The sequence below is a fragment of the Centroberyx gerrardi genome, chromosome 24 (assembly GCF_048128805.1).
Source record: "Centroberyx gerrardi isolate f3 chromosome 24, fCenGer3.hap1.cur.20231027, whole genome shotgun sequence".
Lineage (NCBI taxonomy): Eukaryota > Metazoa > Chordata > Actinopteri > Beryciformes > Berycidae > Centroberyx > Centroberyx gerrardi.
The window spans coordinates 16,152,770-16,220,267 of record NC_136020.1 but is presented as its reverse complement, the minus strand read 5'-3'; the positions used below and the strand labels follow the sequence as shown (position 1 = coordinate 16,220,267).

Below are 67,498 nucleotides of genomic sequence, written 5' to 3'. Positions count from 1 at the left end.
ATCCGGACACATGAGCAATTCAAAGGCTGGAGACAGCTGTAGACAGGAATCATCCCACAGAGCCTGTCGTTGTTTTACTGTTCTGAGCTGGTGCCTGGGCTTCTTCGCCCCCAGGACCCGAATCTTTTCGTTTACGACGGGGCAATAAAAGACATTGATCCGCACTGCGGTTACATGGCTTCCCATTAGGTACTTTCCTAGTAGAACATGGCCTTAGGCGGTGATCCCCAGTTAAATAAGTCTTGTCCGTGTTTGCGTCAAACCAAATACCACAGGTAAGAAGACTGATCCAGAATCAGGTTTTATGGTTGTCGGCGTATACAGCGGGTCAAAAACACTTTGTCATTTCCTCAGGGTTCAACTGAACTGGCCTCAGCAGGCACACATGCCAGGTAAACATGCATACAAATGCATGCAGGGGGGTTATTCAGTTGCTTTTGTTATACTGCCAGAGCTGCAGCCATTCATCACCTCGTTGACCCCTCTCTCTCCTCTCCTCCCTCTCTACATCCTTTCCTTGTCTCCCCATTTACACCTTCTTTTCCCCTCCCTCCTATTACATCTCTCCATCCAACCAGTGCTCTCCGTTCGCAGCCTCATCAAATCGCCCACTCTCCTGTCGATCCTCGGTCAGCTCTGCCTTCTCCTCCCTCGCCTTCCTCTCTCATTTCTTTACTTTTCTCCTCCCATCTCCCCTCCTCCTGTCCTGTCCTGGTAGAGGGGCGTTGTGGCAGGCCGGCCTGACTCTGGCCAGTCAGAGGAGAGGTGATGGTAGGCAGAGAATAGAGTAAAGGGCGCTCAGGTGACGTAACGCACCCTCTGGCGGCCACAGTGGGGGTCCTCAGCTCTTTAGTAACAGCGGCTGTGAACTGCTGATTGAATTTCTCAACGTACAACTCGACTGTCTCATCAGCATTCAGTTTCTGTGCTGTTTTGGACTGGGAACTGATCATTTTGATACAAATAAATCTGATCAATTTTGTGTTAATGGTTATCAGCTTGTTAGCTAGTAAATCATAGTATTGCACTATTAGCTATTAGTTGCATGTTAACATTAACAATGGTTGCTTTGCTGGCTTAGACTTAGCCAACTAACAAAGCTTGTTTTTTTAGTTAACTGAACTGACTTTTCTCAAGCTACAACTCAATGTTTTGGGAGTAGAGACTAGGGCTAAAAACAAGACAATTTACTGAGTCACAGCGGCCTAAATTTGGAAACAAATCTACCGTATCAGACTATTCACTTTTAATTATAATGTTATCGAATAGATCCACAACAATCATTTTCAGGTATCTTTCTTTTTCTAGCCTGGTTGTTATGAATGTAGCCATTATTTGTGTACAGCCAATTCTCCAATAGAATAGAATAGAATGCAGAGCTAAGTTGGACCTTCCTGTGGTTAATTCTGTTGCTGAAGACGTAACCGGTGTGTGTGTGTGTGTGTGTGTGCGTCTGACTGTGTGACCGAAGGACTGCACAGCTTGATCTGGCAGGTTTATATAATGCTGGAACGGACTCGGTTTCCCGTGGCCAAGCGATAGCAGCTCCGGCTTGGCCTACATCCTGTCTCTGGGTCTCTTTAGCGATGGCTGTGAATGGCTTGTGATCGCAAACGTGTCTCTGATTCCTGGGAGAATGGACGGCACTGAGCATCCCACTCACCAGCCTGCTCCTGCCCCCACGCACAGACACGCAGGAACACACACACACACACACACACACACACACCCACACACACACTCTCACTCACTCACACGCAGGGCCACTTACACACGGATGGGTTCGGTGCACTTTCCTTCTTTTCAAATCAGCAGGTGGAAAAATAAAAAAAATAGAAAATCAAAATTCCTTTAGTACAGGAAGGTTCTCATGTCTAGTTTGGTTATTGAGAATGAATGCTGCATCATTTGTAACTGAATAGATTTTTGATTTATCAATCGATTGCGCTAAAAGTGGATATAGCTGACGCACAAATGCGAGCACACATGCAGACCCACACACACACCCACACGCACACACACACACATACACACACACTCACTCACTCAGCTCTTTCCATCTTGCTCGCGCCCACACACTGACACACTCTCACACATTTGTGCGTGCCAGCAGAGTGCTCCCAGATGGACTACTACCAGAGCAGCATTACGTAACAAAGGCCTGTTTCAAACTTCAAACTTTAAACTAACGGCAAAGCGCACAGGAAAGACTTTTCTTCTTGCATGACCGCACATTCAACATCGTTGGTCATCTTCTACTGACAGTCTCATCGGCTGGAACATCAAATTTTTAACATTTGTGGCCAATTAACATTGAGTGTGATGTGAGTGTGATTAATAATGACACTATTTGTATTCCTCTTTTCTTGTTTTCCACTTTTTTTGTCTTTTTTATTGGCCTTTATTTATAAAAACTGTTAATGGAGCTATAATATATTTAATTTACTGTTCTTTTATGTACATATACATATGTATGTTTATATATGTATATGCATATATGATTATACCTGTATTTGCATATATTGTTCAGACTTTATTTTTTTATTGCTTTTTATTCATCTCCATTCTGTCTAGTTAATAGATTTTGTTCGACAGTTGCTATGTCCATAGTATTTTTCATCTTTTCTGATTTGTGTTGACTGTTTTGTGTTGTATTGTTATTTTTGTCTAATAAAAAAAAAATAATAATCAATATCAATCAATCAATATCTATAGTAATAATGATCATGATAATAATGATACTTATGATACTACTATTACCACTACCACTGCTACTGCTACTATTACTACGAATAATAATAATTGCTATATTTGCATATCACTTTGCTCAGCAATGTAAAACCCTGTAAAATACAAGCAACAAGACAAAAAATCAACAATTAGCTATTATAAAGAGAAGCCTTTCCCTGCTGACTTTATTAACGGCCATCGCTCGTTGAAACCTACTCAGCACATTTCAGCAACTATTCTGGTCTCTAGTTTGAATGAAATGAAGCAGATTGTATTTGAAATGGCTTTGAACTTTCACCCCGCTGAGGAGGCGGTTGCACAACTGGGGGGTTTGCAAGAGAACAAGATTTGACTGTTGATCTGGTGAGCATCTCGCCTCATCTCCCGCCAAGCAGCGCGACCCCGGCCCTTCCAGCCGCACATGGCTGGCAGAATGCTACCATTTACGAGGCAGAGGAGGGCGGGCGGGGGGGGTGGGGGGTGTAACTGGAAACAGATGTAACTTCTGCCACGTACACACACACACACACACGCACGCTCACACACCTCTTCATCCTACCTTCCCCATTTCTCCTTTTTCTCCCCCCTCCTCCCTCGGATCACCCCTCTCTCTCCTTTCTCCTCTTCCATACTTTTTCTATCCCCTCCCCTCATCACCCCCCCACCCCACCCCCTTCCTCTCCTGCATCCATTTTTGCCCCTTACATGCTCTCTGAACCCCCCCCCCCACCCCAACATCCCCACTTCATCTCCCTTGCAACCCTTCTCTCCCATCTTCTCCTCATCTTATATCCTTCTTTCTCCCCATCCTTCTATTATCCTTCTATCTTCCCTCTTTTCCCCTCTCCTTCCTCCCCCCAATTTCCCCTCCATCATTTCTCGTCTATCCTTCCACCCCCCACCCTCAACGCCCCCCACCACCACCACCCCGTCTTCAACTGCAGGTTTTAACAACAGGCTCAGTGTGGCCCACTGGCGTCACCTTGCTCCCCCGCTGGACACAGGCCACTCTGTCTGGAAGCAGGAGGGCCCAACACCCAACACCCACCTCCCCCCACCCACAACCTGGGAGACACAGGCAGAGAGACCAAGTATATATACGGGAGAGAGAGAGAGAGAGAGAGAGAGAGAGAGGCTGTCTAGGCTGTCAGTCTTAGACTCTATTTCAGTCTTGTCTCAGTCTGTCTTCTCTGTTTGTATTTCTACCTGTCTGCCTTCTCTCTCCCTCTCCCTCTCTCTCTCTCTCTCTCTCTCTCTCTCATAACTGTAAACTTTTGAACTGACGATAATGAGCACAGCAGTTAACACACACACACACACACACATACACACACACACACTCACACACCTGACTGCTGCAAGGGCAACCAGATACGCTGACAAAACAAAAGGCAATTCAACTTCTCCCAAACCACACACACACACACATCATACAGGAGGTTGAACAACGTGTGTGTTGTGAAGAGCAAAACACTGTTATGCTTTGTTTTGAGTGGATTTCCCCTCAAAATTTTCTCCCTCTCTCTCTTTCTCTCTCTCTCTCTCTCTCCGGTCTCCTCCACCTGGCTCTATCACACAAAGAGCAACACATGGTGTTAATAGCCTTGTTGTGTTGGCACTATTGCTGCGGAGGGAAATACAAGGGTTGTGCTGTCATCCCCCCCTCCTCCCTTCTCCCCCTCCTTCCAGCTCTGTACCCCCAGTGTTTTACGATCAGCTCTGATGTAATCTGCAATCTGAACAATCGCTCCTTTCTAAAAGCTATAATTCCCTACAGGTGAGAGTTAGATGCCAGGAGTCAGCCCCTTGAATGCAGATCGCAGGGGGTAAATTTGGCCCCTCTGGACTGAATTGAATGCATCCTCCCAGTGAGAAATTGAGGGGGCAGATCAGGTCGCTTCCAAACAGTAATATCACCACCTTGCATGACTATTGCACATGCACTCAATGTACAAAATATGAGCCATTATCCCTTGATTTCCCTTATTAAATCTATACAAATCACAAAGGAGGAGATGTAGATAAAGAGAAGCAACAAGTTAGAGAAGGATTTTTAAGCTTTGAGACAGAAATGTGGATTGTGCGAAAGGTGCTGCAACTCAATATCAGGAAGAAATCCCCAATATTTGGTACATTCAGTGTACAACAAAACGTTAAGTAATATTTCATGTTGGTAGAGTGTTTCCACTTTTTAGCCCTTGGACACAGACTGAAAGAATATCAACCAACCAAGAATATCAACTTGTCTTTAACTTATTTAAATTATAGATATGTTAGATGTACCAAACTAGGTTTTCAAAATACAAGTGAGTTAGTGATGGTGACTCCAGGTTCCCAGTTGATGGTTTACAAACCTCCTATAGAGGTATGTGTAGTAAAACGTAAAACATTCTATCAAAGTGAAATACCAGAAAATATCTGAGTATGTTGTACACCGACCCCACCCATAATTTAATATGTTTTATGTTGTTAAAGCGACTGCATTGCATGTTGTTTACTACTGTCTATGATGCCCATTGTCTTCTCTCCAGGCCTTGAAAACTGAATTTCCCTCTGGACAATAAATGGTGCGGTATCTTGTATCTTATATCCCTTTTCAAGTGGGCTAGCGGGGTGTGTGGAGAGGCAGAACCGCTCTGACAGTGACAGATGAGGCCTCTCTCCTCCAGCTCCTCTCCCTGTCCTCGGTGGTATTATATGAGATGACAATGCTGCCATGTTGCAGGAATGCATCCTGTATTCCCCGATGAAAGAAGCAGGATGTTGCTGATGCTCATAGGTTCTTTCAGCCAGCAGGCCCCGCCCCGCCCCCCCAGCCAATAACAAAAGACCCCGCTGCCCGCTCCGATTGATTAACCAAACAAATGCCACCGGTGGCACAATGCACGTCTGTAAATGCACATGGGCATTCCTAACATGCCTGTCTGTTTGTATGGCAGGGGGTTCAGATAGGTTCATGGTTCACGTGCGCACTTGTGTGTGTGTGTGTGTGTGTGTGTGTGTGTGTGTGTGTGTGTGTGTGTGTGTGTGTGTGTGTGTGTGTGTGTGTGAGTGAATGAGGGCATACCTAGGGACAGTGCCAGTGAATGGCCTGAGTGAACTCTTTGCACCAGTCTATCTCACAGTTTTCACACAATTTAGCGCTTCTGTAAACTCTAATAACACTCTTTAAAAAGGGAATCGTGCCAGATTTTAGAATTCAAGTACGTTTTTGCCGTATCACATCACAATCTGTAGGGGGAGCCAATGAGAAGACACTGGTTATACTGGGCAGCTCCCAGATCTGTTTGTAATTGAATGAATGTGAAGCAGGGTGTTGCTAAAAAAAACAGCATATCTGCTGGGCAACCCTCCCTAAAATAAATGAATAAATAAATAAATAAATGTATGAATGAATGAATGAATGAATAAATAAATAAATAAATAAACCTTTTAAAAGTTTTTTGGAGACATGAATCTTTATGCATGACAGAAAGTAAGTATATCAAACTAATGTAAGTTATATGATGACAGGGTATTTTTAAGGGGAAAACAGTATAAATTCATGTTTTTCTTAAAATATATATTTTTTTTTTATCTGCACTGGTGTTTTTTTTGCTTTTAATTGATCACCGACTGAAGGTCATACTTTACCACTACATCACTGATTATAAAGTATGTACTAGTGAACATTTACTAACTGTCCATTATAGTCAAAAACCAAATAAAAGAGTTTGCCCTACCTCTGATTCCGTGATGTCACTTGGATGTACATCGCCACACACAGAGGATGAATCAAAACAGAAACAAAATTTGACTGGAAGAGTTATTAGGTGATTTCCAGCGGACATGGGTGTGTTTTCTGGTTTGTTGATTGGTCTCATTCTGTCAAGTCTCTCTCCACCCAGTGGTTAGAGAGGCCGTCCGGTAACTGAAAGGTGACACTTTCAATCCCCGCAGCAGCCAATGTGTCCATCAACAGCCAAGAGTCCTGCCGCAGTGTCTCTGTCTCTTTTCCATTTCATAATATTCGCCTATTTAACAGCAAATGCCAAAACACTTTTACTTTTATATCAAACTCCCACTGCGTTTACTTCCTGGATATGTTTAGTGGTTACTTCATAGTGTATCAGTTGGCAGACAGAAAAGTCCAACCAATAATACCGTCACATATTTTTGAACAACCCTCCCTATCATATAAAACCTGCAACTTCACAACTTTCCAAGTGACATGAGTGACAAATGTTTGAACCGGAAATACGACGAACCACTGAGGCGAAACACATCAAAATGTTGTTTCCTTGTGACTTTAAGAAGCCACAAGGAAACAACAATTTCAATGAAAGTTCACTATAATATGCAATAATATGGATGCACTGTTTTTTCCACTGCCAATACCAGTTCTAAATGTTAAACTTCAAGGCCAATATTGAGTATTTGATAATTATAGGACACTAGACAAAAATATTGAAATAAAATCATCTTTTTGGCACCAGACAGGTGTAAATATATGTGCTAAAGACAGAAAATAAAGTTGTTTTATTTTTGTTGTTGACATGTTGCACATTTCTTATAGTAGTTTGATTAGTATTGTTGAAATTCATTTCATTTCAGACTGTTTCAGAGAATATCCAATATCAGTATCAGTGCAACGCAATCGAGTGTCCTTCAGTCCATGCACCCCCCCACTCTTTCACTAACCACCTGGCCTTGGTCACATGCACACACACACACACACACACACACACCCCTTGCTGGCAGGCAAGAGAACAACAAAAAGAAAACGTGATAGTGGGAACATCTGCCTGTGGCCTGGAGTGAAAACAGAGAGATTGGAAGAACAGAAACAAGGGAAGAGGAATGTTGATCAGTCCTGTTTTTAACAACATAATTTACTTATGTAATATGATTATTCATCTGCAGCTCTCCTGTACTTCCATATTTCATCTGTGGAAGTAACTCAGGTGATGATGGGGAGACATACTTTAGTTTTTGGGCTTGACCTTGGAGGGAAGAAAGAACGAGGAAGAGAGAGAGAGAGAGAGAGAGAGAGACAGAAAGAGAAAGAAAGAAAGAGATAGATATAGAAAGGAGGTTATATCATGGTGGTTTGTTTGACGTACAAGAGGTGACAGCATGATGCACACAAATAGATAGATACACACACACACACACACACACACACACGTAATCGACAGTCCCAGACAATGACTTCTCACCTTGGCGGCTGCCACAGGTGAAGAGGTGTCTCATTCATACCGGCCAGATGACGTCAAACTCCGCCGTTCAAGGGCCCTTCGATATTGTCCTCGTCGCCCCACGTGTGCAGCTTCTCACAGCCAGCGAAGCCTATTCAGATGAAAAAACTCAGTGGAGATAATGTAGAATGGAGATACATTTTATCTAACAAGCAAGCGAGTAAGTAAAGTTTATTTATAGCACCTTTCACAGAACAAAGTCACAAAGTGCTTCATGAGAGTAAAACAGTTAAAATAAGACCAGAAAACAGTAAAAACTATATATTTTTTTTACTTCCCATTCATCTGAATGAGGCCATGAAAATAGCCTGAAAAGTTCCATTTAACACGTTCATGAACAGATTCAACAACAGATCCCGCCACTGTGAATTTCAGTTGACGTTTGGTCTTACTTTTTAGAACGTCATTTCGCCAAGCAGACGAGAACATCGCGGAGGGATACCATTTAGGAGAGATAGTTCCTGTTTGGGAGACCGGATCTAGTTTTCAAATTCTAATTTTAGTGTAAACCAAGAATAGAAATACAAAATGACGACATACCAATTACTGCTTTATTGTCTTAAAAGTGGGATCTGTTGATGAATCTGTTCACAAACTTGTTACATGTACGTTTTCAGGCTCTTTTTTGTGGCCTCATTCAAATGCTACAAACTCTTCCCAGCTACATCTGATCTTGGTGAGTAGTTTATATTCTAGTTTTCATGGCGGTCAAGCACCAAATAACCCCCATGTTAAAATTAAGTGGAATATTGCTTTAAGTCTAGATCTGTCAGATTTATTCAGAGATCAGGCACAGTTGGATTTGAATGTGGAACCCCTCAGTTTGGGACATTATGAGGATTCAAACAGGCAAGCATCCAGTCACAAGCACCCAAAATACCTCACAAGTATAGCCCAATTACAAAATACCAATGAGAGAAGACATTTTACTAATCCTCACTAGTTAAGATGCTTATTTTATTATTATGGGGTTAGGGATAGTGTTAGAAATACAATTACATTCCATTCATGCTTGGGCAAAGGTTAGGAATTCAATAGTTAAAGTTCAATTTTAGGCAATAATGATGCAAATGAATGGAATGTCCTCACAACTATAGGAAAACAAATCTGTGTGTGTGTTTGTGAGAGTGTGTGTGTGCCTGTGAGTGTGCATGTGACTGTACACCTCCTACTTGTATGACGTTGGATGTTATTCAAGAAGAACGGGAACACACATGCACTCTCAGACACACACACACACACACACACACACACACACACACACACACACACACGCACACACACGCGCGCACAGTGCGATAAGGGAAAAGCCAGGAAGTTATTATTATCACCCAGCGGTGAGTGAATGACACAGTGACACGCACTCAGCAGTGACGCAGGGGCTTACATCCTTCCTTCTTTCTCTCTCTCTTTCCCCTTCTCCATCCTTCATGTTCTGGAAAAAAAACACAAAGCAAACAGGAGACAGAGAGAGAGAGAGAGAGAGAGAGAGAGAGAGAGAGAGAGAGAGAGAGAGAGAGAGAGAGAGAGAAGGGGAGAAAATGGCAGCCCTCAGCCTTTTCCAGGTCTTGAATAATTAAGCGTTGCTGAGCAGTTCAGTGAGCAGATAAATATGAATCTATTTTTAGTTTGCATGAACAACACTCGCCGCTCATGACTCATTAAAACGTGAGAGGTGAACTACCCGGGCTCACATGCGCATGCAAGAGCGTGCACACACACACACACACACACACACAAATATGTACGTATGGATGCTCGCATACATGCACACTCCAGCAAATAAACGCACATACATACACTCACACACATACAAACTTAACCTCCCTCACAGTCCACACACGGACCTGCTCTCTCTCCTGCTAGCACACACACACACACACACACACACACACACACAAACTTACAAACACACTCACATGATGCCAGCTCAGTGCTTCTGGCCAAAACAGTAACACAAATCTGTCCAAACAAAACTGTTGCTGTGCTTTAGTACATGTATGATGTCATCAATAACAAGCCCGGCATCAACCATAATAAAAACAATGTCATTAATCTTCCTGGATGGGATTCTCCAAAACATCTACAGAGTTTAGTTCCAAAATAAGGCATCCATTTGAAAACATTGGCACTTATTCTTGCAAGTCCAGACGTTCATTGTCTTGCATGAGATTGAGATGCGCAAAATGATTGCTCACCCCCAAGTTAAACTCATAATGGAAGTTAGGAGCACATCCGTGGATGGACGTAGGAACCAGGAAGCTCCGCCCCCCTGGGGAGTTCCTCTGGAGCCTGGACATTGTAAAGTAAATAGCAAGTCGAGCAACAAAATTCATTTTTTTCGGTCTAGTCTTGAGATTTTAAGTCATGAATATCAGGTGACTAGACATTCAAACTGGAAATGTGGAAAAGGAAGAGGATCCCAGCCTTGACCAAAAACACAAAGCTATTAGACAGCTAATGAGAACCAGCAGCACTCGGGGTCCCAAAGACCAGACTTGGAAACCATTACCTTGTACCATAGTGACAGGACATAAAGAATCCCAACTCCAATGCGTTTCGGCCATGCTGTGGCATCAGCAAGTAGCACACTGCATCTTCTCCCTGATGCAAACTCAACAGAAGCACTCTCTATCTCTCTACTTTGAATAACAGCAAACTTCCACTGAAAAGCATTTGACTGCAGCACTGGGCTAAATCCAGGCTTGGGCAGATAATATTTGAAAAAAAAAACCCATTAAGCTGGCTGGAAATCATGATATCATAAAGCTGATATGCATAATGTAGAACTGTGCACACATAATATATATATGGTCAAAGAAGATATCCTTTTCCCTCGAGCTTCTTGTGACCTGCATTTGTGCTCTGGACTCCTCATGAACCCCCAAAGCCTTCTGGGTAGTAATCCTCCCCAGCAGCCTGGCTGGGATTGGCTGACTTCACAGCATGGATATATATATATTTATAGGCTATATATATAGGTTTCTCAGCAACTCCGGGCTCAATGTAACAAAGTTGCTGACCAGTGTTTTTTATTTTTTTTATTTTCAATTGCACCATGCCTCGCATTTGTCCTCTCCGCTTCAGTAGCCAGCACGATCTCTGCTGTCATATCACGTCTTATCAGCCTGCTACGGAGGTTTTTTAAAGAGTTCATGTGGAAAATCACATTGAGGTATCAGGGAGAGAGAGGGAATGAAAGAGAGAGAGTATGTGAATGTGTATGTGTGTGTGTGTGTGTGTGTGTGTGTGTGTGTGTGAGTGAGTGTGTCTGTGTCAATGCCAATGTATGTGTCTAGAGGGAGGTTAAGTGTTTGTGTGCGTGTGTGTGCGTGTGTGTGTGTGTGTGTGTGTGTGTGTGTGTGTGTGTGTGAGTGAGTGTGTGTGTCTGTGTCAATGCCTGTGTATGTGTCTAGAGGGAGGTTAAGTGTTTGTGTGTGTGTGTGTGTGTGTGTGTGTGTGCTTGCATGTGTGTGTTGTGGGAGCGAGGTTAAAAGTGCATGCGTGTGTATGTGCGTGTTGTGCGAAGGAGGTTAAAAGTGCATGCGTGTGTGTGTATGTGTGTGTGTTTTTGGGTGAACATAGGAACATGTGCCAGGGAATGTTCACAGACACTGACGTCTCAGGAACACACACACACACACACACACACAAAATTTGCCTCTCCATGACATCATCAGAGCGCTCCGGGACTCTCGGTTCAACAGCTGGCTCTTTGCATACCAACCTCACCAACAGTCGACTGGAAATGATGTCGCTCACTCAGAATTGGACCACTAAGCACACCGGCTTATCAACTAATAATATCGACCATTAATAAAAGTGACATTTGCTAAATGATTAGTGACATGAAAGGTAAACACATTAGAGAAGAGCATTTCAGCTCCTGGTAATGTTAAGAGCTTTGTCTGCAGATCAATGTATTTTCTAAATTATTAAGACATGAATTCTAGGTAATAGCTTTAGACTTTCTCCTGTTAACAAATCTATACTATAGTGTGTGTAAGCCTTAAGATCACAGAAATCACGATTGTGCCTCTGGGTGGATTTTCCCTGCATTGCATATCTCTGTCAACACAGGTGATAATTTACGTAAGGCCAGTGTTAGCACAGTGTTTATTCACAATGGAAAGGTCCCAAAATAGCCCCGACAGATAAACAGATGGGCTACCTGATACTCATAACCTTTTATATTCACGGTCTGTGTGAGCGCACGGCTGACGTCACGGCAGCCGCAGCGCTAATCAGCAGCAAATAGAGGGAACGCAAACACGCCGTCAGATTTTGTGAAGCACGAATTAAACGACCTAGAAAGATACGTGACGCAGATATACAAGGCACACAACACACAGCGTGGGGGGAAAGTTACTGAGCTACTACTTAAAATAACTTGTTTGAGTATTTTTGTGTTAACCACTTCAGAAACGTGCCATAGTAATGTGGCTGTGCTGCCAGGTGTGTTGATTATTGTTTTAAAATGCAATGCAAGATGTTCTGTTTTTAAAACAATAATCTAATGTAATTTATATCAAGCAGACTTAGATTGTGGGTTTTTTTTTTGTAATTAGCAGAATTTTATCTGCATGAGGTTCTAGTTTTTTTTATTTGTGCTAATAAAAATGAAACAGTATGAAAAGCGTTAAGTTACTAGTTACCACAAATAAGTAATCTGAGTACTCACACACACACACGCACGCACGCACGCACACACACACACACACTCGCATTAACACACAACCTCTCCTCCTCCCCCCACTTCAAAAACACACACACACACACACACACACACATACAGATTTCTCTACTTCAGCCAAGCATTTACTCCAGTTTTAGTGGACACACACACACACACACACACACTTACAGTCAGTGCAATAAGTGAACAATTCATCCCCAAACAGTGAGCACTGCTGGTTACAGTAAGAGCAGCGCGGCCCCACAGGAGGCTCCAGCTGAAATCTAGCACTTCGATCAGCGGAGCAGAAACAATCCTCCGGTGTGAGTCTCTCACCACTCGCTGAAAGGACTCTTTTTAGCCGCTAAGCTATTGGCCCGTTCCCTCCCTCCTCTCCCAGGAAAGAGTTTGGGAACCGGCCACGGCCCTGGCAGCGTCGGCCCTCGTTGAGTAACAAAGTCCCAGAGGATCTCTGCTACCAACCTGAACACGGAAACACCCACATCAGTATCTCTCTCTGCTTGTCTTTCTGGCTTTTTCTCTATTTCTCCGGCTCTTCCTGTTTCTTTCTGTCTCTCTCTCTCTCTTTCCCGCCTGTTTGTTGGCACCGAACAGGAGAGAAAGGTGGTTGCCGACAGTTATTTTGAGTGCGAGTTTGACTATTCCCTCACTTGACCTGCGAACTGAATACAAGCCTCAGATGTAGAATGAAAACGTACAAACAAAACCGTTCCTTGTGTTCAAGAAGGCCGTATTGATCCACTGACCCCTTCGCATTCACGGCTATAATCCCTTCTTTCATTTTGTACTTGGCAATCATACTGCAAAAAATAATGTGGAAAAAGAATGACTTATGTCGGTCAGGCTAACCTCAAGTTTTTTATTCTAAAAATAAGTGCTAGATTCAGTGGGAAAGAGAGAAAAGTGAAGAAATAACTTCCAATCATGCTATTTGTTGTGATTTGTTGTTTTTCTAGCAGTCATTTTAGAGCCGATGTCACGATTTTTGAATGGTAGATATATCATTTTTTAGAGATGATAACGGCATCCCACCCGGTGATTACCAACATCATTTTTTTCCTGCGTTTTCTGTTTCTCCCTGTGCTTTTGTTCTATATCTTATTCTCAGTAGGAGTTAATAAAAGGAGAGCTGCAGACAAAGAGAGGCAAAACACATCTGTGCATAAAACTGCATCCAAAGGGCTTGTTCAAAATAAAGATGGACTCTATGTTTTATGTCAAATTTGATCTCTCTTTTACGTGTGACAGTAAGTTTTGAAAACAGCAAGGTTGCAGAAAGACAGAGGAAGTAGGCCGTAATCATCGGTGCAGGATAAGGCCGCGCTGCAACCATATTTCCACTGTCCTGTCGTGTGTTGTGTGTTGCAGTGACAGCTCCATGTGACCCAGTTCTGTTCGGCCAACATCTGAGCTCCCCGCTGCAGGTTATACTGCACTGCACTCACTCACTCCCTATAAAACCGAAGCGCTGGCTGCCCGTCTCGGCTTCCTGTGGTACATTGTGTTTCAGAAAAGCCTGTGGGAATTCTCGCTCGGCTGCAGCTCAGCCGAAGGAACGGCGGCGTCTTCTACGCGGCGGCGCGAGTGAAAATATATACCGCTCAGCGCTGGAGAGAGGACACACTGACCTCAGCTCTGTTTTCTTCCCCCCGCTCTGTATGACGCACTCAAGCTCTCTCTCCATCCCTCTCTCACTCCCTCCACCTCTCTCTGTCACACACAGTTTTGATAAGAGTGATAACAAGGTAGTACATTGGCAATACAGTGGCTTTATTTCTGATAACATAACTGTTGACACTCAATCCCTTAATATAATAATCCATTTTGATTTCAATAAATGTCCTTTCTGCTTCTATCGCCGAATGATAAAACACAATAGTGATTCAACCTGCATCCAGTTCATGAAAGCTTTTACATTTGCTGTTCTGAACACCTGGTGACGGTTAGGTTTTTCCCGGGAAAAATTATCTGCCACACACGAAGGGATGCGCTTTCAGTTTCCAGCAGCAGCAACGGCGGTTTGTTTGGAATAAACAGAAGAAGAACTGTAGTTAGCATGAGCAGCGATAGCCACCGTGGCTGAACAGACAAAGAAAAGAGCGCCGCCCACAGAAACTCAAACTGCATCAACAGAAAATCTAAGGAAAGAGACGTCGCAGTACTGGACACACTGTTTGATTGACAGGTGATCTCTGGGAAGTGCAGTGCAGAAACACCACAGCAATGAGCGCTGAGCACCAAAGAACCAACCACCAAAAAACACATTGAAATCGAGGATTACCCCTTTAATTAAAGTATGATTAACTATTGGTGTTGCCTGTGTGTTTATGTGTGTGTGCTCCTACATGCCTCAGTGTGTGTATATACTTGCATGCCTTTGTATGTCTGTGATTGTGAGTGTGTGTACCTGTGTGTATATACTGTATGTGCCTGTGTAGAAGTGTGTGTGTGTGTGTGTGTGTGTGTGCGTGTGCGTGTGCGTGTGTTTGTGTGTGTGTGTGTGTGTGTGTGTGTGTGTGTGTGTGTTTGTGTGTGTACACGTGTCCGTGCCTTCTCATACATGTGTCTATGTCCAATGTCTTTGCATGTGTGTATGTTTGTGTACCTGTATGTCCTTGTGTACATGTGTTGTGGGAGTGGAGTGGCACTGGACCTTGAGACAGAGAGAGAGAGAGAGAGAGAGAGAGAGAGAGAGAGAGAGAGAGCCTTTTGGGAACAATGGTGGCTTATTATTGGGAATCCCTCGCTTCCCCTTTCTCAGAACTGGCTGTCCTAGTTGTAACATGATCACTGTGACAACCACAGCCATCACCACGGCTACAGACCTACAGGTAAACAAGGGGGGGTGGGGGGGTGGGGGGGGGGGGGTGAGAGGAGGAGGACAACGAGAGGGACGAGAGAGTAGGAAGTAGGAAGAGAGGGAGGAGGAGACGAAGACACGCTTTAAGAGATGTGTGGAGTGGAGGACAAGTAAACAAGAGAAATGAGGAGGAGGGAAAAAGGAGGATAGGAAGGAGGAGAAGGAGCGTGAGGAGGGAAGAGGAAATTAAGCAGGTAGAAGGAAGGATGCTCAAGTAAAGAGAGAGGAGAAATGGCAGAGGAGGAGGAGGAGGAGGAGGAGGAGAGGGGAAAAGGAGGAGGAAAGAGGAGAGGTGGATGGAAGAAAAGGAAGGATATAGGAAGAAAAGGAGAAGAGGCTGGAGGACAGGATGTAGATACAGGTAAACAACAAAGAGGAGGGGGGACAGGAGGAGAATGGGGCCAGAAAGAGAGGAGTGCAGCTTAGGAAGAGCAGGCAAGCAGCACAACAAAAACACACAGGGGGAAACGAAGGAGCGTACACATAGAGGAGAGGAGAGGAGAGGAGGAAAGGATAGACACAAGCACACAGGGGATGAAGATAGGAGAGGGAGGAAGAGGAGGAGGAGGAGGCTGATGGAGGGCAGAGTAGAGTCCCAGGACAAGAGAGGAGAGGGAAAAGAGGAAGAGAAGGAGGAGGGGGGGAAGAGAAAGAAAGAGGATAGACTCACAGGTAAACAGGAGGGGGAACTGAGGAAGTAAAGGAAGAGGAGGAAGAACTAACAGTTCTTCAGGGATGTACACACCATTACACACCAGTACACACCATTAAAAAAAACATTAAAACACACACACACACACACACACACAACTGCCCTTTCAGGTACATAGTGTAGTTCAAACAACTTAACGGAATGCACCTTTGGGATATTGTCCTGTTGGTCAATTTACTCATGAAATCATCAAGAAAAGCATCCATGTGTCCCCGGTAGATTGCTTTCTTCGGTGCTGCATGCTAACTCTTTAGCATACGCAATGTTGAGTGATAGTAGGCGACTAGCATTATCTCAAAAGTTTAAAAATAAGAAACTTTAGCAACTCTAAAGCTAAATGGTAAGCTGTTTCAAATGATTTGAGGTCAAATCAGGGTGTTTGTTGAAGGAGATTGGTAAAATGTATGCAAATATAATATCATAATAACACACTGTTTTGAATAACCAGGAACTACTTTCCTTGTTTTTCAGTGGAAGTGAACTTTGTGGACAATGGGACACTGCTGACAGCTAAAAATCACTGTGCAGTGGATGAATACATTGTTGTTCACCTGAAATAGTTCCAAAAATAAACCTGGCTACATCAGCTATATTGGAGTAATGATATTTCATTCTTAAAATGTATGAATCTACAAGCCATATAATAAAAAAACTAACACAAAAACATCTTTTTATTACTACATGGTCAGTCTTCTTACTTTGGATAATGCTAGTCGCCTACTATCACCCAACATGGTGTATGCTAAAGTGTTAGCATGGAGCACCGGAGCAAATGATTTACTGGGGACACGTGGATGATTTTGGTAAACAAAGTAAACCAGACCAAACTGGTACTCCAAGAAGGATAAACAAATTATTTGCACCTTCTTTTTGATCAGGGCGTGTTATACACACAGAAAAAAAGAGAAGAGGAGTGAAAAAAACAGGTTAAAAAAACAGAGTAGAAGGGAAGGGGAGGAGGGAATAGAGAGATGTGAAGGAGGGGAGTTTCGGGAGTTTCACTTTTACAGGTTAAAAGCGACCGACACCCAACAAAAGCATTCCTGTAAAACGGCAACAAAAACACTGTGGGAGAGGAGAAGGACACCTTTGTTTATGAATGACATCTCCCAGAACCTGTTGACTCGCTGCTGACCCGTATTCTTCGGGGTGGGAACGTTCTCATGTTAGCGCCGGCCTCTTACGTAAACGTTTCGCGGGGCGCTATCGCTGGCATCTATGGAACGATGACTCAACCGTCAACAGCGACAAACAACTGAGGAATTTAAAAAAACAAAAACAAATGACTGCGCAGATACCGTACTTGAGGGCGAGAACATCGTCACTCTTCTTGCAAAATCAGTGAAAGGAATTAAAGGGCGCTTTCAGACATTTCTCTGATCTGTTGCCACAGGCTGAGATACCAAGCGAACCGCAGGAACAAACAACACGTATTTCTCTCTATCTTTCAGCTGCATTTCTTGGCTCACGGTGGGCAGCAAGCGAGGTTAGAATTATGAATGAGAGGAAGGGAGGCTGGTGAATGAATGGGCTTAGTGAGAGAGAGAGAGAGAGGGAGAGAGAGAGAGAGGGAGAGAGAGAGGGGCCTGGGGAAGGAGCAGTGTTCGTCAGTGATCCAGCTCCTCGGGGGTTTGATTCGTGACACGCCGGCGCTGCATCGGGGTCACAGTGTTCCAGCGCTGTTCCATGACGGCCTGTTTTTGAAAGGAGGAAGCATGGCGGACGGGGATGTTGACATGCAATAACGCTGAGTCAGACCTCGGGGGTTGATGCTCAGGTGCACACTATCACCTTGAACAGAGATGGAGATCAGTACAGTTCTGACAACAAATATAAGAAACGGTGTACAAAGGGTTTCAATCCAAAATGCTATATGTTCACTTTGGAAAACAATTATTACCTGATATTCATTACTCAATGTCAAAAGCACATATGACTCCATACTTTGGAGTGTTACTATATTTTAAGCAAAAGACTTATGAAACCTGAAAATTTCTGTGATATTCCAGGTTTAGTACATGCCAGCTGTACTCTTTTCAGATGGTGAATATGACATTTTGAAATGAAATGCAAAGATTTTGTTTTTCCAAAATTAGATATCTGCGATTTGAAAAAAGTGACACCTATTCCTAAAATGACTGATAGTACAAAATTAGATTAATTATTCATTTTTTTTTAAGGGATATTAGGTAAATTAAACCTTTAGTTGACAAAGCAATAAACAGACTGATTCCTCTGTGTTCTGAAGATGTTGAATGATGAATTTCAGGTGATGATTTTTAGTCCAAAATACATACAGAATTTTGGAAAATAAGACTTCACATTTTCAATGTACTTTATTTGTACCTGCTGATCCCCATCCACATTGAATTCAATCTTGTCCATCTCCACTTGTTCAAAAAGTATCTAAACATAAAACAGAATATCATCTTATCATACTGATTGAAAAAAAGATATGAAAGTGGTCTGAGACTTAGATTATACATCTGCATATCATTTCTGAAGTACTGCATGTACTGAAGTGAATGTACACACAAATGTTTCTCCATCATGACATGTTTAAGTGATTCCCAGGTCAGAAATAGGATCCTAGTGAGGTCGAGTCAATGAGGAGCTTTAACATGCATGACTCCCAATTATCCAATGCATTATGAAGTGTTATATCAGAGATAGAGGGAGAGAGAGAGAGAGAGAGAGAGAGAGAGAGAGAGAGAGAGAGAGAGAGAGATATACCAGCAAGAGAGAGACCAGCAGTGCAGCATTGACACAGCCATCTGGAAACATGGGCCCTGGCTAACTGGGTCACACACGCACACACACGCACGCACGCACACGCACACACCCCTCAATTCCCTGTTGCCATGGGAGTTCTCTTCCTCCAACCTGACAGAAAGAGTGGTATTAATTTCCAGACCTCATTCCCCTCGATCTCTTCCTCATCTCTCAGATTCCGCTCCATTTTCTATCCAAAATGTTGTTTTTGCTAACGCGTGCCTGTGCTTGCCACACAAATCTCACTTCTACCCCAAGAATCCTAATCTTTTCAATCTGTTACTTGGCACTTGTGTTGCAGAGACTCAGAGTCTTTTCAGTTTGTGTGAGACAGAGATTCAAAGTATTTTCAGCCTTTATTCGGTTCTTTGTGTTAGACTGTGAGGATGTGCTGTGTGGCTGTCTGCATATTGTCTAGAATAAGCATTTGAAGAGTTCAATTGCCCTTTGTAAACACTATTCATGCATTTAAAAAAAAAAAAAAAATCATTACCTGAAGTCACTTTTGTCAACGTAAGTCACTGCCGTCCTTCAAAAAGTAAATTTTTTTCTTTCAATTGCGTACTGTCAATCATTCTGAAAGCATGTCTTTTTTCAAATGGTGGATATTTCAAAACTATCAAAACTCTTCAGTTATATTTGCCATTGAAGAGAGTGAGTCTGTGCTTGGTGATTAAATAGATGTCTTAAAAAGCTCTCAATTGAATTCCTCAGCAGCCATAAGACACATGTGTATGTGTGTGTGTGTGTGTGTGTGTGTGTGTGTGTGTGTCACTTTCTCCTCTATCTTTCCCCATGGATTCCCAGGATCCTCCCCAGCCATACTGTATATTCTCAGGCCGAAGCGGTGGTGAAAGTGCAGCCGGATGGTGTGTCTATGTGGTTGTGCGAGGAGCGTACAGAGGGGACGGGGGGGCACGAAATGAATAAGCAGTTTCCCCGCACAGTGGTAGTTTTCTCCCCTTCTGAGCAGCTCCCATACATTCCTGGTTGGAGTGAGGGGAGCTCAGCTCAGCCTGAAGTGGTTGTTACATACCTGCGGCGAAACACGCGCCCTTTAATCATAGTCATTGAGCGGAGACGCGCCAGCCTTCGTGATGGTGCTGAATGGGAGGCTGAATGCCCTGCCATTCTCACAGCTTGTAATCAGAGCGCTGCTTGTGTAAACTGTGTCCCTCCACCACGCCGGGATATTTGTTCAGTTGAAATGAGCGGAAAGTAGACCTTTGGTACTGTGATAACCCTTCGCAGTGGTGTTTTTTATTGTTTCGGGGGTTGTTGTTTTTTTATGAAAGAGCGCGGGTCTGGGCTGAAAAGTGGGTCACAGGAGAATGAGTCCCGAAGTTATTATGAAGAAATTGGTATCTAAAATTACTGGTTATCTTGTCTTGCCGAATCCTGCCCGGGGCAATGTTCAGGTAGTCTGAAAAAGAAAAAAATAATAGCATTGGCTCCAAGGTTAGTCGGCCAATAACAGGATACATTTTACTTGATTGCTCTATACAATAGCTTGCACAATCAGTTGTGGGTCGTAACAAAAAATATTTTTTGAAATGTAGGTCCCCAGTTTAAAAAGAGTTCAAAAACCATTGCCCCAGAGAGAGGAGTGCAGTCAATTATTCCACTGGACTGAAAACGTGGAATGATGTTTGCATGGCTTCCGCTTTTAGTGGGTTTTTTTTTTATCCATAACCTACAGTCCATGCATAGATAAATTGGCCCAGAAACTTCAGGAAAGCCCTTTGCGTTCCCTCTGAGCAAAGACAACGCACGGTATGGGAAGAGGCATGGAGGCGTATATTCATTCCACTTTATAGAGCACAAACCTCCTGGCCTCGTCTCTGAATGGGTATTACAACTCTCTGACCTTGTTGCTGTGGCTGGCAAGGCTTTACTCATTATACATCGCTTTTCTATACAGAGATGCTGACGCATGAAGGAGACAGACACATACATGAGATGATGGGTGTCTAAGAAATATATTCACATCCTATTCTCATCTTCTATACTTAGACTTAAAGGGCAACACCGCTCAATTTTACAAAGTCGTATAACCTGTTCCTGTGGCCTAGGATGGTCCGATCAATATTTGTCAACGTGAAAAACTCCCTAAGCCACAGACCAGACTGCTTAGGCCTCAACCTGTGATGTCATCAACATGTAAAATCTAGAGTTGCTCCACAGAAAATTGGGAAAGAGCACACAGGGAGTTTTTTTGGCATATACTGTATGTTTTCTGGTTCAGAACTACAATAGAAAAAGATCGATGTTCTGTAGATCCAGAAACTCAGTCACTCATTCATTGCCAAGGAAGCAGCTCCACATTTGTACATCTTGGTGACTTCACAAGATCTTGGTTGTTTGACTTTTGGAAAGGGTTCTTCCTGTTCACAAATATGGACTGGACCGGCATGAGATCATAAGTGCAAAATATATAAATTCTTAAAGGAATAGTTCCCCCAAAAATGAAAATTCAGTCATTATCTACTCAACCCCATGTCAGTCGAAATCTCTTTATAGCTCCAAAAAAGGCATAAAATGTCCATTAGATTTCTCCAAACAGCTCATGCAGCATAATCCAAGGGTTTTATAGCCAAACGACTGCACTGTGGGTCCAAAAGTCCAATATGAACCTCATCATCTCCTAAATTTTCCTCCCTGACGATGCTCTGGTCACACACAGCCGACAGTGCTCTGGTGGACGACTCTGCTTGCTACTTGCGCAACTGTTGCTGCCTTGTAAGCGTTGTCAAGCATTGCCAGTGAGGAAAATAAAGGACATAATGAGGTACATACTGGACTTTTGGACCCTCACTTGGATTGTGCTGCACAAGCTGTTTGGAGACATGTAATGGACATTTTATGCTTTTTTTGGAGCTGTAAAAAGATGAGATTTGACTGAAATGGGGGTGAGTAGATAATAACTGAACATGTATTTGGGCGTGAACTATGCCTTTAACTTGACTTCAGGTATAGTTGATGGCAGATTAAACTACTATACAACATATACACAGTACGTTATCTCCTCCACTGCAAAACTGGACTTTGAAACACTGAGTTGAATACTTTTTCACCCGTCTGGATCGTCCCTGAAGCATGAAACCCAGCTTGTCCTCAGTGCCCTGAGCTGCTAAAGCATACAAAGAGAAAGAGAGTGTAGCCGACACCAGAGAGTCACAGAGGAACAAAAAAATACCTCGCCGCAGAGACGCATCAGTGGAGGAGTGCAGTCACTCATCCATTTATACAGGTCCAGGGACACTGTATACAAGATCTGCACTCTCTCTGGTTATGAATTTTTGATAGCTGCAGGGGTGATGTTTGTCTCGAGAGCAGGGAAATGCTTGAGAACTGAGGATTTGGAACGATACCTGACTGACAGAGTCCTGCAGAGCTCTCAGCAGTGCATCTACATAGAAAAGGCAGAGGCCGGGAATCGAACCAGCATCCAGCAAGACAGTGCTATGACTCCAGTTTTAGCGATTTTCATGTTTTCACTTCAGTTGAAGGATTGGGTTGAGAAAATTCTACCATCCTTGGGCTTATAAAACCATCTCAAACCACTTTGGATAGACTCAAAAACGCATGGTGGGCGAGCTAAAAACCTGGCTGCTTTTCTTAGCTCCTGAAAAGTTGACAATCCACAGATAGCAAAAATATAATTATGATGATAATCTTGATTTCAGGCATATTGAACAAAATGTTTTTCTGTTATCTGTTATGTTCAACTATACAAAGGAAGATGAAACATGCAGGATCATTTACTGGAATGAAGGTCTGCTTCAGGTTGCCACTGGTTTACGACAATCTTGTTCAGGGAAAACTGTGCATGAGTATTGATGAGCAAGATATGCTGTCATTGGACCAGAATTTCCCAAGGTACTTTCCTGTTTCATCTGCAGAAAAGACCCTTCTCATCACGCTGGAGAGGGAGATAACAGCTACAGGGCAAAATGAGCACCAGGTCAATGGGTTCCTTTGATCGCATTACAAGCTTGTAAACAGACTGTAACGATTAAGATCTATATCTCTCTTTCTGTCTCTCTCTGTCTCACACACACACTCTTTTCATCTCCTTTTCTCTTTGCCTTCCTCTCACTTTTTCTCCCCTCCCCTCACTTTATTTGCTCCCTTTCTGTCTTCCACTCTTTCTCCCTTCCTGACTGCCTCTCTCTCACACACACACACACACACACACTCTCACACATACACACACACTCACACTATAAGTGATATGATGAGTGTCTGACCTGGGAATATTAAGCTGTTGCTGTCATCCTGGCCCACCTGCTGAGACCTGTGGCTGTTATTGTTGTTGTTAGGAAGCCTGGCAACAGGAGCAGAGTGCTCAGGACTGGAGCCGTGATTCTATTAAGTCTCAGAGATCTGTGTGTGTGTGTGTGTGTGCATGTTCATGTACATTGTGTCTAATGTCTTGATACAAGTGTGCATGCCTGATAGTTCTGTGTATATGTCTGACGTCTCTGCATGCGTCTCCCTGTCGCGCGTCTCACAGCTCCTCCACCACACACTCAAGAAAGAAAAAAAAACCCCACTCAGCCCTCGTGTTTACAGCGGAGACACACAGCGTCTTGTCGACTCAGAACAATGAGCTCCTTCACGGTGCGTGGTGACGGCAGCGGGTTCCCACCGGCCAAGCGGCCAGGTACTCCTCTCTGGCACAGATCGTACTGAGCGCTGAGCCAGACCAGTGGAAAATCCCTGCGGAGGTTAAGAGAGAGAGCAGGAGGCCTCCAGGGTGAGCAGCCAGCGATCCTGCTCCCTCGTGGTGTAAATACATAGGCGTATACACACAAGTACATACACATGGCTCAAGGCAGAGGCCATATACAAAAGGATGAAATAGAATCAGAGGAGGGAGGCAGTAGTTCAACCAGAAGACCAAGCCCTCATTCTGGCGAGCAGCCGCCTCTGACCTCTCTGTTTAGGGGGTCCAGCAAAAAGAAAATTTCCCTTCAGGGCTTCATAAAGTAGACTATTATTTTTGAGTGGTGATCTGATTCCTTTTTTCCTCTTAAGTGATTCTGCAGGTCAGCTTTATATGCTGGAGTGTATGAAATATTCTCTTTCTGTAAAATACACTACCAGTCAAAAGTTTGGACACACCTGATTGAATGTACTATGTTTTTTTAATTATCTGAAAGCCATTTTGATCTAAAGGCTTATGCTTAAATGCTTGAAATTTGTTTCTTAGACAAATATAAATAGTGAAGTTGATGCCTATGTATGAATTTTGAAGGCTTTCCAAAGCCTTTGCCTTTCCATCAAGGCAAAGGGTGGCTACTGTAAAGAATCTAAAATATAAGATAGGTTTGATTGAGTTTTGATCACTTTTTTGGTCACTGCATAATTCCATTTGTGTTATTTCATAGTTTTGATGTATTTACTATTATTCTAAAATGTGGAAAATAGTAAAAATAAAGATTTTTTTTTTTCTTTTGACTGGTATTGTATGCATACAAGAGACTGCATGTCCTCACACAAAGGGTCAGATGCACTGACACACACACACGCACACAGTGTGAAGTCTAGTATCACTGCCTATAGTGTGATCTCTCCCCTCCTTTCCTTGTCTTGGTGCTGGCGCTGCAGCCTGTGCCGCCTGTGTGCGCACCACCCACCCACCCATCTGCGCCCGTGGGGGCCCTCGGGCCCAGGGTCCATCTGGCACCTGCCTCCGTGTCTGTCGACTTGTCATCTACAACCACTGACGGCCCAAACGTGCCAGCACATTTGATCACAAAATACAGATTAAAGCTCTGCACCCATTGGCCTCAGCAACAACTGAAGGGTTGCATTACAAATAATAAATTTAAAATACATTCCGGTGTTTTAATAAACACAAGTTCTTGCATCCTCTAAATGTTATGACTTATATAAAGATAAGATAAAATGAGCTTCATTGATCCTGGAGGGGAAGTTGTGTACTCACTGCCATGGTTTGGTATCAATATTGATCTCAAGGCATCAAAAGCTTTTCAAAGGTATCAAAAAGCTTTGAAATGACTGATTCTTCCAATAGAATTCAGGCTTTCTTCTTAAATATTAAACAGAAATTCAACATTCAACAATGAAAAGGTATCAAAAAAGTCATCATAGTAAAATCATTATCAAAAAGTGTTGGTATCAGTATTATATTACAAAAAGATTCCAGCACCAAGCCCTGTTCACCACATCAGTGTTTTTCTTTTCTGTTCTCTCCTCCAGCTCACCATCTCGTCATACTTGTCTAGCACCACTGACGCATGATTCACAGTGTATCTTAACAAGTCCACAGTTAAAGAGGCTGGTCAATAACAGTATGACTGGATGCCAGTCAAAGGTTAGCTTGTGCTCTCCACAGCAGTGAGAGACAGTCATTACACAATGGGATTAGTAATCATGGATTACATCTGATAAGTGGATCCTCCAACTCATCCCACCTTGGCACTATTAAAGAAGCACGCCGCTGAGAAAAATCATTTAGTTTGAGAGTTATTGATAGGTAATAGGTCAATGGGAATTTGGTGATGTCATCTTGAGGAAACGTGTTCCATATGGTGTTAAGCACAGTTCAGTGAAATGAAGAAAAGCATGGCCTAAATCCTCACTGGGGGATACTGATAGGAAATTATAGTTTTCAAGTTATTGTTTGATGTACTGAGTACAGCAATTTGGGGCATTTTAAGAATTCAAATGAAAACAAAGCATTAAATCCAACTATCTAATGGGCTAAAGAGGTAAAAATCTTTCTTTGAGAAGGCTGAGGCAAAATAGAGTTCAATGCAATATGGGTCAAATGCTGCTTCAACAAACCTCATTTTATCACAAATTGATCATAAAATGAAGTCTTTTGTTGCGAGATAACATACCCACCATTTGAAAAAAGGGACGTCTGCTCTTACAAAATGATTGACAAAACAAAATTAAAACAAATGATGTAATTATAGTGTACATTTAGTAGGCAACTTTGCCAAATCCTAACTGGATCCTCTACATTTTAGAGATATTGGATGATGAACTTCAGGCAAAGACTTTTCCCCTGCAACGAATAAATGTTTTGAAAATGAACTACTCACATCTCTTAATTGATGGTAGTGTGTGATCTTTAAATAGACTCATACGAAGCTGTGGAATCTTTATAGAGTCTAACTAAATGGCAGTGATGGATGATATTAACCAGCCTGTGGGATCAGGCTTCAACTGGAGGAGACGACAGCTTGGCACATGCCCCACTAGCTTTAATGAGGATTTCATGGTGAGAGTGGATGAGGCCTCACTAGTCCTCAGTGTAAGCAGAAGGGCTCCTGATGAAGACAAGTTGCCCGGTCATTTGCATGTCAAAAGCCTGGAGACACGAAGACAATGTGGGATTACGCCGGATGCACAAAGGAACACAGATGTCAACGTATTGAGACTGACAAACATTTATACCGCCATGTTTTATTACGGGACAGTGCAGGGGGTGATTGGAAGCGTTGTAATGAAGTTTTTAAATTGGCTAATTAAAAGAGCAACCCATAGCCACAGCATTGCTCCCCCTTCATTGAAACACTGCTACCCCCATTTCTGGGTTTGTTTACCTATTGATTTACTGGATTGAAGACATTTTTTCACTCTAAAATCTCTGATATTTTCATATAAGGGCTGAGAGTATGTGACAGATAAACATGAGTTTTACATGCAGTTTCTCTCTAACACAGTAGAGAGTAAAGCAGACCTGTACCTGAGTTATGAAAGGTTAAATCCAACTCTTCAACAACACAGGTGAATATAGTCAAATAGGTGCTTCAGGTGGTCAAAATAACTCTGGATTGCAGCTTTGAATTTCATAAATTTCTTGAGCATGTGGAGTTTGTCATGTCTGCTAGATATATCAAGCAGAAATGTATGTTCCAGGGGTAATTAAAACAGAGAGCCTACTCCTTTTTCCCAAGCATATAAATCAATCCCTTCATCATGAATTAGATCCCTGAGAAGATTTAGGGACCAGCTGTCTTATGAAGTCCTCAAGTACCCATATGTCTCCACTCCGGTCGAATTGGAAGCAGCCATTCAAGACTAATTGGATGTGTGTAGGCGTCTGGGTGAGCTATCAAGATGACTTTTTACACTGGGATAAGGATTTTAGGCATGAGGTCTTGTAAGTGCTCAGCGCTTCCCATGAGAGGCCGAGGCTCATGTGGCTCCACACATCTAAATCTGCATCAAGGACAGATCTACTGTAACAGCAGACGCTTTAGATAGAGATATGGAGGTACGAGGTTTTACTCGAACAGCATGCTGCTTGTCACACAGAGCGGCTGGGCAGCAAAACTACAACTCATTCTGCTAGTTCAACATGCTGACATCTATCTGTCTGTCTATCATCTATCTATCTATCTTTCTATCCATCTATCCATCTATCTATCGATCTATCTGTCTATCAGAGGTGGGGACTCGAGTCTCGCATGACTTGGACTCGAGTCAGACTTGAGTCACAGTTTTAATTGCTCTAGACTTCACTTGATTCATGATGAAAAGACTTGAGACTTGACTTGACTTGGGTTTTGGTGACTTGGGACTCGACTTTGACTTGTACTTTGACGACTTGAAAAGGTTTCTAAAGTCTCGACAAAAGATCTTGTGTTTGTGTAAATGACTTAGATTGAAAGTGATGAGATTTGTTCCAGCAGACGACTGAATTTGTATGGAATGATTGAATTTATTGAAGTTGAAACTGATTTAGAAATCAAACTCATGATGCTCTTACCAAGTTTTGATCCTATTAAAACCATATTGCATTGAAAAGTCCTAGATATTTTGTTTTAAGATATGAAATTGATACTGGACTCTTGATTTGTTCTGACTTGACTTGGTGTTCTACATTTAGACTTGAGACGTGACATTAATGACATGGACTTGACTTGGTAATCTACATTTAGACTTGGGACTTGACTTGAGACTGGTTCCTCAAGACTTGAGACTTGGGACTCGAGCAAAGTTTAGAGAGCAGGAAGTATCTTTAGATGATTGAGTTGAGTTGCTTTCAGCTGCTGCCTGTTCTCTATAGTGAATTATATATATGCTTTACAGTGCTGATTTATAGACTTCAGTGTGTGCTACAGTTTGAACTGCAGTTGTCTGTGATTACAGGTAAAAGCTAATGGTAACCTGTAGGGAGTTGCTGCCAGGACACTGACTCACCAGAGGGGGCAGCACCTCCCCAGAAAAACAATATTCCCACTCACTCCTGCTTCCTGGAAACCCTTGACACACACACACACATACATAAACACATGCACACACACACACCACGTCATCAGCCCCTGTTACTCATGGCCTTTCTGCGTCCAATAATGGAATGACTTATGTTATTGTTATTGTACGGTAGGTAGGCAAGCAGGAGGCATAAAATGGAAAAGCAATTAGTTATAGTTTAGGGCTGCATGTGTGTGTGTGTGTGTGTGTGTGTGTGTGTGTGTTTGATGATGCATAACGTCCCTACTCTCTCTCTCTCTCTCTCTCTCTCTCTCTCTCCATCATGCCAGCATCACTCCCTCTCCTCCCTCGGCCCTCGAGACACATCTGTCTCTTATTAGCCCTGCGGTTTCTGCAGGTTGTCATCCAGTTAATGGCTCCTGTGATGTTTCGCCTTGGCCATGCTGACTGTCATGTCACGTGTAACAATATTGTGATTATTACTATAGGCAGTGCAAATGAGCAGGAGCCTTAACACATGCTATATTGGACATGTAAATTAGCCTTGCCCAGCCTCCCGAGGGAGCGTTGTCTACAAGATGAAGAATATCACATGCTGGGGGTTTTATAAGACGTATACAAGGGTTAATTTCATTAGTGCTATATGTGCTATATATCCATTTACAGGTCAAAATCAATACCTGAAGTTCATTATTCAATATGTCTAAAGTCTAGATAATCCAATCTGTAAATATGTTATCATTTTGTCAACCAAGAACTGAGGCTACCTACTTCGCTTTAAAAATTAGCAATTTTATTCTTGCGCTATCATTTGTAAGAGAAGGTGTTGCTGTTTTCAAATGGTAAATATCCTTTTGGAGTGAAAATCTTTACATGTGTAACTATGAATGTGACCATCCACAATGTAAATGGTGTGCGTCAGGTTCGAAATGATCAATGAGACACCACAGACTGATTTCTGTACAAAAAAAAGGGAGTTTAATTGAAACTTTTGTATCAAAAAATAGCAATATCCATCCTCCACAGCCACAAGTCACACAGCTAAACTGAAAGAACTCGAATATGAGGCTGTGACAACTAAGAAAGCTCTACTCCAACCCGTTGTCTAGCTTTCCATAGAACTCAAATGGATTTGACAGTACAGATGTATCCCAAAAACAGATGGATTTTTCTGATATTTAACCATTCAACATTACCAACAGACTTTAAGAGTAGTTAAATAACATTCAAATGCTCTTTCAAATTTAAGTAAACCTTGTTTTATTCCGTTTTACATCGACAACTGCTTCAGTGCATCCTCCACATCTCAAAAAACCATGTCGAAATGTAGAAATAGAAGTTACAGGAATGCAAACAAAAGGCCAAGTAAAGATATGCAAATTTAGGGGGGATTTTAAGCATAGACAATAAATAAATAAATAGCCACAGAGTGTGGAATGTCTACATGTTTACAAATAAATTAAATGCAAATGGGGAGGAAAAAAATGTACACACACGAAAAAAAAAAAAAAAAGAACACGCTGTACAATATTTGTATTCAAAAAGGAAAAAAAAAAAAATACATAACTGAGTCCATGAATATTGCATTGATTGTGCATTTCACACCCCAAACCCTGAGGGAGGCCAGGGGCGGGGGCCATGTAGTGTCAAGCAGTGAGATGGCGGGAGGCAAAAGAAAAGAAGATAGGTCAAGAGGGCCACACACCCCGCAACAGGCATTGGGGGCCAGAGAGGGAGAAAAGGGTGGGGGGAGGTGTGTGTGTGTATTGACGTTTTGTAGACATTCAGAAAAGACAGGATCCAGTTTCCAAACACCTGTTCAGGCTATAGAGTGAGCGAGCAGCGTTAAAGAGAGCGACACAGAGTTGAGTCGAGTGTGTTTCAAGTATTCCATTGTCAGAAGAGCCCCCACCTCCTTCTCCTCTCCTATCTAATGCTATCTTAGCCTCTTGGCCGGTGGCCGGTTGGCTTACAGTGATGGAGGGGGAAAAAACGCGCAGTGCCCCGCTTCCATCACGGCAAGGGCAACTGAGCCGTCCGGCCGCGGGCGATCCAAAAACAGAGTTGTTGACGAAAGCCCCCACAAAAGCAGCTTTCCAAAAAAAGGCACTCCAAATCAAAATTAAAACATTTAAATAAAAAGGTTTTCTCCAAGCTCTATGAGAGCAGCCATGTCTGAATAGGAGGGCCTTGCCAGCTGCATATACCAGCCTTGTAACAAAATGAGTAAAAAAAAAAAAAAAAAATTTGGGTAAAAATAAATAGTGCTGGTAAGACCGCCCAAACAGCAAAATGTTCCCTATTAGGAAACAAGTAATGGGGGGGGGGGGAACAGAAAAAGAGGGGAGGGGGGAAATAAGATAAGGAAGAACAAACAGTAATAAATTATAAATTCCCTACAAAAGAGGAAAATTAAAGTACATTTTTCTTGCCGGTCCAGCTGAGTTAAGCGCCCGGCCACTGACGGGCCGCCGGGGCTACAGGCTGCTGGCCTTTAGTCCATGTCACCCCCTCCGTCCCCACCCGCCTTTCCCCAGAAAGTCTGTTCAGTCCACCGCCTCCGTCCTCAGAGGCTCTCCTTGCTGGAGCTTGTGCTTGACGAAGAGTCTGTGTCGATGGTCCTGAGGCGGATGTCACCGGCGGCGGGCTCCTCTGGCGACTTGGGTGACTCGGCCGTCGCCCTCATCCAGGGATGGTCGCAGATCTGCTCCAGGGTGGGCCGGTCTGAGGGCCGCAGGGCCAGGCACCATTTGATCAGCTGCTGGCACTCTGGAGGAGAAGGGGGACAATGACAATGATGAGGATGAGAGGTCGACAGCTCGAAGGGGAAATGAGTAGTGTTGGTCTGATTGTGGCTGGATTGCATATGACTCAGGATCAGCTGACCCAAAATAGTCTGTATGGATTTACAAAATACTAGGGTGTAGGCATCACATACAGCCAGTGCAAGAACATACATCCTTCATCGAGTAACATGTCTTGTGTAAGCAACAGGGCTGTTATGTGTAGGGTGGGAAATTAACACCTGCCAAATTCTCTAAATTTTGGCTGCTGTTGGTAAACCTCTCTTCCGGCCATGTTGGCAGATAATCCACTATGATTATGAGGTGTTATTCTAATGTAAAAATCAAATTGGTTGGTAAAATAGTGGAATTGGCATGTGAATTTTGGGATGTACCAGTCACTGTGGCTAGGGGGCAATCAAGTTAAGTTCCCTGCTCTGGTTGTGTGTGTGTCGTTTTTAGTTGACCTACCAGCAGAAATCCTCCTCCGGAAGTACAGCCTCCCTCTGAGGATCTCCTCGTCCTGCTCAAAGGGGATGTCTCCACATACCATGTCGTACAGCAGCACGCCTAGCGACCACACCGTCGCCGAGCGACCGTGGTATCTATGGAAGCGGATCCACTCTGGTGGGCTGTACACTCTTGTACCTAGAGGAGGGATGGGGAAAAGGGGAGGATGAGGGGTGAGCTTGTGTGAGCTTGTGACATAGTATGCTGCAGTAATGGGGATCTAGTGAGCATCTGTACTCGTGACTGCTGACTAAAATATGGGAACAGTCCACAGGAAAAAAAAGCTGAAAATGATTAGTACGTATGTGTCTAAAATGCCTGAGTCATGGTAGAAATGCTTTCCTTCTTTCTTTAGCCACAAAACACAGAAAACTGGGTGACCTGCCTGCTTCTCCTCCCTCCCCCTCCCTTCTTTTCCGCCCCCTCCCTCCGGGAAGGAGGAACTTGGACACCAAACAAAAAAGCGCAATGTGAGCCCATCACGTGAACCGCCGACTCGGGTTTCACAACAAACAGATGTTACGTGGCACTGACCTAATACCCATAAACTGCGCCTGTGACTCAAGCTTTACTAACAAAATAACAACCGGAAAGATAAAAAAAAAAAAATACACTCCATCTGACATTAAGGACTATATTCGAGTTAAAAACGGCACCAGCGAGATTAGTGAATTTAATAGAATTGATAACATGTGCGTCATTGCGCAAAAAAAAATACAGGTAACTTTCCATTAGGGAAGATCGATTAACATCCATAATAACGATAAGTCGTGAGACCCTAGGCAGGGAAAACCCTCGACCAAAAACAGACCACTGCGTCACAGCCTGGTGAACGCCTCCATCACTGAATATAGCACAGCGGAGCATCAAGGGCAAGCCGTCTAACGAAACACAACCCAGCCCACACGATTACGCATCTTTTATGGCAGATTAAAACAGCTTATAAATAAAGTGAGAAGATGAAATCCTATATCACAGCGGTCTATAATTGCAATTCATATAGAAGGGGGAGGGGTGGTGGCTGATGCTTACCATCAAAATCGGTGTAGACTGTGTCCTTGAGAATCGCCCCTGAGCCAAAGTCAATAAGCTTGAGCTCCCCGCTGCGTAGATCCACGAGTAGATTTTCGTCTTTGATGTCTCTGTGTACTACACCGCAGCTGTAGCAGTGTCTGACCGCCTCCAAAACCTGGCGGAAAAAGCCCCTCGCCGTGTCCTCGTCCAGGGCGCCCTTCTCGGTGATGAAGTCGAAAAGGTCCTTGACGAGCTCCGGCCTCTCCATAACGATCAGCCAGCCGTCCGCCCGCTCGTAATAGTCCAGCAATTTAATAACTCCGCGAAACGACGAGCTGACCTTCTTCAGCAGCAGGATCTCCAAAGGCACCATCGCTCCGTTCTGCAAAAGTGAAGGGGGGAATGAGTAAGTTGGGAGAATGTACAGCCATCGTCCGTAACTGTTACAAAACGCACATCAACACCCCCACCCAGCAGGCAGGGGAAAACCAAAACAAACCACACGGAGCGGGGATTACTTACAATTGTGCCCCATTCGGTCACCCTCTCCTTTGCGACATGTTTCACCGCGACCTGAGATAAGAAAGGTAAACAAACGTAAATCATGAGCAACTAGTGCGCCAAATATTACGGTAAAGTCACATTGTATTATACGGCGTCAAAGTGCTAATTGTCCTGGCTTGATGGCGGCACATGCAAGATCAAAACACAGCCCCGATTCCCATCCACATCCTTACCGGTGCGCCATCAGAAATCCGGCTGCCGGCGTACACTGTGCCAAAACCCCCGCTGCCCAGCACTGATCCCACTTGGTAAACCTTTTCGAAGGGCTCCTTTTCCACTTTGACTGCAAATACAAATTTAAAAAAAGTAGAGTTAGGAGGCGCAGTCTTTCCACAACAAACCAGCGCTCGAGGTCAAGCTTAGTAACGTTAGCTAACTAGCTCGTTAGCTTTACGAGCCGGTCAGCTGCTATGGTCTTAATTTTAAATTGATCAAACAACCGATGTCTGCATTTTTAGAATTACATGCTCACATTAACGGTTTAACTATTGACATTAGATATGAGTCACTTTTCGGTTGTTATGGTTACAAACGGGTATAATGTCAGTTAAACATACGTTACGATAACCTACCAGGCTGGAGCTGTATTTTCACCGGTAGATGGTCCATACTCGAAGGATTGCAAATATGTGAAAATGAACCAAACTTTGACAGCAACATATTCAAGCTGAAAGCCGGTGTAGACAATCCTTATTCACCCGTGAGAGTAGATTTCAGACCAATACAGTGTGAAAGAAAATAATTCAATCGCAGTAGAGATGGTGGTGTGGACCGTCTTGGCTGCAGGCAAATGATATATCCAGTCCAGTGCGCCAACTCCACCGCACCGCACCCGTCAAAGTCGTGTCACGACCGAGAAGTCCTACACCGTTTCCAGAAAACCGGCATGAAATAAGAAGAACGTATCTTGACTCATGCACTTCGACGAGAAAAGTCCTCTTAAATAATGAAAAAAACCGAACACTCCGATGTATACAGTTGCCGTAGCGGCAGTACAGTGTGTTTAAAGGTCCTCCGCAGTGTGTTATTATCCTGAAGAGTGGCCGCTGTCTGAGCTTTGGCGCGGTCTCCCCAAGCCAATATTTTGACGCGTAGTGGGATGGAGATATCCCTCCGCCACCAATACGAGTCGGTATTTTCGTTTAATACGAACACAGAAAGCGCCACTATTACACTAAATACACATCTATGTGAAATCAGGTGGCAAATAATATAATTTCATCAGATTTTTATTCAACAGTTTTCCCAGAATAACGTTATGCATCACGCACTACTTTCTCATAGTACTAGACGCCCAAGAATCCCTTGTCTGGAAGCTTTGCGCTGTGTTCACTATCGACTCGGAGCTTACGACCAATCAAATGGCGTATATAAATACCATGTTTTCTATTTGGACCAATCGAGACGAAGTCATTATAATAAATCAGGCATTTGAGCGCACGTGGCGGCAATTCTGAGACGTCCTCTCCCCTCCCTTTTCCTCCGCAGTTCTGCAGTGAGAGAGAGATAGAGGGGGGAGGGAGAGAGAGAGAGAGAGGGAGGGAGAGAGAGAGAGAGAGTCTCCATGGATGGAGGGAAAAAGACAGAGCTGGGAAAGTTACTTTTATAATGTCATTTACTACAGACTACCGATTACCTCTTTCAAATTGTATTCAGTACTGGAGTATCTACTCACTTGTGTAATCTGATTACTTTAGGGTCAATTTGGATTACACTGCCCTCCAGAATCCATAATGAACAATTTATTCCTATTTACAGAGTGTAATTTGAATATGGTAATTATCATCACTTACAATAAAAGCAAATTATTTCAGCATCTACAAAATTATTTTAATCTTAATTTCTGTTACAATACAATACTATTTTTAAATTTAATCGGATTACTGTGTTTTTGTCAATAATGGTAAAAGATTGCAGTTACCATTTGCATGTGCATTACTCCCTTAGTTTAATGATATGCAAGCTTTCAGAAATGTGTATGTAGTATTCATTGCAATACGCTATATAAAACACCCATTACATGTCAAGGAGATAAGTCACCATAACAATGTCATGTATCCACACAGAGTATGAGAACAATATAGTATGATGATAAGAAAAACAGCCTATGAAAACATCTGATGGTCAATGTTTGCGGTGCCAGCTGTCCCACTTCAGTAGGTTTTCTTTCCAACTTTACTGTTACACATCTGACACGACCTTGGCTTTCGTTGAACTTTCCACTTTTTATTTATCTCCTGCTGGCTCTGATAACCTATGTGTGTGTGTGTGTGGGTGTGTGTGTGTGTGTGTGTGTATGTGCACGTGTGTATGTGTGTGTGCATTAACACTAACCAAATAGAAACAGTGTGTAACATCAGAGAGTTCCTGGGAACCTTATCTCACTATAGGCCTGCCGACTGCAAAGTTATGTAAATGTATACACATGGGTTGCATATGAGAGCAGGGGAGCAGCCTGCGGGCTAACCTGCAGTGCTGTGCTCAACATTGTATGATAATGGCATAATGTTTCATGTTTCTCGCACTACACATTGTCACTCATACATTCTGAGAAAGTATGCGTTATTGTAACACATTGTTGCCTCTGGTTTGGGACAATTTGTGTTACTTTTCAGCATAACATATGGAATAACACATACTGTATTGACAATATATGTTGAAAAGTAACAACAATATGCATTCCCCCTTAAAGAAAATGCATATGTGTTGTAATGACACATGCAAGTAGGAAACATGTAGCTTTGCAGAGACATACTACATGCTCACTGTGCGAGGGCATGTGCAACAACCGCAAGGGTTGATTTGCTTTTGTGGCATAAAAACATTTGCATAAATGACAGAGTTAAATGGTGCCTTGGATGAAGCTTCAAAGGAAATTTGTTCATTCCGGCACCAGTGTTAGCGTCAGCCTACTCCCTGTGCATACAACAAAACCCTTCTACCTCTCCTACATGATCATTCTGTGGTTCAGGTTTATTTTCAGAGGCTCTGTGGCTCTGACCCTTGCAGTTCTTACTACTGGTTGCTTGTAATGCAGCTGATCTAGGAAGAGAAGCTTGTTTTACTGTTGCACCCATTGCATGTTGCTCTGGATAGGAGCATCAGACAATATAATAAATGAGAAAGGTCTGCAACACTTTCCTATGACATCTTACATGCTACTCATTGCACTATAGCTGATTTTCAAAGTCCATTTTCAGATTTTACGCAATTATTGCATGGGGGAAAGAAGTATATACACAGTATAATGCCAGTAGCTCCGACCATAGGAGTTTAATGAAGTATTCCCATGCTGTGGTGTGGGATGTTGATGCATTCTAGTTAGTTGAAGAATAGATTGAAAACAAGATATTGTCTTATTTCATAATTACAAATCTCAACTTGATGTACCAGCTGTTAGAGATAGGAAACGGTGTAGATGAAATGTAGAATAACTGCGGTCACAATACAGAACAAACAGCCCATCCTACCCTATCACAAAAGTGAGCAATTATAGAATTTGTCTGTTTTAGCTTCCTATCTTTCCTCCTCATGTTTATTGACATTTTGGTGCAAGACCTTTACAATGTAGGACTACTACTACTACTACTACTGTTACTGCTACTCCTCTTCTCTTCTCTTGTCTTCTCTTCTCTTCTCTTCTCTTCTCCTCTCCTCTCACACCTGTCTTTTCCAGATGTTCGCCACCTTGCAAACACCCAACATGGCATAATAATGGTATGTAGACAGGATAGCTGTTTCCTCAGGCAGCACTTGTAAACACACCTCACCCTCAGCACAACAACGCCTTAACAGGTGAGCACTTGAACTCATCCAAAGTGTTTGTGAGTGCATCCAGGCTGTACAAAGCATCGCCCTGCACTAGGATCAGTCAAGTTGTATGAAGTATGCATGATTATAAGCATTGTTTTTTTTTTTTTTTGTCTGGCAGTTGGCAGTGTGAAGCAGTTGAGAAGCATGTGAGGCAGGCAGGCAGTCAGCCAGCCAGGCGCTGACAGCAGAAGCACAGACAGCTGTTTTGCAGAGGCTTCATATGAACGTGAGCTATGCGTTTGTTCACCGCTCTCATGGGAAATCATCATCAGGGCTTTTATTTATGTTCACCGATCCTTTGATCTGTAGATGTAGAGGGAGAGAGAGAGAGAGAGAGAGAGACGTAGGCTGGGAGCAAGGGAGAGAAAGAAAAATGGCTTGTGGGCTAGTGATGAGCTGTCACTGTCTCTCTCTCTCTCTCTCTCTCTCTCTCTCTCTGTCTCTGTCTCTTTCTCTCTCCCTCCCTCTCTCTCTCTCTTTCTCTCTCTCTCTCTTTCTCCGCGTGCCTGGGATGCCTCCCATTTTCCCTTGCTCTAATTACTGCCTTAGGAAACTGTGTCAGCGAGCCGAAATAGTTTTGATAAGGGGTCCGGCTGCGTTTGCATCTGTAATTTGATGGGTTTCTTTTGGGACACATAAAACCAGACACACCAGAGGGTATGTGGCCACATCAGAGCCGCGGGGTCGGACGAGGTATTTTTAGTCCCATCACGCTAGTCCGGTGGCAGCCACATCATTTTGGTAAGCCGCCGATTGAAATCCATCCAGCTTGGTTGAGCTGGTGCGCTCTGCCAGGGAATGGTGACTTACTGTTGGGAATCTGTCATGCATAGTGCTGGGGTTAGATGAGTGGACATGTGCACTGCATATATGTACATTATGTGCTCCGCAGGCATTTATGGCAGTGTCCTCTCATGAGGGTGGATCCACTTAAAGGAGAGAGTGATAGCAATGTATGGGTTCAGAGTGCAGGATTTCGCCCACTTTATCTTCCTCTTTATCTGCTGTTGTAAAAGAGTCCTGTGTAAATAACTGATACATTTTTGTATGAGTTTCGTTCAAAATTAGATTTGTGCCATTAGAAAAAAAGTGACTTACAAAATGAATGATAGCAACACACTGAAACAAATTATAGTCTTTTTTGAGAATGTGTAATGTAAGTGTTTGATTGGCAAAATAATTTCACTTTTACAGACTGGATCCTCTATATTTTAGAGATATTGAATGATTAACGTTCGGTGATGATTCTTTCCAGCATAGATGTATAGCATTTTGAAATAGATCTCCGCATATGGGCTTTTACAAGATTTATGGTGGTACAGACACCATTCTTTAACACACACTCATGATGAGTTCAAGCACCGTGTCGGCAAGCATCCACCCTGCTGAAGCTGAATCCCTAGCAGCTCCAGCGGTGCTGTTCTGTAGCTGACCTCTGACCTCTGACCTCTGACCTCCCTGTGGAGCCGGGCAAAAGAAATGAAACTCTCAGAAGTATCACATTACAACAGATAGATGCTTTATCAAGCGGTTTGTCCTCAGCAGTATAATAGCGAAACACAGCATAGTAAAGATATTCCCATTGGAAGCAGCTGAACAAAACCACCCTTCCTCTGGGAGTCTGGGTTCTGGTCAGTTGCAGTGGCGCTGTCCTGGACGGGGTGAGGCTCCTGGTCATGTGTGCTGCATGCCGGGCCAGGTCCCTATGTGGGTTACTGTCTGGACCCAGCATTATGTAACGATGTCAGGTCCCTAGTCAGCCCGGTAATCTGTCAGCCACATTGCATAACTGTTCATTAGCTCCCTCTGCGCATTTTCGCCTCCCTCACACCATCAGCTTCACACTCCTCATACACGGTTTATACAGGATGCTTGCTGCTTCTGTTAATGTTAAGATGGATGTTTGCACTTGATGCATTCTAATGTATTTGTGTGTGCATGTAGGGGCGTGTGTGTGTGTGAGAGAGAGAGAGAGAGAGAGTGTGTGTGTGTGTAGAACCAGCCAGCAAGCCGGGAAGTCAGGGGAAGACAATATTGAGAGATGGCGAGAGTGTGTTTAATAACATTAATATTTTTTTCTATTTATATCAGCATTTAATGTTGTAAGAGTCACATTTTGGAATGAAAGCCCTCTAATGTAGGACACTAATGAGTTCAAGTGGCTCAGTCTTCTTTGTGCCTAACTTTCTTTTGGTAACAGAGAAGCTTAACTCTTACTGGTGTTCAGCTAACAGTTATCCCTCTTAATGTGGCTTAGACACTGTGGCGAACGACTGGTGCCAGCTCTTTGATGCCCTCAATAAAACTACCGCTGATAAATACAACTGACCAAGTTGGCATCGGTCACCTCTGTTTATCACCCCCAAATGAGCCCTAAAGCTCCGGGATATCAGCACACACACACACACACACACACACACACCTACAACTACACACACACACACACACACACACACACACACACACAGACTCGTTTCAGCCAAGCTCCCAAAATTCCAACTAACTTCCTTTATATTGGTGTGTTACATTAAGTGAAAACACCCGTGTCAGCCCAGCTCATTTGTAGCTGAGCTTGTTCTCGGTGTGTGTGTGTATATATGGGCACGCGCACGGACGAGTGCGTGTGTGTATTTGTGTGTGTGTGTGTTTTACATAAATACTCCAGGAAAGGACGGAACAGGCCGGAGGGCTGGTGTAGCAGACTTCATAAAAACAAATCCCATTTGATCATTTGGATAGGAACATGCTTTTATTGCGTTAGTTCGGGTTTTGGATTCTGTTCGGCCTCTGCTGAGCGCACCATGTAAAAGGGCTGGCACGTTGCCCAACTCCAAACTAAGGCCGTAAAAACCTTTGCAGTAGGAAAAGATTAAACCAAACACTATTTTGATGGCAAAATGCAAAACAGGTGCTATGTTTGGGCTACTTTCCCTGTAATGTGGGTCTCTTTTGGCAGCCATATGGACACAATTTTAGCTATCAATGTGACAGAGCAAGTTTTACTTTTGAGATCAATAGTTAACATCCCAAATGGACTATTCTCCTCCCTAGTCATATCCTCATTAAGAGATCCTTATTTACCAGTCAATAATCACTTTCAAAGTCTATCCATCAAACCTTTTCAGTCTCAAGAAAATCCTCCCCGCAGGCAGCAGCATAGACAGATAATCCTCAGCAGCGGATCTGGCGTATACCGTCCGCATATACATGAAAGTTTCAGCTAAGTGCTCCACTTCACTCAAGTGACTTAGTTGATCCATTTAACTGCCCATCCCTGTCTTAAGAGGATACTGAGACCAAAGCCTTAAATCCCGCTGGCCAGCGACCCTGGCAGGGGGGGAGACAGGGGAAACAGAAGGGCCAGAGAGGGTCCAGAGAGCTGAGTGAGGAGGCTGACTGTAGAAAGACGGGCTGGATGCAAACACTGACTGTAACACTCGAGGGCAATGTAGAATGAAGACGCAAGAGAAAGTAATATCAAGCCCAGCCACACTCTTAAAACATGTTTTTCTAGAGTTTCTGGATAAGAGTACCAGCATAATGTTTAAAATGTAAATGCAAAATGAGCTTGTAGAACAAATATGTATGTAGTTTTGAAGATATGATCACACTAAAAGGCCTTTTGTAATCATTGCAGTAGGAACTATGGGTAAATACACTGAATATACAAAATATTAAGGACATCTTCCTGATATTGAGTTGCAGCCCCTTTTGCACAATCCACATCTGAATTGTCTCAAAGCTTAAAAATCCTCTTCTAACTTGTCTGCTTCTCTTTATATACATCTCTTCCTTCGTGATTAGTATAGATTTAATGAGGGAAATCCATAAGGGATAATGGCTTTTACCTGGATTCACCTCATCAGTGTACTTCGTGAAAAGAGTAAGTGTCCCTAATATTTTGTACATTCACTCTATAGCCAAATGGAATTATATGGAAGACACAATGCAGTGATTGTGCATGCATTACTATGTGAAATGAAAACAAAAATTAGAGAGAGTTGTCACTGCTGGAGAAATCTGATAATTAGTATTGTTGTGTTTTAATTTGCTCTTGAGATCACAACAGTAGGAATTAGTTTTCCTCTGTTTCGTCTGCCTTTCACAAACAAGGAAATGAGATGTAAGATGTGATGATGAGAATAGAATGCTAGGTTGTCTCCCACGTGTTTGGAGTTATGTGGGTGATGCATTGACTTTCATTGAGTGTAATTATCTATTTTTTCTATCAACAAACACAAGTTATCAGCAGCCATCAGTATGAATAAGAGCTATGCGCAGGTGTTTTGTGCCAGTGTTGAGCTGTTGAGCCACCAGTTATGCCGCTGCACAGAGGGCCCAGTCAATACAATTGGTTCCTGTCTGCCCTTCGGCCCAAGTTTCGAGCGATCTGATTGGCTGGCTGCTGTGACAGACATTGTGCTGACTGTGTGTCTGTGTGGGCCCAATCTCTGGCACGGGCTGCCTGGTCAGCAGTCTGTGCCCACGCACACACACACACACACACACACACACATACATTATACACTCTCACACACAGTGGTTCAGAAGAAAACGTGCCTATGTGCAGAGACACATGCGCATGAGACCTTACACACACACACACACACACACACACATACACACAAACACACACACACACAATGGAGCTGCTCATCCATACCCACCCGTTCGGCATTCATCTTTACAGTTGATGGTGTGTTTACGTTCCATCCTTCATCTCCACAGTCCATGTCGACCCATGCTCCTTGGTCACATCATTATTAATTCAGCAGGGCGGCTAACAGCCACATGTCACTGTGAAGCGTGGTCACATTGTCCAGCAGTCTAACCCACAGGAGCCCCTAATCCATAGGTGCCTGACTTTATGACACAGCGACAATAGCAGGCAAAGCAGCTGCAGCCCCCCTCCTGCCACACCTATGACACCAACACCATACAAAAGACCCTCCCCCCTCACATCCCCCTCCTCCCCACGCTCCAATCCTTCACACTTGAGCGCTCCCAGTGAAACTGACAAAAGGCTGTCTGGAGAACGGTGATGGGAGTCCATATTATCAGGTCTTCCAACTCAAACAGGCCCTGTTCAGGTTTACATGATCAGGGTAATTAAGTGGTGTGAGGTGGGCAGGTGATTGGCAGCTCGCTGCTACCCTCTCCAATGCAGAGGAAGCAATTTAGCCTCCTAGGGACGGCCAGGCAAATTCCCCATTAGATGGTAATGCGATGCTGTCAGTCTATGGATGTGTCCATGTATGTTAAAACATGCAGGTGAGCCAGTGTGGCAAGTGGAAATGATGGAGTTAGAGGGGAGGTATAAAGTTCCTTCTTTATCTCCTGGAGCTCCCTGTTTTATGAAAAAATAAATAAATCCTTGCATCTACCTTCATTGGTTTAAAAGGAACCGACAGCATCTGAGAAGTCTCAAAGATCAAATGGTCCCTGCCTAGGATTATGCTCTTTTTGGGCCTTTTGGGCCTCCGTATAGCAGCTTATTGGCTTGATGACCTTCTGTGTTGAAAAGTCAAACTCCATCGTCTCCTTGCAAACACACACACAAACACACACTCACACACACACACAGGGAGGTAATGAGAATTAATCGAGAAGCGACGGCGTCAGCGATGAAAAGCCTCCTAACGACGACCCGACTAATTGCATGTCATTAGGCTTCGCACGCTCAGCAGTTTGAAATACAAGACTCCCGTCCTCTACCGTAATTGGCTAGCTTTCGCGCCGTAATCAAAACTACCCCAACCAAAGCTGTGCCTGTCGAAGATAACACCAAGCACTTATTGGATAATTATATGCAACATCTCCAATTGTTTCTTTTCATTATTATAACCCTCCCCCCCCCTACGTGTCAATATTGGCGCATGTAATTTCATCATTATGCGAGGCTAAGGATGGCAGGGGGACATCTTCAAATATTTATCACCCTGGATCACTGGTGAGTACGACAACGTGGAGAAATGTTTGATGATCAAAGGGAAAATTACCACATGTATGTTTGTTGAATGCCAATTTCTTGTACCAGCAAATTACATGTGAGCTAGTTAATTAGCACGTTTTCAAATGTGTTCCTACAGATATTCGAGAAAAAAAACTGTCTCCCTCTTGTCCCTTTTGCTTTACAAAACACACAGCTGCACCCTCACCTCTACCCAAACTGCAAGGCAGAATTTGAGCGTAATGAATTTTAAATGGGTGATTGATTGTTGGATCCTTGGTCTAAAGAGAGAGGAAGAGATGGAGTGATGGAAAGAGAAAGAGTGTGAGAACAACGACGTATCATGAAAGCAGATGTCACATAATGGCTCCCAGCGACTCTCCGCCACTCCCTCTGTTTAATACATGTGACCTTTCAAAGCCATGCGCTATCTTACTTCACAGCATATGCAAATAAATACCGGTGCCTCTCTGTTCCTTATTCCTCTCTCTCTCTCTCTCTCTCTCTCTCTGTGTCTCTCTGTCTCACTCTCGCATGTAGAGGTGCAGATGGATTGTGGGTAATTACGGAGGGGCCCTTGAACTGTGGGTAATTACGGCCAGGAACGCTCACAGCTGAGAGTGGAGTGAGAGACCGCGCGTTGGCATGGCAACCGAGAAGGTGTTAATTATTTTCTTCCTTGAAGGAGAGGGAGGAATCCCCTCTTCAAAGGGAAGAAACACCTGTGAGTAGGAGACACCCCCCCCCCTCTCTTTTTTATCGCCTCGCTCTTTCTTCTTCCTCTCCTGCAGCTCCCTGTATTTTGCAAAAACAATTTTCCTTGCCTCTCTCGCTCTCAGTCTCCCCTTTTCTCTCCCCCTCTCCTCACCTCTGAACCCTCCTCGTTCTCTCTCTGTCTTTCACCGAAGACGATCGATTGGAGAATACAAAACTGAACATTTAGAAGTTTGCGACACTTTAGGCCTTGGACTTTTGGCTTCTCCTGGCCCTCATTTCAAAGGATAATGCGAAACTCTGTCCTCTCATGCTTTTAGGATTGCATGGAAAAGATCACATGTAAAAATGTAACTTTTACTCTGAGTGCATTTTATATAAGCTACTTTTTACTTTTACTTAAGTAGATTTTTACACCAGTAATTGTACTTCTATTTTCCTAGATACTGAGAAAGAAATGTAATCCTGCACAGTGACTAACATGCTGCTTGTTTGCCGAAATATCGCATTAAAGTATCATTGTGTGCAGGATTCTATTTATTTCTCAGTATCTACCTTTACTACTAATACCACCATCCCTCCTACCACCCTTTGTGATACCGGTGAAGGCATTTGATCAGAAAAATGGAAGTGTAGGATTCTTCCGTCATTCTCACTCCCGGCCCCTCAGAGCGCTGCCATCTGACTGAGAATGAGAGGTGTGCGCTGGTGGAGGTCAGTGTGATATAATTGCCTGGGTGTGAACCTGGGAATACTCAAGATATAGTTATTACGTGGCTGAATACATTAAGTGCACCCCGTGCTGCCCGTGTATATACACAGAACAAATCGATGTACACGGTCTTTCTGTACAAAGGGGCTCTTGCGCCAAGTGAGGATGTGTAACTGAAAGAGACGATACACAGGAATGATGTGGGCTGAATTCATGAAAATGTTCTTTGACCTGAATTCTGTTTTATGATAATTTACAAGAAAATGATGAACAACTTCAAATGTTGTCTTGGGAAATGACTGAAATGGAGATATGTTTTGACAATTCAACATTCCCATTGATTTTTTTATCAAAATTGGCTTTTCATTAATACAAATGCGGCTTGGGGGAAAGTTTGTATTTTCAAGCAAAAGGGACACAAGTGAATATTCGGTTCATCACAGAAACAAAAACATGCCTTTCAGCAAGTTTCAGCATCAAAAATTCAACAGCTCTCTGCATTGTCTGGCTGTCGCAGAATCAAGCCGAAATACAGCAATGAAAAAGAGATTTTTATCAAGTGTGTTTTTACTCAGTTAAAGATGAAGAAGATTTTACTGCGATTATGGTTTGATGGGGAGTGAATGAATGGCTGATAAGCTCAGTGAAAACTTGTTTCTCTGCATGGGTGCACTGCTAATTTGTCGGATAGGGTTTTCCTGGAACAAGCGCTAACTGTACTTAAAAACACTGAACAGTTCAAAACATCCTGATTGTTTTTCCTCCACTTGCCATCTCTAATTTGAGTGATGAGCAAAGCATGCTGGGCCGGTGTGTCCTCCCCCATTCTTCCTGGTTTTTAATTGGTTCGTCAACAGAGCCCCTGCCTCTGTTTGTCCAAGACCCTTGAGCACACACACACGCACACACACACACACACACCTACACACACACAAATGCACATGCACACACAAACATTAACATATACACACACAAAACACACAGACACAGATCACACATACACACACAGAACACACACACACACACACCAAATCCAGTGGGGGGCCATGACTGGGGGCCAAGTCTTTCCAGTAGCCTCTGTCCCTCTCAGCTGATTAGGAAACTATGATTACGGTTATCACAAACTTTCCACAGCGGGAGAACACCTTGACTTTCACTGCCAGTGTTTGTCCTTCACCAACACTGTGTTTGTGTAAATAGTCCCTCAACTCACATTCCTGAATCCAAGTTTCCATTTCGAACATGCACCGGCAAAACATCAGTGTCTCCACACAGCCGATGAACTGCAATATTGACAGAGTGTGAGGCTGCATGGTCACACTTTGGCAAATTGAAAAAAACACAATAATGTCTATACAAGTCACAATACTGAAGCAATTGCTGTTTATTACAGTAAACTTAAAGTCTCATTTTAGATCTCATTGTTCCCAAGGAAGGAAATCAAGCTGTCATTGATCAGATGTATCAACATTTGATAGTTTGTTGATATGTGTACATCAATAAATTGCTGCTGTCATGGAGAAAACCATGCAACTGTAATTTTAGCAGTTTTCTTTTTCTTACTTTGAGTTGAATAGAAGGGCCCATGAACCCATTGTATACTTTCTACTCTACATAATAGTATAGCAGTTAGACTTGTAAACAATGGCTTTGCCAGACAAAATCAAGTCATATTGGACAAACTGGTAGTGGTATGCATTGAGGAGGAGATGATCTTTGTAGTTCTACTCTCTTTTGTCTTCATAGCACACAGTATTATCATTATAAATTAAATGTCTAAGATGGGGCAGTGAGTTTCCACTGTTTCAGCGCTCAGCGGTCAGTTCTCCAAGGTCACCGCTGGCTTCTCCATGGATTTCCATCTCTCCCTCTGATCTTTTTCCGCTGGGAACTCTGCCACATGTGACCCGGCAGGTAGAGTAACAGCAGGACACTCCATGGACTGTTAAACACCACTGAACTGGACTGAACCTAAACCCAACTGAGTCAGAGCACACACTCACCGCTCAAAATGTCTCATTTGTCTCAAGGCTTTTACTTCATCTACATCTCCCATTTATAACTGTAGTGGCGTTTTTTTTTTCAAGTGGTCCTTATATTTAGTGACCTGGGTAAAGTGATATATAGTAAAGGGTAGTAAAGCTTGAATCTGTGCTGGGAACTGGTTTCTGAAAATACTATATCAAGGTTTCAGGCTGGCAAAAGATTGTGGTGATAGATGCTGACACAACCTGACTCGACATAAGTTGTGGCTGCATTCAGCTGGCCTATTTAATCATCTACCATACTATGCTGGGAAGTTGGTCTTGTTGAATGGGAAATTGCCAAAGCCTGCCAAAGTTGGGCATGCACTGCAAAAACTATCCATCTTAACAAGTCATTTAATTTAGTATACCTTAACACAAATTTAAAAAATCTGCTAATGAGGTGAGAAGGAGTGACAATTCCAGTTGTTTCCTATGCAAATAAACTTTCAAATACACTTTGATTTTTTGTGATACTAATGGAATGATCTGCCATATTCTGCCCTGTTTAAAGATACTGACACTTTGAATCTGAATCATTTGAATCAATTCACCTCATTGCCAGAATTTTTAAGACTGCATGTGAGACTATAATGTCTTAATATGGCAATATAAGTATAAATTTAATAAGATGGACATTTTTTGCAGTGCAGGTTGGGTTGAATGATATTATCATGTTATGAGTAGCGGTTGGCAGGAGAATGTGGAAAAGGCACTGGGTATTTTCCTACAGCTGCTCAGGTGCTTTTTAGAACAATTGGGCGATGGGGTGTGGCGCTTTATTTGGCAAACATACCGAACTCCACCAAACTCCACCAGCTCAGTCTTCAGTGGCACGAAACGTTCCGCTGCACCGCTGTGAGCAGAACATCGTGTGACTTCGCCCCAGGTCACAAAACAGACTGGCATCAAAGAGAGTCGTGCCGCACGTTCTTCATGCGCGAGTGTGTCAGTGTGTGTGTGTGTGTGTGTGTGTGTGAGAGAGAGTGTGTCAGTGTATGCGTGTGTGCATTTGTGTATAGTATGTCCACATGCTTACACTGTGTGTCCTTGCACCTGTGTGTGAGTGTCTTTTTATGAGCTCATGAGCACGAGTGTGTGCACCCTCCCCCCCTCCACCAAAACCCCTTTCCCCTCCTGTTGTTGCCTCATGATCAAAGCCCCTGCCGTGCCACAGCTCCTTTTGATGCTGCGGTACAATAGCGCCTGTTGAGGTTTTGATTTCTTCATCCATTCAGCCCCATAAAGGCCACAGCCCAGTGGGCAGGGGGAGGTAGGGAAGGGGTGGGAGGGTGACTGGCGGGACCCTGGAAGTCCCCTGCTTACCGGCCTGACTGTCTGGTCCGGACCTGGACCTCAGTATCTGTGTAAGACATTAGGAGCGCCGTTGACACCTTTCACACAGTCCCAGGACACGCCTAGTTCTGCTGCAATGAACTGAACAGAAACCGAAACTGAAGTTAACAGACTGTGGCACACTGATTGCTCGATCTGTAATGAGACATTAATGCATTGTGAGTTTGTTTTAAAATGCAATGCAGGACTATTGCTCTACAACAGCAACACCAAGGTTTTTTCAATCAGCCATGTTTTCTGCATGAGAAGCCACAGGATTTTTTACTTTTTCTACTTTTTTATTTACACTAATGAAAATGAGACAATATGAAAGAAAAATAGAAGTAATCACATTCTAATTTTAGAAGGTAACTAATAATGGCTTAGAAGAATTGAAAATCAAACATAAATTACTACAAAAAGTAATGTGAGAAAGTAAAGACAAAGCTTCCACTCAGAGGCACCTCCCTGCTGAAATAAAGGAACTGAAGTGAATTATTCTATCTTTCAGATGTAATCAGTGGTCAAATTCAGTTCAGAGTTTTTGTTGTTGCAACAGAAAGTGTGCTGCTTAAGCCACTTCTTATGCACTGAGCTGGACTAAAGTATTTACGTAAGGTTGGATAATGTGACATAAACGGCTGCAAATGGGTCTCGTTGCCACACAAAGGACAAAGTATCACACTTCAGACACTTTACATGACCTCTTACATCACCACCCTGTGCAGTTACAGCACTATGTGAAAGGGGCCTAGATGTGGCCTAGATACATTTTAGGTAACTGAAAACTGACTGAACAGGTCAGGTCAGCGTCTTGCCTAAGAAGACTTTGACAGGACACACGGCTGTGGATGGACATTGACCCATTGTGACCATACTGCTGTTTTCTAGCCTGCTTTACCTAGTGATGTGCAGAAAAATCATGACGTCAATATTTCACTATATTTTGTGTCACTCACTACATATCATCACATCATTTTGATCCTGTAACACAGTCTAAGAGTGTTAAAGTTTAAACCTGTAAGCAGATTTTCACCAGGTTTTTTTCTGAATGTTGTCCTGGAGAAAAACAAATCCATCCAAAAATGCTTTTTTTACGTTCCAAAATTGCAAAACCAATGATTCTCTCACCTTGCGGCCTACGTATCATACCACGCTGCACTGAGACTGTTGACCCAATAACGTTCCGTACACACTGTTTCTCTTGGTGAGGGTGCTGAAGGTGGATCTTCACACCCAGGTGTGGATTCGGATTAAAATACCAGACGTTATTAGTTTGCCTGCGGTCGTTCGCTCTTTGTTGTCTTCCCTGCTTAGAGCTCAGAACACAGATAGACAGGGACAGACTGATACTCACTCTCTCTCTCTCTCTCTCTCTCTCTCTCTCACACACACACACACACACACACACACACACACACACACGCCACACACATGCACACAAAATCCATCCATCTCCATCTCAGATAAATCCTGTCTATATCTTTCTGCATAAAACTAAAACTGGGAATTTGGATTTGGTGCCATCCCCAGTTGAATTGCTCATTCATGTTTTTTTTCTTTCTTCTTTCTAACAAAGATGCAAATTTGCATGGAGAATTAATTTTATTTGGTTGAATGGCAACTGGAAAGTCCAGTTAGATAATACCCCTTAAGCATAATTAGCTCTTGAAATATTATTCATATGCTTCGTTCTGTTCCAGTGCACCTTCATTTCTCACTGCGATTCAATTAATGTTCAGTGAAATTACTGACTGAATACATCAGAGAAATGACTATAGAATGAGCCAAAGCAGTCCGCACATCCCAGTGATATAAAAACCTTATTCCTTTTCTTTCTATATGAATTGTCTTTCTTTTTAGCTGTTTCTGATGCCTGATAATGGCTGATATAATGATAGAAGAGAAGAACAAAACACTTAGCTTCTCTTTTGACACAACAAGCTATTGAGCTACCAACAAAAACAATATTTTTTTTGTCAGACATCTTTTTAATAACCTTGTTTTTCTATTTCATTGTCCCAAACTAGGCTGCTCACACTCAAAAAAACATCAACTACAAAATGAACTAGTCGTATGAACAGATTCTTTCCAAATGAAATACCCACCATCTCCTCCAAAATGACTGACAGTACAAAATTAAAGAAACAATGGTACTTTTTAAGGGATAGCAGGTAACATAATTGCTTTGCTGACAAAAAGATAACAATTTCATATCTCTGTATTTTAGAGTTACTGAATAATAAACTTCAGGTATCTCTTTTTTCCCAAACTGAATCTATAACATTTTGGAAGACAATTCTGTATTCTGTAGTTATGTAGCAGATGTATTGTATATCATGTTAGCTAGACAAAAGTTTGGTTTTGTGTTTTTGTTTGTCTTTTTTTTTTTTGGGAAGTCTCTTGGGGTTTCTTTGTCTCACCCACACAGTTTGGATTTCATTCTGTGCTCTTTTCTCAGCACCTTATCATTTGTATGCACAAATGAACTAAATCTAAAATGTTCTAGCTGGCATAATGCACCGCATTTTGCTATTACAGAAGCATTTCCGAGTGCATCGGAATCTGCATTATTTTACTCTGTTTGTGTGTGTGTGTGTGTGTGTGTGTGTGTGTGTGTGTGATGGAGGGTGAGTCTGACTCTACTAACCTCTCCCAGCCTGGGTGTGAATGTATATGATAGAACATGGTAGCACCTCTTTCTCTTCCCCCCTCTCTCTCTCTCTCTCCCTCTCTCTCTCTCACACACACACACACACACACACACCTCTGTATCTCTCTGTACGTCTCTCTCACTCTCTCCACGGTCTCTCTGGTAGTGCCATGAAGGGGTTGCAGAGTTCACCGTGGAAGGTGTGAAAATCTCCAGTGCTTCACTTGTACTGCTGAGTGGCGGGGAAAAGTCTGAGTGTGCGCTTGAGTGCGAGTTTGCTCACTTCCTCAAACATTCATGTGTTCATCAGTGTGTGTGTGTGTGTGTGTATTCGCGACCCCTGGCAGGCGTGCACATGTGCGTTATGACCATGTGTACGCGTGTTCTTGCCATTAGCACATGGCCTTTCCCATCCTTGTCTGCATGTGATGCTGAGCGTCTGAGTCACACAATGAAGGCCAGTCAGCGGGTATCATCTGAGCATCACCACACTCTATTCCAGGCAATGGGCATGACTTATGTTTATCACTGCCAATATAGAAACTTCACTCATTTGTTCCATTTTGTGTCATTTTTTATTTTTCTGGCTTCCTCTCTCAAGTCAAATCAAATCAAGTTTATTTATATAGCATTTTATTGCAAACATGTCTCAAAGGGCTTTACATACCACATCATATACATATACATACTACATATACATAATTTACTCTCCTCTGACTTCTCTCTCTTGAAGGCTTTCCCAGGTTTATAATGAATGTTTTGATAATCAATTTGCTTGATCCAGGCAAAATGCACAACTTGTGTTTATCATCACAAGTATAGAAACTTTAAAAATCATAATACTGCCACACTTAGTTTTTCCTGTCTTTTTCTCTCCCTTGCCCTCACTCTCTCGAAGGCGTTTACTGGTTAATTGCGAATGTGTAGTGCTGTTTCATTTGATGTGGTTTTGTTTTGTGACAAACACGCTGCTGCCGTCTTGGCCAGGTGTTCTTTGCAAAAGATTTGTTCTCAGAATAATAGCCGGCAATCCAGGAAAACAAAGATGAATGGTGTCTTTATTTAGCAGTCATGATGAACATGTTCCGGCTGCACGGCTCTTTCGAGAGCGCTGGTTATTCTTCCACTTCCCAGTTTCCAGTTTCGAGCCTTTTGCACATCACTTTGTCTTTGTTTTTGGCTGGACCGCAACAGTGGGGCCAGTCCTATAAACGCGAATGTCTGTCACTCACTGACTGACTGACTGACTGACTGAGTGACTGACTGACTGACTGAGTGACTGAGTGACTGACTGACTGACTGAGTGATGAAGTTACACCATTGGTCGGCCGTGGCACATGGCACATCATAGGATCACAGAGCCAGAAATTTAAGTTTCGTTTTCTCCGCCATCTTGTTTCTCCGCTGAGATTCGGCACCGATGGGTACCAGAGCGACCGGGGCTTGGATCGGGAGGATCAATGCGGGCCGTGGGCGCGGTGGAGAGGACAGCGGCGGAGAGAGGAGACGGACACGGTCCAGCCATATACTAGGTTTTGACCTAGTCTTGTTTGACCTGAGCCTCTCTTGCCTCTATTTCTAGTTCACCCTGTCATTTATCTTAAGTGAGTCGTATTCATGCAAAACTACCTCTAGTATTTATCTGAGACCAATATTTATTTATGAATATTGTCATGGTGCCATAGATAGTCTTCCAGGAAATAACTACAACTAATTAATAATAACCAATCAACTAAAAAACACTTTGTTAAATAATACCCTAAAGACTAATTAGTCAGCTAATTACCTGAGAGGGAGCAGCTCTAGCCTATAACCTGATTTACCTATTATAGATATCAAGTGTGTCTCTATCTACAGTAGGCTGCTAAACACAAACTGTCCCTTGATATTAACCTATAGCCTCCATTCATGGCTATCATTAGCCTTGCGCTGCAAGTGCGAGCGACCACGGAGAAATGCCAAGCATCTAAAGTGATGTTATGTAGAAGACAATGTACTGCCATGGCATGCACTGCTATCTCCTGCACCCTCAAGGGAATGGCACTCACGCGCTACGGCACAAAATGTGCCAGGATGAAAAGGAGGAGAGAGAGAGAGAGAGAGAGAGAGGAATTGGGTGGAAGGGCAGGGAAAGGGAAAGAGTGAAAAAGCCAAAAAAGTAGCATAATATAGACGGAGACAGTCAAAGAGCGACAGAGATCGGAGATGTAGATCCACATTTTTCTGCTCTCCAGAGCGACTAACTAAGCAGGTAGGGGTTGAGCGTCTTCCTCAAGGACACTCTGACAGGACACATGGCTGTTGATGGACACACAGGGATCAAACCCGTGACCTTTTGGTTAGAAGACAGTCTCTCTGAGCTGTGGGCCGCCGTGGCACGCCCTCATTTGTTCCCGGGTCAGTTCCTCTTCAGCTCTCCCAAGAATCTTCCACTGTTGACAAGAGCCACTGACAGGCTCTGTTGAATGTCAATACGACACAACAGTCAATGATCTGATATGGCAACAAACACAGCGGAGAGTATGCGTAGGTTTGTAGACGCAGACACACGTGTGACTTGTCAAGATGACCCATAATACTTATTGTTGACCTTTACACACGCACACACATGCACACACACACATACACACACACACACACACACATTTGACTTCACACACATTTGACTTTTCAAAACACAGTTACAAAGTACTTTACAATTAAAAGAAGACGAGAATAAAAGGAATTGATAAACGCATACCAGGTAAGACAACAGTGGCGTAAAACCAGTGACTTAAAATAGTTTAAGATACTTTAAGTTCAAAACTGAAAATGAGTATAATAAAATAAAAAAAAGAAATGGCAACAATCGTTATCAACCATAAGATCAACAGCCATATGATAGAGGTCAGAGGAGCGGTGATTGATGTGAAAATCCAGACTGGGAAGGTGAAAGAGAAGCACTCTCCCCTCTCCCCCAGCAGCTACTGTCGATGTACAAGACCTTTAACCCCAATTGCTCCAGTGGAGCAACAGTGGAAGACTGTGGTTGCAGTGGGCAGCTCCCCGGTATGAGTGTGTGTCAATGTGTGAGTGTGAAGCAGGGCGTGCTCAGTTAACCTTCCCTGGATAAATAAAGATTTGAAAATAACTAAAGCCGTGAGGTGGAGAGAAGTTGGCCCAAGGAGTGTCCTGATTTTTTGGGGATATCCCTGTCTGGTGTCGGACTACCCTCGGTAAACATGGCTAAGCTGTGACTCATAAGTATGGCTGCTTTACCAATAATGCCACGCCATTCTACAGTTTCAAGAGCTAAACAACACAGTAAAGACTGGGTACCAGCCAATTTTCCAACTTGCTGTTACACCCAAAGACATAAGTCCCATATCACCTAAATTCTAAACCTAAATAAGTTCAATTGATTTCTTGACCCTGCAAACATACCCTTAGGAAATGGAATCAAGTCTTTATCTCCATTAGTTTCATAGCTAAAAACCAATATTTGTTTAATATCCGGCTCACCACCGAAATCGAATCAATTGCTCCTCAGCCCAAAGCCTATCCGTCAACCAAACTTCATGGAAATCCGTTTGTATGTTTTTGAGATATTCTGCTGACAGACAGACAGACAAACAAACAAACTAACGGGGCGAAAACATCACCTGACATCTTTTTTTGCGATGGGAACGGGACAGTGGAAGCCGAAGCCGAAGAAGAAAAAAACAGGAGCACACCCATAACCTCTGAAGGAATTTGAAATGCCAGGTCTGCACCGGCGGCCGTCCTCAGAAGGAGCCCGCTGACACCGGTAGCTCTTACAGCCGCGGCTCCACTGCATTAGCTTCCATTATTCATGCCCTCCTCAGCCGCTTCCATCCGGCCCAGACCGCTCGTCTTACACGTTACGCATTCATTCACAGTAGCACTTACCCAAACACACCGTCGGGCCCCGGAGAGGATGTCGTTGCCGTTGGGTGAACACACTAAACTAAACACACTAACCTGAATGCTTTCCCAACGCGGTGTGACAGTTTTATCGGACGTATAAAAGGTGCAAAAGTGACATTCAAGACAAATTTTCGACAAAGATTTATGAGGACGCTGGCATGTGGGATCAGTAGATGGATTTATTTGGTGTTTTTATGAATCCCCAAGGTGAAGCCTAACTGACTCAGGAATGCTGGATCGCTGCCAAGCTTATTTCAGCTTGCTCTGTATTTGCATATTGTGATAGTAGAGTGTGATACTAGAATAGAATAGTTTACCTGAACCTTTTCAGATTGGCCCTTTTCCAAAATGTATATTACGAAGGATTGCAGCCTCTTTGTTAACTTTTCACTTTAGGAGAAAGTGAGCAAAAATAGCATTTCACTGACCAACCATCCACTTTCCGAACTTGAACAAATTATCATTAATCATTTCAGTTGTTAGCTGTCTTAAGACATTTGCTTAGAAACCAATAACATTACTGGGGATGCTGGGAATGGGAACTGATGGGAATTGGGAACTGATATATAGCATTTTGGAATGAAAGCATGCACATTCAGACACATTTTTCACACGGATCTTCCACAAATTCTGCACATTCAGTGTGTTCTCAGCCAGCCATCCACGGAGCCAGCTAGTTCTGCAGCATGTGTCGCAGCCGCAGGCAGCGTACTCACTCATTAATGTGTGTCAGAGGACACGCCTGGCCTTTGAAACCATTCGCCACTCCACCACCCCTCCACTTCTCCCCCTGTAAATCTCACATACTTTTCATATCAGGTGTCTTTTATTTGACGTACGCGCATGTGGACGCACATGCTCACACACGCACACACGCCTCCACTAATGTTCCCGCTGCTCGTCTCATAAATTAAGATGTAAAAGGCTCCCTCTCATCTTGAGCCAAATTAAGTCAGATTGCTGGTGGCTGGCAAACACACACACACACTTGTATAAGCTGACACCTCGGAGCTGTGGGTGAGACCTGCTCTGTGGTTTAGGGACGTCACATTTTTACGGTGAGAACGACAACCAGTGTGTTTTCCCTTGGTTCAGAGGCAGGCCCATACCTGTACATGCATGTGCGTATGTGTGTGTGTGTGCATTCCTGTACTTCTGTCTTTGTGAGAACCAATTAGAGTTTTAAACCTTCAGAATGAAGTGAGGCCATCCTCACTTCTTCAAGCAGCTGTTTTTTGGTTCGGACTTGGTTTTAGGGTTAAGGTTAGAATTAGGATTAGGATTAGGTTAAGGTAAGGATTAAGGTTAGGCATGTAGTGGAGAGGGTTAAGGTTAGGGATAGGGGATAGGGAATGAATGTAGTCAGTGGATGGTCCTCATGAGGATCGAAGTACAGGCATGTGTGTGTGCGTGTGCGTGTGTGTGCATGTAAGGTCACATGCATGCATGCACTGCGTATGCAACCAGGTGCTTGTGTTCGTGTGCATGTGCGCATGTGTGTGCATTGTGTATTTATCCTAGTTTACTCAACCCATATCCATTATGCAACCTACCATCCTGAAAAGAACACTTTGTTCATTTGAGCATGGTTGTGTGAGTTTACACTGCAGGGGCGTCTGATTATCCTGTGACTGCCAAAATGAACTGACTAGCCAAACTACAGGCCCTTTGAATGTCATGGCTATATTTATCCAGAGCGAGACACACTGTGTGTCTCTGTCTGTCCCCTTTGAGAATGGGGTCTGGAATGCCACCAACGTGCACCAAAAGTAGGCCAAGCACAGATGGACTGATTGCTTTATAGGCACGCCGGCATGTCAGAGGCCGTCAGATTGCATTGCATAAAAGACCCCCTGTGCCACATAGCTTGAATTCACATGCTATCTTTGGCTGGAAAGAAAGGTTGAATGGAAATGAATTAAATTTAATTGAACTGAATCGGACCGCACCGGACCGGCTCAATTGAATCAAATCGAAGTGAAGCAAACCAAATTGAACTGAAATAAAATGAAATTAACTGAATCGAATCGAATCGAATCAAACTCATACTGGGTTGGGTTAAACAGAAATGAATTGAACTCAATCAAGCACCTCAGGACTTTGTGGTTTACTTCATTCCATTTAAACCTAACCCCATCCCACCCCCCCCACTCACCCCACCTATCCCAGCCTGGGTCTCCCTCCCCTCTCCCCCTCCCCGCTGAGTAGCTCTATCATCCTCTCATCCTTCTGACCCATTTATCTGCGGGACTCTGCCCAGGTAAATCTGCACTGATATCATTATGCTCCCATTAAAGCCCCCTAGTGTATCCAGGGCAGACAAAACTAGGCCAAGCAACCCTCCTGTCCCCTCCTACTCCGCGGAGGAGATGAGGGATTCAGCAGGAAAAAAGGGCTTTTCGGACCGGGATCCGCGCTCGGAGCGTAACAAACCGTTACGACGCAAAACGAGTTAAATAAGGAAGTTAAAAAAAGCACGGTCGAGTGGTCTTGGGTTAGATTTAGCTGGATAAGGCGGTTAAAATTCCCCATTGGAAACAAGATTTCCGCATGAAGGCAAAATGCTCTGCTTATTATGTCTTGCTGTGTAGCGCTGCATGGCTATATTGCCTATATAGCATCAATAAAAACATTTATGGTACAATTGAATTTACTGAGCGCAGACGGTAAAAAGGAACAACCATCTGTCATGTTGCATTTCGTCTGCAATTACAAGACTGACTGTAATGTTATTTGCCTACTGCTATCTTTATGAAGAGCAAATATAGTGTGTGTGTGTGTGTGTGTGTGTGTGTGTGTGTGTGTGTGTGTGTGTGTGTGTGTGTGTGTGTGCATTATTTTAAATTGAACACGACACTGCAACATATGAGACTATTGATGGCCAATACTTGAGTACCTCTGTGTGTGTTTCCATGTGTGTGTTTGTGTCTCTATCTGTGTGTGTGTGTGTGTGTGTGTGTGTATCCCCAACATTATTTTCTCCCCTGTGACTTTCAGGCCTGCCAGCCCTCACGCTGCGGGGGCACGTGTCCTGGGCTGCTTGACATTTACATGCGGTCGGCTATTAGTGTGTAAACTAAATATTACTACAACCAAGATCAACAGTAGACACTGACCAGGCCCAGGCGCCAGCAGCAACCTCTCCCCTTCCTCCCTCTCTCTCTCTCTCTCTCTCTCTCTTTCTGTTTCTCTCTCTTTCTCCCTATGTCTGGTTGGTCTGTTCCATCGTGTGTGTGTAGTATGTGTGTGTGTGTGTGTGTGTGTGTGTGTGTGTGTAGTGTACATGAGGATGAAGCCAGGCAGGCCAATTATGGCTAGAGCAGGGCGGAGCAGTGGAGTGTCAACATGTAGTAAAGAGCACACAGCCCACTGTCTGGAAAGACTGAGAGAGAGAGAGTGAGAGAGAGAGAGAGAGAGAGAGAGAGAGAGAGAGAGAGAGAGAGAGAGAGAGAGAGAGAGTGAGAGAGAGAGAGAGAGAGAGGAGTGAAATGAGGAGAAAAATGAAAGATAGAGGGAAAAAGCGAGAGCGAGACAGACAGTGAAAGTGAAGGAGAGGAACAATAACAAAGACAGAAATAGAGACACAGACAGACAGACAGTCACAGTTGAAAGAACACAAGAGAGAGAGAGTTAGGGAAAAGGAGGATATGAAGGGAAAAAGGAGCGGAAGCGATGGAGCACGACAACGACTTAAAAGCAGAGAGGGAGAGAGAGAGAAAGAGAGAGAGAGAGAAACGCCGCTTCCCTCGCCCGGAGGATTCCTCGAAAGGGCATAACCATTACACACAGAGGAGGTTATTTTCTCTGCCTTAAACAGACACACGCGCCTACAATGGCACCATTCTAGGAGGGAAAAAAAACAACCATACACTGTATTAAAGCTTTACTCAGGCCTGAAAAGTCGAGGCCTGGCTTGACCCAAACTTGTGAGATCTTTGTTTCGCACTCAAAGCAAGCCAGAGGGATGAATAGCTTTTCTGTAGTGCTGCACTATAGGCAAGATATTTATGTGAAAATACACCCGTCTTATCAGCTTAAATGACAAAGTGGGACTGCAATAGAGAAGAGCGGGCAAATCCCCCCTAAAGGAGTCGTGACCTGATTCGCCCTGTGTGCACAAATGAAATGCTGGTGTTGGTGTATGTACAGTTCTCTGCCCACAGGATGTAACGGATCTAAACTTGATCGACAGAATCCTCACTGTCTCCTAAACCAGTGGTTCTCAGCGTAGGGTCCGGGGACCATCAGGGGTCCTTGAGGGAGTTCCTGGGGGTTCCCCAGCAAATTGTTGAATTGTTAACACAAGAAGAATGTAGAAGAAAAGACTATTTTGATCATAGTTTCACTGTTACCTCTCTACCTACAGTACAGATAGTCATGGGATTATGGACAAAATCATATCTAACAATAAAGATATTCTCAGATTTGGGTTGAGAATGACTGTCCTAAGCAGTTGGGAGTCAGTGCTGCGTCCAGAGAAAGCTGGACTCTTGTGTGCAGTTTACTGACTTCTCGTTTCATGATTTCTGGGTGCTGAAGTTCAAATATTTCCACAGGTTCCTAAATGTCTTCATAACAACAACATGAGCCTGGATCGAATCTGAGCAATGTGAGAAATGAATCCCGACTCAACCCAAGCCCCGTCAGGTACAGTTCGTCAACCCCTACACTTCTTTATCAGTCGGTCAGGGTCAGCAGGATGTATTGGGAGAGAGAGTGAAGTGGAGGGAAATCATTGGGAATCTCGTTAGCTTCAATAGCTTAGTGTGTGTGTGTGTGTGTGTGTGTGTGTGTGTGTGTGTGTGTGTGTGTGTGTGTGCGTGTAACAGAGTGTGCGGTCCAGATCCCATTGGAGTAGCCTTGGCCCGGATTAGTTAACCCTGTCTCACCCGGGGCATCGCTCGGCCTTATCCCTGCTTCATAAGCCCTTAATGAGTTCACTGGCTCCTCCTCTCTCGCTCTCTCTCTCTCTCTCTCTCTCTCTTGCTCTCTCTCGCTCTCTCACACACTCACTTCTTCTCTTTCTCTCCCTGTGTTTTCATTCATCCTACTGTTCCCTCCTTTGCTCGTTGGCGCTCTTTTTTAATTCACTGGCTTCATCTTTCTTTCTTTCTTTCTTTCTTTCTTTCTTTCTTTCTTTCTTTCTCATGACTTAATCTCCCCTCTCTTGCTCTCTACCTGTATCTCTCCAATCTCGCCCCTCGATTTCTGTCCCCTTCCTCTACCCTGCTTCCGCCCTGCCCTCCCCTCCCTCTACCCCCATCCCCCCTTCCTCCTTGCAGCATATGTTCTGGTACAGGATTAAGGCTATTCTAGTTAGTCAATTAGAGAGAGAGAGAGAGAGAGAGAGAGAGAGAGAGAGAGAGAGAGAGAGAGAGAGAGAGAGAGAGAGAATGCACCCATACTCTGTTAATCAATTTAAGCGCTAGCCTTACACCGGATCACATGCCCCACTGTGGCTGTGTGTGGTTAATCTACACTCTGTTGATTTATCATTGAAATATCCCAAAAAAGGTTGTCAGCATTAAATATTTGGGGTGGGATTTTTAAACAATGTAAAAAAAAATAAAACTGACAGAAAGATGGATGAAAAAGATATTTTGATACATGCAGGGCTTTGGTCTTTTGGTCTTGAATTTAGTTCAGCAACAATTTGCAGTTGATTCAGTGATGCTCTACATGTTTCCACAGCCTGTATCCACACCTAATGGACTTTCAAATCTGCGAGGGGTAACGCATTACTTTGAGTACTCAGATTACTTGTTGTGGTAACTCGTAACTTAACATTAGTTTTTCAATACTTGTAATCCCTTATTAGGTACTTTTTAAAAAAAATAAGAATTTTGTTCCTTTTATTTTTCTTTCATATTGTTTAATTTTTTGTTGTAAAACGTAAAAAACATTTTACAAAAGTAGCAAAAAATGACTATCCCCGTGAAAATCCTGCAGCAACACAGAAAAGACAGCAAAAAGCAAGTTTGCATGATATAAATGAGTCTTGCATTGCATTTTAAAACAATGATCGACCACAGACTTGGCACAAGCCACATTGCTGCAGCATGTTATTGAAGTGCAAAAGCACTCGGAGTTACTGTAAATCAAGAGTAACTTTAAAACTAGTTACCTTTTAAGGTAAGTAACAAAGTAAAGTAACTAATTACATTTAAAGTAACTTTCCCCAACACTGCCTTGTGGTTTACACTAATGACACAGGGTCCATCTGAAAGTAAGAGCAACATGTATGAGTTCCCTCCCCTCTCTCTTTCATAACTACCTCTCACATCTGTGGCCTTAGGTATTCATGATGCACGCCGTTGTACCTCTGATTTATTTATGCTGAATTCATGCCTTGTTTGTATCCTGTACGGCGGTGGAACATGCATAGGGAGTGATTTGTTTTGGCTGGCGCATAATGGAAAGCGCGGCTCATTCCCCCCCATATAAGGTAGCAGGGAGGTCTCGAGGGAGAAAAGTAAGCTGCTGTTACAGTATCTGGCCATACAGTCACCAAGTCTGGCGGTGGCGCGCATGTGCATGTCTGAGTGAGCGTGTGTGTGTGTGTGTGTGTGCGTGCAGGGGAGCCAGCTTGTCTATTTAGGGGAAAGAAATTACCCGATGCTCCCTTTGGGAAGAGGAGCGGCAGAATAAAGACTTGCTAAATACACGGTAGGTATTCCTAAAAGACACAGAGAGGCCTTAGTAAAACAGATCTGAGTAGTTCAGTGCTCTCTCTCTTTCTCTCTCTCTCTCGCTCTCTCTCTTTCTCTCATCTCTTCTCCTCCCCGCCTTGTCTTTCTCCCTGCCATTCTGCCTTTCTCTCTGTCTGCCTTTTTCTCATCTCTCTCTTCCCCACCGTTCCTCTCTCTCTCTTCCTCTGCTTCTTTTTCTCTCCATGTCTATCTATTTCTCTGTTTCTTCTTCTACTCCCCCCCTAAGGCAGGACCCCCCCCACCCCCCCACCCCCCCTCTTGGGGACCACTGTGGGATTAGCCCATCTCTCAGAAGACTGCAAAAGGAGCCTCGCTGTCTCACGTGACGAGAGCTTAGAGGGGGAAAACGAGGAAACGAGGGAGACGTTGTGATCCAATTTTCAGCTTTTTCTTTGCGCCGCCGTTTTGTTCGATGCCTGTTTAAACTGGTTCCCAGGAGACGATGCAGCCGGAGTTTGTAAATGAACCTCTGTGCGTATGTGTGTGTGTGTGTGGTCATGCGTGGTGTGTTTGTGTTTGCCCATATTGTGCATTATTTTACATTGATGAATAGCAATTGCAAGTGTGCATGCGAATCGGAGCAGTACCCTTGATGGCTTGTCATGAAAGCTGAGAGCAAAAAAAAGAGGTCACTAGAGCATATGATCCTCTGACCAAACCGTAGTAAGCATCTGAGGAGCCTTCAATGCCCCAAATATGAGCGGGGTCATCCAAGGTGTGACCTTACCCTGACCCTGGCTTGTTTTAAGTCCTAAAAGTTATGAGCGCAGGAAATATAAGCAGATAAAATAGGATTGGAGCTCTCTAAGCTCAGCTATCGCACAGACCCCCTCTGTTCAGGCTTAGAGGCCGATTATGGCATATGATATTGAATCCTCTTTGGGCTGTAGCCATTGTGTGTGTGTGTGTGTGTGTGTGTGCATGCATGTGTGTGTGTGTGTGAATGGGAGCTTGGGTGTGTGTCTGCGTGTGTGCACATGCATGTTTGTTGTGTGCACGCCTGTCGTTGTGTACGGTGGGTGTATGCCTATATATCTGTATGCATGCCTGCGTGCAAGCGTAACACACACAGATGTGCGTGTGTGCGTTTCACCAGAACCGCTGTTCGACCTTGGGGGGCTTTTGCAACCCCCCCCCCCCCCGCCCACCATGGGGTCAGGAGTTCAGCGGGGTGCTAAGTAACGACCTTCAATCAACATCCATCACTCACTCACAGGATGCATGGCCGCCTCACAGCAGGCCAGGTATACGGGAGAGCTGGGTAAGGCTGGCGAACCTCCATTAGATTTACATAATGTCCTGATTATGCCGTTCGCAGACTTTTGGTATGGTGATGGAGGGTAATAACTGTGCGTTTACCGTGGGAATTGTTAATAGCGTCGGCGTTTCAAGGTCAATGGAACTCGCACACAGAACAACACGGGCGCATAAGCTACGGCCGAGAGACGTTTAATAGCCGTTGTTTGCTCTTGAGGCCGCTGCTCCTTCTCTGTTCCCTCTATTTGTCTCTCGTTTTTTTGTTTCCTTCTTTGTTTCTGTTTCCCTGTTTCTCTCTGACTCCGTCTCTCTCTCTCTCTCTGTCTCTCTCTGAACCGTTACTATTTTAAACAGCGCTCGTAAAAGTGGAACCACGCTTAAACCTGAATGTCAAGAAAAACACAGACAGACAGAGTACCACTGTTTAGCAGTAAACACATACTACTGGTTGGTCCGATACTAACATTTGGATGGGTAAACAGATGAGGAGTGTGTCACAACCAACTGGTGCACACTAGCTGAAATGCACACTGCCGTTGTCATATAGAAACCTCCAATTTTGGCGTTTTTAAACTTCAATTTAAGGATTACATGTTCCTCTAGAAAATTCTATGAGTCTGAGTGTTTATGAACCTTTCAAAACCCATCGGATAAACTCAAAATTGCATGGTGGTCAAGCTAAAAACAAGTCTGATTTTCTTAGTTCCTAAAACATTGATGTTTTGGAGGTATGAAGTTTTCATCCGACAGCAACAGAATGACTGACTGACTGTGACTGTGACTTTCAGCAAGATATTACTGAAAGTCACTCACCTGGTAAAAAATGAAGGGTTTCGTTCCATTGCCGTTTATGTTTTTGGGTTTTTTTTGTTGTTGTTTTTTGGGGTGTTTGTAAAAAACACTTTTACCTGACATTTATTATTTATTACTCAAAAATCCAAATGGATAATGGCATACTTAAAAAAAGGCCTCTGATCTGTAAACTGCAGCCTTTATATAACTAAGCAATCATTTTGTAAGATTAGGTTTCCACTTTTCCAGATGATGGAAATATCATTTTAGAATGAAACTCTTTAAATATCTCCCTTTGTTTACTTCAAGCGGCACTTGGTTGGTTAAGGCAGCAGGGTGGCGTTGTGAGCAGGGGGACCGTCCTTCAACCGGAGGACTCGGGTTCAATTCCCCGTGTCGCCAGGCCTCTGCCCTGCTGAAGTGTCCTTGAGCAAGATACTGAATTCCTACCAGCTCCAGTGGAGCTGTTCTGTAGCTGAGCCTGACCTCTGACTAGACTGGGGAAAGAAAAAAGAAAATGTACCTATGGGAATCAGCAAAGTATCACCTCATTGCTATAAATGTGTCAAGCTTTTATGCTGACAGGCACAAGACTTGTGGGTTCAAGACATAAAGACATGGCTCCCACGAATCCCCTATAGCCTACAGGTAGCCCACAAGGGACGGTAGCCACAATTTATGTGTAAACTCAAGGGGAACAAGGTGAACACAATGTGAATTTGGAGAAATGCAAAAAAGGGGTACTCATAATAATCACTGATGGCATTTTGTGCCTCTTGCGTTTTAATTTCACCGGCAATTTATCAACGAGCCTCCGTTAATGTCTGACCTGGGGTGGCAGTGTGGTGTGTGTGTGTGTGTGTGTGTGGGGGGGGGGGGGGGGGGGGGGGTTGGGGGTGCGCTGGAAAGACTCCCATAACCAGAGGGTCAGGTTGTGCTGGCTTACTGTCAAGATTGTGTGTCAGCACAAGTGCTCGGTCATAACTCTCTGTCTTTACTTGCACATGATCCAGCTTCTCATTAACACCAGGCTGTGCTGATGAAACGATGAGCTGATAGACGGGTGAGAGAGACCGTCCCATAACCTGAAGGTCAGAGGTTTGATCTCCGCGACTACAGCCAGTGTGTGAACCCCTATCTGCTCACTCATTACAAGCTGCTCTATATTAGAGCGTAAACGAAATGCTTAAAATGTAAATGTGACAGAAAAATGTACAGTAGGCCAACCGACCAACCAGCTGGGAGAGCAAGCAGTTCAGGCTGGTTTACAAGGAGTTGGTTTGAAGCCTAAATGTAAAACTGGATTCCTCATTTGGCCTTGATCTGTTTGGCTTAATACATTTCCATAATGTGACACATCCATTTAATCAAATTCAACATGATTCAACATCATCATCAAACCAATAAATGAGTCAGATGTTGGCGATACTGCTCTCCATGTGTTTCAGAGCGTTTGGCTTTGAGGGAAAAAATGGTAAAGAAAAAGGGGAGAGAAGACTGGAATGAGAAGCAAGAGTCATTTTCCCTTCCCTTCATGTGGTGTGGTATTGGTAGTGGTTTCCCCTCAAGCTAACTGAGAGGTCCCCCTCATTTCTATTTTAAAGCAAATGTATGGGTGGGGGAGAGGACACATTACCTTGGCTCACACACACACACACACTGGTTAAACGGCCTGGTATTCATTTTCACATGACACACACAAACGATCTTCTCCCTTGACTGGCTGGCTTACTGGCTGCACCTGTTGCTGATTGTTGATGAATGACTGTCAGCGGAGGGAGGGGTGGGGTGTCAGATGGGCCTATGGGCTGGGAGAAGCAACATTTGAAGGGTATATACATAATAGGTTCAAACATTGTGGGGCAAACACTGTGTTTTTATGTTTGATTTGCTTTTTATGATGTGTTTTTATGATTGTGTTTTTATATGCTTTGGATTGTGTCTTGTGTGTTGTTGCTGAGACAATTGAATTTCCTGCCAGGATAAATGAAATATGTATCTGTCTTACATACATAAATACATGCATGCATGCATAAGAACCCCTCACCCTGGCAGTGTTAGTGCCTTTACATTTTTAAAATAATGTATAACATTTGCTGCAGCATATTAAAATTAAAAATTCGGATGATCGCATCCTCAACACTATTTGTTATGTTGTATGTTTTGTATGCAAAGGACAATAGCAAATTGACTTCAACATTTTTCCAGTTTTTCTTGAAGATTTTATTTTTAGTTCATTTGCACAGATAAAATATAGTGAAATACAATGATGAAAAACAGAGAGAGGGGATACAAATTATTCAGTTGTGAAAGAGAGACAAAAACAACTCTAGGGGCTTATAAAAAAACATCAATGTCTTTTTATTTTCACTTTGAAAGTGTAGGTACCGTGTTTTTTTTTGTGTGTGTGTTTTTTATTTTATCAAATAGTAGACATCTTGTTTTGGAACCAAAGACTTCATTTGATGTGGTAGATGAGAGGGGCAGGCAGAGGTGAGGGGAAGTGTGCCTGCATATGTGTGTGTGTGTGTGTACGTGCGTGTGTGTGTGTGTGTGTGTGTGTGTGTGTGTGTGTGTGTGTGTATGTTGGGGGCGGTGGGGAGACGTAAGGTTGGGGAAGGCTGAGGGGGGCCAAGGCCAGCCTAGTCATAAACATTACAGCGTTGTGTGTCTGTGTGTGTGTGTGCGTGCTTGTCTCTACACACGTTTGTATATTGGTGGGTATGTATGTGTGTGCTTGCATGCATAATACATGCAACTTTCTGCTAATGTGTATGTATACGTGTGTATGCATGTGTGTATCTGTGTATCATGCACCCCTTTGTGCGCACTGATTACACACTTGGGTGTTCCCATTGTGTGTGTGTGTGTGCGCGCGCGTGTGTGTGTTCAGTGACGTTTGTAGCCCTGTATCGTATGTCACCAAGCCACAAGCGCTGACCAGCCCCTCATTTACAAGGTGCCCATTTTACCTCGAAAAAGAACGCAGGGCCAATCATCCATTATTCAAAAGTACCACCACCAACCTCTGTTTAGCCAATAACAGCCTCTGCAAGCTTCGACCCTGTAATAAGAGAGTCCACTCTAACCCATGTCAAGCCATGTCATGGACCTCAGCCACTTCCAAGTGTCTCAAATAGATCAAAGTCAATTGAGTTTTTTTTCATTTGCAGCGATGAAAGCCTATTTTTATTCCCAGTTGGAATGAGCTTTTATTAGTTTTGATCGGTGGCCCGATTTAGTAAAACATGATTTGCTGTTAAGTGTCATTCCAAAGACAGCACATTTGATTTCAAGCATGACAATAAGTCAGCGGAGTAATATTTTTAGACATAGTTAGTATTTTGTGGTGCTATATTTGTCGTCAAACTGCATAGTATCAAATCAGGTCAAATTATGCTGCCAGCTTTCAGATCTTTCTCAGTTTTATTAGACTTTCTTGTGGTATGGCGATCTTTCATATTTGGACATGTGGCTGCAAGAGCTGTACTGTACAGGCTGTGTGTGTGTGTGTGTGTGTGTGTGTGTGTGTGTGTGTGTGTGCATGTGTGTGTGTTTGAGTGGATAAATACAGTATGTTCTACAATACAAGACCAGCTTGAGAGTCTGTGTCCCATCAGTGAAAACGAAGTAGCAACGTCAAGGGGGCCAGATTTCTCCCCACTTATAAAGTCATCCTCCCATTCCCCCACCCCCATTTCACCACACACACACACACACACACACACAAACCCAAGGACCACCCACCCCACCCCCACCACCATCCAAGCCTCCCTTCTTTTGTCTCTGGTAATTAAAGCGTCCGCTTGGCCCTGTTGGCCCCAAGCCACTTGTCTCTTTATCTGAGGGAAGAGAAGGGAAAGTTGTCACATTCCTCCTTTCCACGGAGGGGCCACACCATTACCCAATGTGTGTGTGTGCGTGTGTGTGTGTCAAAACTCTTTCACACACACCCTCTATTTCTTTTTCACTGCCCACTTTGTCTTTCTACTCTTCATTTATGCGGTCCCGCCCCTCCCGCCCTCCTTTTCCTTTCTCTCTCCCACTCTCTCTTTATTTTTACCCACGGGCCCTTCTCAGGATGGAACAAAAGGAGGAAGCGCCCCTGACATTAGTTGTTAGGATTATTTATATCCAGGCTGTGTTGTGTTATTTTTAGCAGTTGGGTTATATTTGTTGCCGTTCTGCCAGATTCGGAGCTGAACCTCTGGCTATTATAGAGGGTGATTGTTGTGGATGGGGCTGTTTGAGAGCACACCTACAATCGCTTGGCCCTGGGTGAACACATAAGCAGCCTGGGTAATTGTATGTTTTCACTGTACCAGCCAGCTTGGCAGATACACTCCGCTCTCCTCACGGGACCTTCCTCCTTTTTTATTTTTAGGCTCCTGTACTTTTTAATAGATTCTTTCTCCCAGTTGCGTAACGGCTGTATTGTGTTCTGTGGCAGCCACTGTACATGAAGCACAACCGCTGTGCTGCTGGGAATGTTTTAGTACAAGGAGCTACAGTGCAGCTACTGGCAACGTTTT

The 67,498-nt window shown here is 43.5% G+C and overlaps 1 protein-coding gene across 1 annotated transcript; it reads right to left on the bottom strand.

Moving 5' to 3' along the window:
• Positions 1 to 29,163: 29,163 nt before the first annotated feature.
• On the bottom strand, positions 29,164 to 34,111 carry pim3 (Pim-3 proto-oncogene, serine/threonine kinase). The gene is made up of 6 exons (XM_071899058.2): positions 33,652 to 34,111; positions 33,253 to 33,362; positions 33,038 to 33,088; positions 32,534 to 32,897; positions 31,463 to 31,639; positions 29,164 to 30,977 (listed from the first exon to the last, which is right to left on the bottom strand). The coding sequence occupies exons 1-6, from the start codon at positions 33,737 to 33,739 to the stop codon at positions 30,775 to 30,777; spliced, it is 993 nt and encodes a 330-aa protein (XP_071755159.1). The 5' UTR covers positions 33,740 to 34,111; the 3' UTR covers positions 29,164 to 30,774.
• Between the last annotated feature and the right edge of the window lie 33,387 nt (positions 34,112 to 67,498).

Excerpts from the sequence above, each read along its gene's own strand:
- pim3 (XM_071899058.2), bottom strand. The coding sequence starts at position 33,739 with ATGTTGCTGTCAAAGTTTGGTTCATTTTCACATATTTGCAATCCTTCG. Across the intron at positions 33,089-33,252 it reads GGATTTCTGATGGCGCACCG|GTCGCGGTGAAACATGTCGC; the intron begins GTAAGGATGTGG and ends TTCTTATCTCAG. Across the intron at positions 32,898-33,037 it reads TGACCGAATGGGGCACAATT|AACGGAGCGATGGTGCCTTT; the intron begins GTAAGTAATCCC and ends TCACTTTTGCAG.